A 72,089-nucleotide genomic window follows, 5' to 3' on the forward strand; every position below is an offset into this window, starting at 1 on the left:
ATTGTATATGGCAGGCATCCCACTTGGAGAATGGTATTCTTCAAGTCACACAAAGTAGAAACTGTAAACATGCTAGATTTCCAGTAGTTAGACAACATTTAAATTGCAAACACGTAATGCACGCCTCTATCATTACAGAGGTACACTTAGACATAGATTTATCACAAGGCAATGTTTCCTTACTACCAGGCTGCTACAAATGGAGTCAATTTCTATGGCCCATTGCCAAATTGCGCATAGCAAGGGGGTTAGATTCATTGATTGTGGGAGCAGCGGGGATGGGAACGGGAGCTTTAAAGGCTTTTGACATAGAAACTGTGCGCAATAAGTTATCCACTATGGGTACTGATGCCAGCGCTGCTATAAAACTCCTGGCCCAGTGGGGCCCATTGATAAGCCCTACCCTGCGCAACACTGCTACAAGCATTGGCAACCACTGGAGATGGCAGAATTTTAGCTATGAAGAAATTTTGTCTGCTATAGGGCAGGTCAATAAGACTGCTAAAGACACACAATGCATTTTGTGGCAAACTTTGTTAAATCAGCAGGTGTTGGCTTTCCGCTCCGAATGGGGGCGACTATCCTCAACCCACTGGCACACAGAGCTACAGTTACCAGCAAACATATGGATTAAGCCACTTGCTTTTGATTGCATTAATAACACATGCCATGCTTTAATGCAAGTTAGTAGAACCACTTATGCTTTAGAAATATGGTGTCCTTTTATAGTATTGCCTATGAAAATCCATGGTTCCTGGTGGGTTCCGCAAATACGAGGGGAATGCTTAGACAGCCAAAACTACACCATCCACAGTCACACCTGCATGCCCTGGGATCAGGGGTGGGTGTGTCCCCTACCTGGGAGGGTTCCAGACCCATGCATGCATCCCGTAGCCGGGGAGTGCACCTGGATGCAATATCACATTAATGGGACTGACATTTTCCAGATAGATCAGCATAAAGCTTGCGTGGTTACTAATCATTCCTTGCTTATTAACAATTATAGGCTATTAGGGAATCCTCAAGTTCTCGCTGGGCTGTCACCACTGTGGTTCCAGGCCATTGCTTACATCAGTGGATGAGTTTGGAAATCATCCTGTTCTTCCTCCTGGTAAAGAGGGCAGAGTAACAATAATAAATCAATCAGAAATATGGGAAGGCACAGGATATTTAACAGTTATCTTTCAGTGGTAGTTGGTATGTTAGTGGTAGGAGTAGACAAAACCCTATCTCCAAGGTTAGGTTGGGGTGTTAATAAGGGTTCTTCCAATTCAGTACTGAAAGCTTTGAGGTAATACTCATCACTCATCCAATTTGGAAGAGTCTCACTGGGATAGGAAACAACCTCAAATGGACATTCGGCTGGCCGTAGTATAAACCCCAACCAAGATCCTGCCCACATTCCCAAGCCCCATACAAATGGCAGGTCCCTCCTTGCCAGTGCACTAACCAGCATTTCCTATACCATGACCAGGCCCTGACATCAGAAGATGTTACCATATTACATTTTTCATAGCTGAGACAATAGAATCATGCACACCCATGTCGGTTGCCGCTGAACTTTTACAGCCGAATAAGAGGTGAGCAACACCAGGTATGGCTCCTTCCACCTAGGGGCAAGAGTTGTCTTTCTTTGATGACCCTTTATCAGGATGCTGTCACCAGGCTTCAGCGAATGACCTGCAGTGACTGGTTCCTGTGGCAGAATGGCTTGGACCTGATTATGAAAGAGACTGACAGATGACATTAATGCCTTCACATACTCCAAAAATCGGGCAGCCAACCGCTACAAATTATCAGGTACAGTTTTCAATTGTAGAGATAAAGGTAATCTCATAGGCTGTCCATAAATAATCTCATAAGGGCTGAGCACACTCTTATGGTTCAGGGTACTCATACTGAACAAAACCAGGGGGGGTGATCCTCAGCCACTTCATCCCTGTCTCCTGATATAGGCCCTCATTACGACCCTGGCGGTAAGTAATCTACATTACCGCCATGGCGTAATCATCGTTTACGCCATGGACCGATGGCGTAAAGAGCGCCATATTCCGACCCATCGCGCACGAGCATTACGCCATGGCGGTAATGTAAACTACGCCATGGCGTAAACAGCCCTTACCGGCATCGAATGCCGCGCTGGGTGACCTACCGCCACCCATCATTGCGCCGACCGTAATCAGCGGGCCCGGTAATCAGCGGGCCCCGTAATCAGCGTGCACCGTAATTAGCGGTCACCGCAAATAAGCGGAACCGGAAGTAGCGTCATTGCGGCGGAACGGGAAAGAGCACAGCGGCCATCTTTGAAAACACAATCCATTGCCATCCTACCCACCCACACTACATTCGACCCTGAAACCCTGTGAATCCCAATACCCACCCATTTCCTCACCCAACCATGCCAAAGGTTGTCAAAAAAGCCTGCGACAGGCAGTGGCAGGACCGCTTCAGTCGCGAAGAGTTAACCATGCTTGCAGAAATGCTGCAGGAGAAGGCAGACGTCGTCTTCTCATCAGAGATGACGAGACCAGCCATAGCCCGGAAAAAAGCAGCATGGGAACTCGTGGCACAACGCGTCAGTGCCGTAGGTACCACCCCACGCACCGCCAGACAGTGCCGCAAAAGGTGGGATGACCTCCGGCTCCGATTAAGGGGCATACTGTCAGCAAACCGCAACCTGGGACTGGCAACTGGCGGTGGAGCAGACTCCCCACTGAAGATGCAGCCATGGGAGGAGACATGTGCCTCATTGATCGGCATAGAGTGCATTGAGGGCGTCGGCGGAATCGAGAGAGGAGCCCCGACATCAGGAGACACAGGTATGTGCCTCCAATGCAGCCTTGCAAAACACCCTGAATCACACTTACATGGGAATCACAATGTCGCCCCATATGGCAAACGCAACACATCAGCAGAAGACCCACACCTGCACACATGCAGCATGTACACTCTACAGCAGGCACACACATTCCTGCATGCTCAACCCACCCAAAAGTGAGACAACCTGTATGTCACGGCCTACCATCTATCCATCTAAACCATGGCACTCATCACAATGCCTGCTCAATGTCCGCTGAACCATCAATAACACTTTCCCTCCTCTGCTCCACCACAGGCTCACACTCGGACACCGGCAGGGACGTGAGTGGCACCACCCCAGCCAAGAAGACCAGGGCAGAGGGAAGAGGCCACCAACCATCCACCTCTGCTGGACCCATGGCCAACCCACAGCAGGCCAAAATTCCTGTTGCCGAACAGCCCAGGGCAGCAATTCCCCCCGAGGAAAGGGACATGATGGCCCCCACGGCAGACCCACAACCACTGCCGCCCACTGAGGGGATCGTGTCTGCGGGGAGCAGTACAGTCGGGGAGACTGCAGCCATCGCAGCCTGTTCTGACAGCGATGTGGCGAATGAGGATGATGACATGGAAGGTCCCCCCAACACCCAACTTACCTCCCCACACCTGTCCCCATGTAGCCTGCATGGACAGGTCACACAGGGGCAATCCCCTGGAGGTTCATGGCCAGCCACTCCAAGCCCAGTGGGAGTAGGGGAAGAGGGGAGTAGTCCCATTGGGCCTGCAATTGCAACCTCCATTGTGCCTGATTTCAGCCAGGTGCTGGACCAAATATCAGCGAGGCAAGAACAACTGGCGTCAATCCTAACGCAGCATGTTGCTGATTGTGGAGGTGCCAGTTCAGGCATGGAGAGGTGTGCTGACAGCATCAAGGCAGCCATCCAATCAGCAAGCACGAACATATGCACAGAACTAGCCGCAGTGCGGAATATGATTGCTGAACTGATACAGACAATCATGGACACAAGGCGTACCGAGCAGGCCGGTACCTCCTCAGCTGCAAGTTCGGCCCCATCCAGCCCCGTCCGCAGGTCATCCAGGACCCGGAGGAGTACAGGCAGGGGGGCCCCAGGTTCCGGGACAGGGGGCTGCCAATAGTGCCCGCCCAGTGGACCACTAAAACATTACCCACTTCACCACAGGCACTGGCACTCCTTTGCAGGGATTTCTGGGGGGAGGTGGAGGGGGGATTGGGTGTGTTGGGGTGTTCAGGGGGAGGGGGGATTGGGTGTTTTGGGGTGTTCAGGGGGAGGGGGATTGGATGTGTTGGGGTGTTCAGGGGGGAGGGGGGATTGGGTGTGTTGGGGTGTTCAGGGGGAGGGGGATTGGGTGTGTTGGGGTGTTCAGGGGGGAGGGGGGATTGGGTGTGTCATAACTTTTCAGAAGCACAATACACTTTTTCGTTTATCACAAACCAAATGTGTGGACATTGCTCATTGTGTATGTGTGCTTTATTGTTGTACAGTCTACAGTGTGCATATACCAGACACACACAGTGCCCCAAGTGCCGTCCACATGTTACACGCACACGCTGTGTGTGCTAGAAGTATTGGTCAATGAGATTCTGACGCATTTCAGGCCCCTCCTGTGCATCGCTGCCTCCTTGAGGTGCTGCCCCATCCCCACCCTCATCATCCTCATCATCAGGTGGTTGCAGTTCTGCGTCAGGGGGCATAGGCACGTTACCTCTGACGCACATATTGTGTAGCATGACACATGCCATGATGATCTTCGCAACCTTCTCATGGCGGTACAGGAGTGCCCCGCCAGACCTGCTGAGGTAGCGGAAACGTGCCTTCAGTAGGCCAAAGGCCTGCTCTATCACCACACAGGTACGTGCATGGGCACGGTTGAAGTCCTCCTCATGCTGGTTCTGTGGGTTCGGGACTGGTGTAAGGAGCCACCTCTTCAGGGGATAGCCTGCATCACCTGTAAATGGGCAACAATGTATGTGTCAGGAATGAGATAGCTTTCTGAACATGACGCGCCACCATGCCTTGCATTCAACTGTTACTTTGCACCAAATTTAGTTGTGCTAATGGATTCACACTATGCAACCGGTATATGTTCATGGCTCTCATGTACTGTTTTGCATGCCAAGACACAATGCAGGGGGGACAATTGCCTTGTGAGTGCCCATCCACGTGTCCTGTGATGTCAAAGCTCACATGATTGCAACATTGCTGTCTGGCTCATTATGACCCCAGGGAACAATACTGGTGTCAATGGGGGGAGTTTGTGGGTCTTGCTGTCTGTGTAGTGGTGCATTGATGTTCCTGTCCGACATGTGCCTCCTTTGTGCGCAGTTATGGGGGACAGGCCTTTCAGTTGATGGTGTTTGGTGACGTGCATGTACGTGCGTTCCTTTGGAGTCAATGTGGTCACATTTGGTACGATGCACTTGCAGATGGTTGTGTCATGGTTGGGGTACACTTTCATTCACATGTTAGGGCTGATTAGATCAGGCATCATGTATACAGTTGTCAGATGACGTGAGTGCTGCCTCAGGGTATGATCTGGCTACTGCTAGTCGCAGCCATGTGACGTATGCATCATCCCCCCCCCTTTCTGCCAGGTGAAATATGCATTGGTACGTCGATCACCTACACACTTCGCATTTCCATGCTCATGACATTAGACTCACCGAGTAGGCAGGATCTTGGGCCTGCATGTCGCTCCATGTAGCGTGGTATTGTGGAGTTCCGAAGGACCATTGAATCATGGGTGGATCCGGGGAATCGGGCACAACAATGTGTGAAGATCCTGTTGGAGTCGCAGACCATTTGCACGTTGATTGAGTGAAATAGTTTACGGTTGCGGTATGGTACCTCCATGGCATGTGGGTCCACCAATTCAACATGGGTGCAGTCGATGGCACCAATGCAACCAGGTATGCCAGCTAGTGCATGGAAACCCACTTTGGTGTTGGCAATCTCCTGGGCAGACCGTGGCAATGAGATGTGGTCGTCTGTGTGCTTAAGGAGGGCATCGAGCACTTGGATCAGTGTACGTGAGAATAATGGTTGGGATATGCCATGCAAGTGGCCCACTGTGTGCTGGTAGGTGCCTGTGGCCAGGAAGTGGAGCACGGACACGACCTTCAGTAGGGGCAGGATGGCGGTGGGTGTTTCTATCATGCTGACAATGTCGTTGTGTATCATGTGCACAATGTTGGTGATGGTGTCCCGGTCCAGTCGGTACAGGGTGTGGATCTGCTCTGCGGTGAGGTTGAATGGACTGGCTCTGATGCGTGGGATTGGGGGCTGCCTGCGTGGTGCCACTGGCTGTGCTGGTGGGGCTTGCTGGCCCTGCCTTGCCCTCCTTCTCCTCCTGCGTCTCCTCTGTGCAGCTTGTTGTTGTTGTTGTTGTTGTTGTTGCAGTTGTAGCACTCGCATTGCTATCAGGTCCTCCAGCCCCAACATTGCTAGTCCTATTGGTATCATTGTGGAGTGTGACTGGGGCTGGTAGTGGTGGGGTGTGCTCTTTTTGCACTGGGAGAGTCTGTATTGCCTCCACCTGTGCTGATTCTGTGCACCTGTGGCAGCTGGGTACACTGCACATGGTCATTTACGGTTGGTTCGCGATGGCGGAATTAGCGCCATGGCGGTAAGGTACTTTACGGTCTTGGCGATGGCGTTAGGGGCATGTCCGCTTGGTTTGTGATCTGCGTAGCTTTGCGCCATGCCGGTATTTACGGCATGGTGGGTCGCACGCGCGCAACCTTGGTGCTGTTAGCGGCACCGTAAACTACGATGTCGCTAATTGCACTTTCGCGGGTCATAATCGGACCTAGCGGAAAACGATGCCGGTATTCATTTACCGGCATCGTTTTCCGCTTACCGCCTGGGTCGTAATGAGGGCCATAGTTTTGCTAACTTGTTCTTTAAGAACTTGTTCTTGTTCCTATTCAACATCTACCTATATCTGTTAATCAAAATCATCAAAGGACATGGCCTCACCTGCTACAACTACGCCAACGACACACACAAATAATCTTCAAAATACAAGACACCAGAGAAGAAAACACAAGACTAGAGCTTTGCCTTCGGGATATATTCAACTGGATGAACCTGAACGACCTCAAAATCAACCCAGGAAAAACTGAGATAATGATCATCACAAAAACCGGAGGAGACCACAACTACATCCCCTGGCCAAAAGAACTCGGCTCGACACCAGCGCCATCGTTGATTGTAAAAAACGTAGGGGTCCTGATGGACGGCAACCTCAACCTAGAGCCACAGGTAAACGCTCTACTCAAGAAATGCTTATTTCTCCTTCGAGCAGCAAAAAGGATCCTACCGTTCCTGTAATTCGCCAACAAAACCCTTACCATCATTGCTCTGGTCATGTCCAGAGTAGACTATGCCAACAGCCTATACCTTGGCATGCCTGAAAGACTTCTAAAAAATATTACAAGGCATACAAAATGTGGCGGCCAGACTCCTTCTCAAACTACCGCGGCGAGAACACATCACAACTGCGCTAAAAATACTGCACTGGTTACCAATAAAACAGCAAATAAAATTCAAATCCATGTGCATCACGCACAGAGCAATACACAGCCAAGGCGCAGAATTCCTGAGAGACAAGCTACGCCTACACCAGCCAACAAGAACGCTCAGATCAAGCAACGACATACGCCTAGTACCGAAAGCCTATAACAAATAAAAACTTGGAATTACCTACCGAAGAATATACGGAACACAAGAAACCACCTAGCATTCAGGAAACTGCTCAAATCCTGGCTCTTCATTGCGTAACTAGAAGACCACCCATAAAGAACACCCACACAGCTTATCGATGATGAATAAAGAGACTGACCTCGGCCCCCACAAAACAACGAAACTCGATCAGAATGCACCCCACGACAGCCGATAAGACATCTCAAGAGATAGGGCCTCATTACACGGATGGCAGTAAGGGATTACCGGCACTGGTAAGGGCACCGGTGCCGGTAATCCCTTACCGCCCTATTACGAGGTCTCTTTGCTGGTCCCTACATTAACGGCTAGTAAAACCAGCCGTTAAGGACGGGACCCGCAAAGGGACCTTGAAGGCAATTACGGTACCGCAATTTGCGGTACCATAATTGTCGCCTTCCCCATTCCCATTGTACCCTATGGGGGCTCAAATGGGAATGGGGAAAGGCCAATGGTGAATGGGGAATTACTGCCCCGCCAACCTTGGAATGGGGCGGTATTTCCGCCATTCACCATGGCGGGATCGGTAAATTATCGTCGGGAACCATGGCGCTAATAGCGCCATGGTTACCGCCTTCCATGTAATGAGGCCCATAGTCACTAGAGGAACCAGAACACAACATTCCCTATTGTGTTCTGGTGAGCTGAGTCTACTGTAGCATTTTAGTGAACTATGTATAGTGAGGTCGGGGTGTCCATTCTCCCCTTGGGTGTCGATGCAGGCTGCTATGCTCAGCTGCTCAGCTGGGTGTGGGCCTCTCCCCCCACTGTGTGGATCTCTCGAATCTAGCCTTTTCCGCACCAGGTAGGAATCCAGGGCCCAGGCATTCAGCCATGCTGCGATTGGCCGAAAGCTTTAACCCACTAACCGAAAAAGCTCTAAACTTTCTACATACTTATCTCACTCAAACTAACACAACCACCTCTCGCACTGCAATCCGCATGCACTTCACCACACCGCCACACCACATAAACCGCACCAACAGCACACGAGGACTGACATCCCCGATACTCGCACCAAAAGCTCAGCACCCGGTGTATACCGAGTTGAAGCTGCCAACAGGACACCACTCCTATCACTATCCTACTCCCTCTTAACCCTACTAACCCATCCCACCTTCTCATTTGCAGATCCACCAGAGCGCCTGGGGACCAACGCCGTTGGTGACGGTGCGCGGTACAAATATCTTTAACATTTAACATTTAACAAGACCCCATTACATCTTTCTACTGCTCCTGCTGACTGGGGGTGATGAGGACAGTGTAAAGTATGCTGAATCTTCAAGGTTGATAACAATGTCTCATTATAAGATTGCCAGTAAGTAATCCCAATTTCCGTGATGAAGGTGCCACAGTGTCTGGCAACCCATGATGCGGGAATCACCAGATGATTACGTGCTGTCGAGCACGCGCATTCCGGCATGCTGGAAACGGCGGCCCTGGCATCACGGAAACACCACCAAAATACCCAAAAACTGACAACAACGTCATCCTTGGTGCAGGTGCATACGAATCCGGCAACACAGGCCCGGACCCACAGGCACCGGTAACAGCGGACGTGCAATTACTGCGACCGAAAATAAAGTGATCAGATAATCGGCCAGCAGCCATTAAAAAACACAATCCATTGCAATCCTCAAAGCTCAAGTGACATCCACCCCTCCTGAGCAGACATATTCCACTGTCAGCATGACATCTAGAGTCTGTGAGACCCACAAGCAGAAGCCATGCTTCGCTGAGCCCGAGCTGAACATGCTATCGGACACCATTGTCCACCATGCTGCAGAGCTCTTCAGCAACGATCAGCGCAGGCAGACCCAGTTGCGCAAGAAGAGCATCTGGGAAGAGGTGGCCCAGAAGGTGTCAGCAGTTGGCACAACGCCCCACACAGTGAGAGACTGCCACAAGCAATGGGACGACCTGCACCTGAGAGTACACAACCTCCTCTCGGCCCCGCTGAGACAGGGCATGGCCACAGGTGGCGGGAGCGCATGCCCAATACGCCTGCTGCCCTGGGAGGAGACGTACAGCAGTGTGCTGCATTTAGAGTCCATTGAAGGGGCGGTGCTGTGGAGGCCGGAGCCGGGACACCTGAAGAGGCCGGTGAGTACACGTAACCCCAATGTAATGTCAACCTCCCTGTCCAGTCTGCACCCACCACTGTACCAATATATCACATAAATGGCAATTACATCGTCCACAACACCAAAAAGACCTTGCCCCCCCACCCCCCCAATAAACCAACAACCTAGGTGCATAAACAGACATACACCCTGGCCACCAAAATATGACCCATCCCAGCAATACACGTAGAACCCAGCACAGGCACCCTGTACTGCCAACTGAACATGCATCTGCTCCCACACAGACACACATCACCCTGCCACAGCGTACTGCATGTGTGCCCGGCGTGCTTCCCCTGGCACAAAGTCACAGCAGCGCTAAGCCCCATCTCTATCCACAAATGACCACCCTTACACAGAAAAATGTGACCCCCTCGTCCAAGCCAGCTGGAGCCCTGAGCATAAATGCACAACTGTCCCCATAACTGGCACAGGCAGCAAGCCCATGCTGACCCCATCTAGACCACACCCCTCCCCACCCCAACATACCACAGCGTGAACGTCCCCCCTAACACTGTAACCAGCAATTGGCAGTACACCACGACAGTATCCCCAGCACAGTACTCTACCATGTACAAACATCACACATCCTCCCGCTCAGTCGCGGTTGCACTTACCATCACAGTCAGCTGCGCCGCGCCCATCCCAGCTGCACTTACCATCACATCTGCGCCCATCCCGGCAGCCCCAGATGCTGTAGTGCCATCACTACCACCAGCAGAGCAGCCACATGCACATTTATCAAGTGCTGAGAACATAGTTGACTATGGTGGAGTGGACACAGGGGAGGCAAGGAACCACAGCACCTATGAGCCATTGGAATTCAGCCCCATGGACCCAATGAGCCCACAACACCCACTCTTCTCCAATGTCAGGGAAATGGATGGCAGACTCCGGCGCATCGAGGAACGTCAGGATGCCTTGACTGCCCTAGTGCAGAAGCACCTCCAGGAGGCGCAGTTGATGCAAGAGAGTTTCCAGGCCAGTGGACATCGAAATGCATGTGCCCTTGGACGTTGCACTACTGCCATTGTGCAGATGGCCAAGAGGGTGCGCAAGGGCAATAATGTCATGTCCTCCATTGCCGAGACAATGGCAATGGGCCTTCAAGCATTCCTCGACAGATGACCCACTGAACATGCCCACACACCATCGACAAGTTCCACGCCTGCTAGTTCTGTGCCCAGCAGCCCAAGGCAATGTTTAATGCGCCTGTCCACCTCAGCACTCAGTCACACGACAGAAACCAAAAGGGGATGCAAACAGGCTGTGATTCGTGTGCGAAAATGAGCTAAAAAACATGGCGCTGGTGCGCGGCCATTTTGGACATTAACTTTCATAACCGCAATGGAAGTATATGTTCTGTGAACTCAATTAAGCAGGCATGAGCTCTGCCACAGTTGCACGGTGTCAATGTTTATATTTGGAAGCAGATGAGTTAAATTAGAGGGATAGGTGGCACATTGTTCGATCAAGGACGCACCAAGAAGGGAGTTGGAGCTGTGCAGGTGCAGTGATAAGGGGTGCTGGGAGCAAGCTTGCTGGAGACAAACTGGGTTTTTCCACTATTAGCTGGATTTCTCCGCTCTGTTTCCCCATGCTTGTTGGCTGTGCTTCGGCTGGGGACGGTTTGGCAACCAACGGTGGGCGGGGATCTTTTCCCCATAAGAGGGGTATCCAGGTAGTGGTGTTTAGAATTGAAACCCTCGGTGATGAAGTCTTGCTGAGAGGGAGGACGCTCTGCTCCAGACCCCGTTAGAACATGTGATCTCTCTCTGCCCACCTGCCGTGGGACTGGGTAATGTCGTAGTGGCCGAGATGTAGTTCTCTTCTTCAACTACTCTAACAGTGAACTATTTTCTTTAGTCATATTGATGTATGTGTTTATGTATAGCCAACCTCATTCATTTATAGTGTTTGGTGTGTGTTTATATGGTGTGTGAATTAAGGGCCTGTAAAGATCCAATAATATTCTAACTATTGGTCTAAGTGTGGATTATTTCCTCCCTGAGTCCAAGAATTTTTGGTCTGTGTGGTCTGGTAAGTGATCTCTAGGGTAACTACACATGACGCAGAGGCAAAACATGTTGGCGCTGTGAGCAGGGTCTTGTGCTGTTATTGATGCCAAACAGCCTGACGAACTTGGAGCTTGGACTCAGACATTAAATTCTCTTTTTGTGATCAGAAGGAACGTGAGTTCCCTATTTAGGAAAAAAGGAATCTCTGCAGGCGGAGACTGTCCTGAGGTGACAAATCCAGGGTGGACGAAGACCCCATATGATAGGTTGGCACAGCCTTGGGCATGTGGGGCCGGTTTGAGTGAGACCTGGGATATGAGTCTAGGAGAGGCGAGTCCAGCCAAGTGGCGGGGTGCATGCAACAGGTGCCCGTAGAAAAGGGGAAGGAATGTTCCGTCCTATGTAGACAGGAGTGGATTTTGTTGCATGCTTTTAGAAGGGTACACCAACAGAATGTAGAACTGCAGGCGCATGTTTTAAGATTGAAAAAGGAGCTGCTGCTGAGAAACATATTGCGTTAATGCAGCAGCTTCAAATGAAATTGTATCATGACAAGGCTGATAAATATCAAGCAGTAGCCGAGGGAGCTGCTGTGAGAGTTGCTCAATATAAATATCGAAAGAGAAGAGGGAGGTTAAACACCAGAAAGGTAGCAACAGTAGTTGCCTCCGCAGGGGTTGACTGGAACACTCACCAATGGGATTGAGATGTTTTCGATAGTACCAGCTCTGAGAGTGGGTCGGAAAGGGAGGTGCCGTCCAAACTAGAGCCTGGTCGGAAAGAAGTGACTGCTAAACCAGTCATGTGCATGCGAGCTGGGCCGAATCTGAATAATCTGGGAGGTGCTTTGGTGGATATGACAACATTAGAGGATTACTCTCAGCAGGAGGTTGGGGAGATAATGAATCGATTGAAACAGAAGACTGGTGAGTCTCTGTTGACCTGGATGGTTCGGTTATTTGATGAGGGTGTGGCAGGTATTCTAGTGGATATGACCGACGCTGCAAGGTTTCTACCATTGTCACAAGAAACATATATTCAGGAAACCTTGCATGCGGGACCACCTCATGATCAGAATGTGAGAGAACCACAAGTGTCCCTATTTTTTTTTTCTTCTTTTTTAATTTTTAATTTGGTTTGTTACAAACCTTTAAAGTGTCCCTATTACAATTATCTGTACACGTGTGCAATCGCAGAATCCAATGGCAGTGAGGTGAAAAAATGGTACACATTGAGAGAGGCGATTCAGAGGCTGAGAGAACATGCCATGAAAGTAGCTATTCATGTTGAGACGCCCGAACATATGGGGGTAGTAGCATTATCGGTCTCAGCCCTAAATACCATTGTTCGAACTGCCCCTCCGGCGTACAAAAATGTCATTATGACTTTGCTGGTGGGGATGACTGGTAAAGTAACGGATGGAGTAGTGGATGCTATCAGACAGTTGGCTGACCTGGGGGAATGGGATAAGGCAGAGGAAAGACCCAGAGGGAGGGAGAGAGAGAGAGAGAGAGAGAGAGAGAGAGAGAGAGAGAGAGAGAGAGAGAGAGAGAGAGAGAGGGGCGTAGTGAGAGATGAACACCTAGAAGGAGTTTCGATAGCCGAGATTCCCAGGTATCTAGGAAGGATATGTTTTTGGCCTACTAAAAGATGGAGGGCCGTGGGAAGACATTGATGGGATCGAAACCCAAGAAATGTATCAGCTTTTTAAAAAGAGAGGGCTAGAAGGAAAGGAGTGGTACAGGCAAGTGAAAAGGCAAGATATCAATAAGTCCAATGGGAGAAAGGATCCTTCTGCACCGTTGGAGGAGAGGGCGAACGAAGAGTGCCTGGGGATGCCTTTACCATACTAGCCGACTTATGCTGAGTTATGGAAGGTTGTGAGCGCAGTGTTGGAGACAGAGTCTAGATACACGCATTCAAATTACGAATAAGTTTGTGGTCAAACTCCGGTAACGGCTGCCCGACTTAAGATGGATAGACGGCCTCATGTGAATGTAACATTGTTTTGGCAATCGGGAAAAAAATGGGAGACCCACACCTTAATTGATACCGGGGCAGAGGCCTCATTGATTCACAGGAATCCTTCAAGGTTTAATGGTAAGCATGTCTTCATTATGTGGTTGGGAGTTAAAGAGACTCCCGCATTACAAACCAGAGTTGACATGAAGATTGGTAATTTGAAAAGGAATAAATATCAAGTGCTGATTGTTCCCATACCAGAATACATCATTGGCTTTGATATCCTGGAGGGGTTGACATTTGGGTTAGAAGTTAAAACCTATCAGTTTCGGGTGAGTGCATTAACATGTATTCCCGTACTTGTAGGAAAATTGAAAATTCCCCCGTGCAGGTTCCCGTAGCCACAAAACAAATATCTGTGAAACAATATTGTATCCCTGGAAGGCAGAAGGAGATTTCGGACACCATTAAAGGGTATGTTGACACAGGTGTGCTACGGCCTGTGACTACAGCTTGGAACAACCAGTCTGGCCGATTAAAAAAACAGACGGAAGCTATAGGACGACTGTGGATTATCGTGAATTGAATAAGTACACTCCTCCGTTAGTCCCAGCAGTTCCATATGCAGTTACCTTGATCGAGAATGTGCAGACCAGAAGTTTGAAGGAACCTGATATGCAGTAATCGATCTGGCAAATGCATTTTTCACAGTACTGATTGCGGAAGAATGCCAAGAGCAATTTGCATTCTCCTGGACTGGGAGGCAGCGTACGTTTTAATGTTTGCCCATGGGGTACATGCATAGTCCGAATATCAGTCACTGGCTTGTGGCAGAATATATGGATAAAATTCCATGCAAATTCTGCACTATGTCGATGATATTTTGATACAGGGAAAAGATTAGCAAAGCGTGCGGATGCACCTAGACCTCATTACTGAGGGACTGAGAAGGGAAGGCTGGGAGATTAACGAGATGAAAAAACCCAAGGCCCTGCAGAGACTGTGATCTTTCTGTGGATTTAGTGGCATAATGGGCATCGGGAGATGGTACCGAAGGCTAAACAAAAGATCTTTGAGTTCTCCACACCTGTGAATAGGAAACAAGCTCAACAGTTCATAGGTCTGTTTGGATTCTGGAGACAGCATATACCACAGACAGATTTGTGCAACCCTTTACAGGGTGACACAAAAGAAATGTCATTTCGAATAGGTAGAGGAACAAGAAAAGGCATTTCAATTGGTGAAAGATACCATACAGAGAGTGCTTGATTTATGGCCATTGAGGGCAGGGGAAGTGGAGTTGAGTGTATTGGTACAAGAAAACTATGCAAACTGCAGTTTGCAGCAAAAACAGGACCGACTGGCATTCTGGAGCCGTAAGTTGCCCGACACTGGTGACCGATATACTCCCTTCGAAAAGCAGCTATTGGCATGTTATTGGGCTCTTGTGGATGTAGAGCAGATGACGAAGGGTCATGATGTATTGATCCCACTGGAAATTCCAATTATGCAATGGGTACTGAGCTCTCCTACAACACATTGGATAGGGCAGGCCCAAGAGGCAAGCATCATTAAGTGGAAATGGCACATTCAAGATCGTGCCAAAATGGGCAAAGGGGGAATTGTGAAATTGCATGAGCGAGTGGCTGGTGTTCCATTGGTTGAGTTGGAATCTTCGGAGGAAGTTGAGGTGAGGGAGTCTCCCATGAAATAGGGAGTCCCGTATGGACAGTTGACGAGTGAACAAACTGAGCATGCATGGCTAACTGATGGTTCCACCAAATATGTGGGGACTGAGTGACACTGGAAAGCTGTGGCATAAGTCCCCAAAATGAAGAAAATATTGACCACGTCAGGAAAAGGGAAGAGTAGTCAATTCACCGAATTGTATGCAGTATATACGGCCTTAAAGCAGGAAACACCTGATTGTTGTTATGTGTACACTGACTCCTGGTCAGTGGCGAATGGGCTAGCTGTTTGGCTGCAAACATGGCAAAAGAATGGATGGCAGATTCATGCTAAAGAGTTGTGACCCAGCCCTTTAAGACGAGGTACCAATACTTAGAGACAGATGGAGATTCAGAATAGTACTCAAACATCAATAATCAAAACGGACTCAGGAAGTTGGCAAAGTGCGACTGTTTTAATGTCAATTATCTAAAACAGGGAGTTAGAACGAACATCACCGCGATCTCTCGATCTTCACACTCAATGCAACACATAAAAAAAGCAGGTTATGTACTACAAATGTCATTATTGACGTCTACCTATGTTGCAAAGTACAAAAACCTATTTGGAATGGTGATAGGCTTACAAGGAACATTGAAGTATATGTTCCATACTAGTCAGGGAAGGTGATTGGGTCTCTAACATCAGGTGGGGCAACTAAGCCCTCCTCTAGTGCAAGTCACTGCGAAAGTCATCAAAGACACGATGCCCCATTGGTTATACAAACAATAGGGCTCTCTATTACGTGTCCCTCTATAATTGGTTGTCACCCTTGAACCCCTCTGTAATATTCCACCTATGCAAGCAGCACATAGGCTGGCACACAGGTGCTGGTGGGCTGGTCATAACCATAGCTTCCCACCAATTAGCCCTGCCATCCATCATCACACTTGCAGCCTACTAGTCAATTAAGGCTTTGAACTTGGCCTTGGAAATGTTATCAGTGCTGGAGAATATAAGGGAGTATAGCATACTCTGTCTTCTTGGTTTTGATACAGTTCATCACAGTGTCTATTTTCATCTGGCCACGTGACTGTAGACCATGGTTTCGAGTTTACTGCATTTAAAATACTAGTATTTGAGGAACCTCTGACGTCTTCAATGTTCTCGCCCCTCACTTAAGACAGAAAGTTTGTTCTTTTCACACGTTCTATAATTGTTTGTATGCACATCCAGGCCCAAGGTGGCCTTGACTTCTTGGTGTTGATCCAACCAAGCCTTTCTTTGATCCCCCTCCATGGTTCAGTTTTCGATGTATCAACTGCGACACACTGAAAATGTCTTTCTGCTTTCGGATTCCAGCTCTGCTAAAGTGCGTTGTGAAATCATCCAATGTCCTTACGGTATCTAGTCTTTCGATCAAATTAATTTCTTTCGAATTATTACCCATTGAAATTCATTCATTAAAATGCTTTTCCATCGAAAAGAATATTCATTGAATGAATTTCGATAGATTGAGGAAAGGGTTAATTTTTGAAAATTGGATTTGGGGTGGGAGATTAGGCAAAGGGGACCACTGGGAGTTGGCAGGGTTTAGAGGGAGCTAGAGGGAGCATTCCAGTGCTGAAATACATTATAGATTTCAGCACTGGACAGCTCCCTCTGACTGGTGTGGTGTGTAGTCATATAACGTTATATGGAGCTGTCCAGTGTTTAAATCTGAACAGCTCAGTATAAGATGTCTAGTGTGCATTTTCATTTTATTTTCCTGGACTGGGGACCCCCCCGCCCAATAAAATAAAAGTGCACACTACACATCTTATACAGAGAAGGTCAGATTTAAGCACTGGACAGCTCCATATAACGTTAAAGTGTTTGACATGTTTCATCGACTTTCCAGGCAAGAAATGCAAAGTGCTTATATAATTAAACCCTTTTCGATGAAAGGGTTTCGGTGTATAAACACTTTACACTTTACGTATGGTAATTCATTGGAAACGTTTTCGTTGCATACGTTTCGATGCATTCCATTTTCGATGGAATGCCTTTAATGAAAAGACTGTAAACCTGTCCTTACATTTCCTATGTATACCTTGTAAAATGACTTGATAACTTTTTCATCTTCCTCTTAAGAGCTTATAGAATGCTTATATTCACTCGTCTCTGCATCTCTTCTGGGTGCGTCAATTCTGCTTTGTATGCCGTCACCAGTCTGCTTTCTCGTTTGCTTTTCCCACTTCCACCGGGATTTAATTCAAATGGCCATCATATTGTCCTGTATGCATGTATGGCTTTCTCAATGGGAATCTAACTACCAGGATTCTCTTCGGTATAGGTATTCTTACTGGCAATGAACATGTGCCACATTCTGGCTCCCAACATATAGGCATCATGGGGGAGGAGCTTTGGGTGGGGGTACTTGGCTCCACCTCTACAGGTGTGGTGGAGAGAGTTGTGGCAGGACATTGCTGAGATGTCGGTGCATAGCACAGTGACTGTGTATCATGTAGACACCCATTGTGCAAACCGACTCATTAGAGAGTTGGTTCAATTCTGTTGCAGATGACCATGCCAAATTGTCAGTCATGGACACAAGGTCTGAGGATGATAATCTGGAAGGGCTTGCTAAGTGGGCACAACAGAAAAGTGAGCATCTTGGAGAAAAGGCTACTATCAGGTGGGCACAATATCGAGGAATTAGCCTTCTGTTAGGGATTGTCAAAACTGTCATTTTACAATACCCAGTGTGCCAGCATCACAATCAAAGGTCTATCCCGCATATCATTCAAGGTACGCTGACAAGGAGCAAATTGCCTGGACAAATCTGGCAGATCGACTATATCGGTCCCATGCCAATTAGCTAAGGATGTCAATATGCATGCACTATTGTGGACACATTTCCGGATATTTGATGGTGAAGCCATGTAAGAGAGCTACCCAATTGAATTCGATCAAATTGTTAGATCAAGTGGCATTATACTATGGAATCCCTTTACAGGTTCAAAGTGAGTATGGGTCACATTTTAAAGGAAAATGAATTCAAGACTATTGTCAAGAAAATGGGGTTGAATGGATTTTTCACATCCCCTATCATCCCGAAGCTTTGGGATTAATTGAGAGAATTAATGATTTGTTGAAAGAACAATTGCTGAAAACCGGTGAAGGCAGTTTGAAAGGGTGGCATGAACGAGTTTTGGATGCAGTCCAGGTGCTTAACAATAGTCCAATTGCTAATGGTGAGACCCCCTTGATGCGCATGTTAATGCCAGCTTTACAAATGAAACTGAATAGGGTCGTTGAAACATTGGTGTATTGGGAAATGTCACCTGGAGCACTTGCTCCTTATCGAGCAACACCAGAATCTGCAGGAGTGGATTTGCATGCAAGGGAGGAAATGAGACTGCAACCAAGGGGAATTGGTGTGATTGACACGGGAATCAGAGTACAAATTCCATCTGAACATATGGGACTAATCGCCCCTAGATCTGGATTAGCCTTAAGAGGAATGCAGATATTGGGAGGGATCATTGATGCCGACTACCAAGGGGAAATCAAAGTCATTGGGCCTCATTACAACCCTGGCGTTGGACCATGGTGCTACTAGCACCATGGTCCATGCCGGATTCCGCCATGGTGGATGGCGGATTTACCGCCCCATTCCAAGGTTGGCGGGGCGGTAAATCCCTCACCATGGCCCCTTCCCCATTCCCATTTTTGGCCCATAGGGCTCAATGGGAATGGGGAAGGCGCTAATTACGGCACCGTAAATTACGGTGCCGTAATTAGCACCAAGGTCCCTTAGCGGGTTGGACTTTAACGCCTGCAAAAAGCAGGCGTTAAAGTGTGAATCTGGCGTTAAGGGTTTAACGGCGCCGCAGCCTTTTACGGCACCGTTAAACCCTTAACGCCAGGGTTGTAATGAGGCCCAATCTGTTTAATAGTGGAGAAAACATGCTAGCTACCCATAAGGCGAATAGGATGGCGCAGCTGATCATTGTACCTGTAAAAATGTCCATGGTGAAGAAGAGTGAGACAACTACTGTGATATCTACACACGGGGATAGTGTTATAACGGTTATTGTTACTCTTTGTTTTACCTCTGGAGGAACTCCACAAATCAATCCGGCAGACAATAACAAGGAAACGCTTTCCTACCTGGTCTTCGGATAGGAGTGAGGAGTGGAGCAGTCCACCTGAATCAATCTTCCCACACCTTGATAAACAGGAGCAGAGAGAAAGCTCCAGGGAAACCCTTGTGGGGAAGAAAACCCGGTTGTACTTAGAGAGCGCTGATGGATTGGTTGGATCAGCTTCTTGATCGCTGTGCGTTGTGACCCTCTTGTAGGTAAGGAACTAGTTGGATATGCACTGGATACTTAATCGTGTGACCAGCTGTAGACAGAAAGAACGAGTTAGCGAAGGGAGTGAGATGGTCCTTCCTGCTTGAACTCAAGAGGTAAATTTACCTGATTTGCAATCACGAATGGATTGTAGGCAGATTTATCTTTTGGTCGTGAAGAATGCCCAATCTTAATCAAAGAAAGTAAAAGGGAATTGATTGGGAATGGAAGGGGAGAGTCTGGAGATGGAAGTTAGAAATGAGTGAGCACCTACCAATACTGGTGGGAGAATGGAAACCTAGGCTCGAAGTTCTGGAGAGGTCACGGTTGGTGTCAGAGAGTGAGGTCTGGAGGTTACCGGCAAGGACCTTCTTCTGAGGATAAGAATGTGAGATTTTAAGGAGAAAATGAATGGAGGAAGTGGAGACCCCAGAAAGACCCGTGGCCAGGTATGGAACAGCCGCTTACATTGTCTGACGAGAATCCGACCCACGTCTGTAAGATAATGGATGACTGCAGAGCGGAAGAAGACGGATTGTGAAATGGGACTTCCCTAAGTGAAAATGCAGACAAGAGAATGAGGGTTACAAGTAAGAAAGAAAGTCGGACAGGGTTCACAACTCTAAGTACGGTAACTCACAGAGCGTAGCCTCTGGAGACAGTAGCAACGCACAGTTGCACGGGAACCACAGAAACAAGTACTGTTTCCTGGTGGAGAGGAGGGGCTTCGCTCCCGTCACTCGTCCGAGGAACTGTACCGTTACTCCTCACCACAGGCACCATGTTGGAGGAATAAATCCTCATCCTAGGTTGAAGCCGCCAACGGTGCCACAATGACCCATCCCTAAGGCCGGTCGTAACAGTATGCCCCCTCTGAAGGGAGGCAAAACCCGGTTTCCCCGGGTGACACCTATGAAAGGAACGGACTGTCATGATTCCTGCCCCTCATGTCCCCAGCCCTCCAAGACGTCAGGCTGGAGCCAGGTCATGATCACCTACATGGCCCTCAAGGGCCTCTCCATCCCTCCAAAGACCCACTTGGAGTCAGACTTGGCACTTGTGGCACCAGACTCACTCACTCCCATAGGATACCATTGGGGATTGGACTTGTAGTGCATTGATGGGGACAAGATGGATGCCCCCACATATTTTGGTTCCCAGAACTGCATGTGCGGTCTAGTCTTTTGGGTGTGGTTCAGCCTAGAGGCACCTGGGATATCCAGAGACTATTTAAGCCACACCCAGGCTGAGAAACATGCTTTACGTTTTCTGCAACTGCAGCGTGACACTCACCGTGTTCGGATCGGTCTCCAGTAGGCCTGCATCTTTCTTCTGCGCTCAGCTCCTGCAAGAACAAGAACACCGTTAGGAACAGCCTTACCTTGTGGCGCTTCTGCCCATCAGTCACTGCTCCTTCTGTTCTGCAGGCATCTTCGGCAGTGTCATTCCCATCCCGGCACTACGCTTCCTAAGGAAAAGGGAAAAGAACAGAAAAAAGGCATTAGTAAGCATTCTGCAAATCTTTGCTTATTTTTAAATACTGTACGAGCTTCAAACGCTTACCTGAATCCCAGCCGCTCTTAGGGAACTCTGTCTCCGGAACTTCTCATCCATCTGCAAGAGGGAAAAGACACTCCAGGTTAGCGTGGAAACATCTAGAGGGGCCGCATACCGCGCTTACCCACTGCATTTGTTCTACATAACCGGCATCCACGCTGAAAACGTCGCGGCACCTAAAAGAAACAGAAAAAGAACTCAGTTCAATGCAAATACGAAACGGGTGCATCGCGCATCGCACTCTCACTCAACTTCAGCGCTACTCATCTCAGCAGCACACCGCCATCCCCGCACGCCGGCCATCATCTAAGGAAGGAAAGGAACGAAGTTAGAGAACTGTTCAAAAGACTCATTATACTTACCTGTCGGACTCTTGCCAGTGAAGTAACTAGGCAGCAACAAGCCCGCATCAATCAACGAGCTCCTGCGCTGAAGGCAGGACGGAGAGCACACTATCCAAGAAAACAAGGTGAGCTGTGGATCAAAGGGAAGGGTTCGACCCCGGGGAAGAAGGGGTTGAAGCACACAGAGACAATAGGGAGTTAAAATCTACCAATCCTGTGTTTCAGGCCCAGTCTCCAGTCGAATAGCTTCCAGGGAAGGGTTCAAGGTCGTAAGAGGTCAGAACAGGCTGAGTGACGTCCCCGTGGATACCAGGTGAGCGTTACAGAACGCAAAGCCTCACATCAAAATCCACCTGGGCATCATGGAAATGTCAGAAACCAACCAGTTAGCCCACATGTTGGGGCAGCTACGTTCCGAAGTACATGCAGCCAGGCAGGAGACCAACACCCTGAGGAGAGAGCTGATAGTAGCCAAAGAACGCACTGATGATTTAAGCCAGCAACTTCTCCAGTCACAAGCAGGGCATGCACCATTGCCGGGAAGCATGCCCTCGATGCCAGTGCCATCAGCCAATCCCGTTCAGATAACCCTTCCTGGGGCAGTTCCCTTGGCCCCGCCCGAACAATTTACGGGGGATCCCAAGAGGTTTGCAACATTCATGAACCAGTGCCGCCTGCACTTCCTTTGTAGGCCAGGGGCCTTTCCGAATGACCAATCACGGGGTCACTTTTGTGCTATCCTACCTGAGTGGTAGCGCCGCGGACTGGTCTGTACCCTTTGCGGCCCAAGACGATCCTTTGCTGCATGACTTCAGGCGCTTTCAGCAGGAGATGGAAAAGCTGTTCGCCCGTCGTACTCATGGGCAGGCATTAGACAACGAACTTCTGTCTCTATGCCAAGGGAATCAAGACCTATTAACATATATAGCCACATTCAATAGACTCGTAGTTGAAGCAGAATGGCCAGTGGAGAAGAGAACCACGTTATTTCATCAGGGGTTGCGGGGGGAGCTCAAGGATGTTCTCGCACAAGTAGTGAACCCCCCAAAAGACTGCTCAGAATTCATTGACCTTGTTGTTCAACTGGATCATAGGTTGCAGGACCGAAGAGTAGATTGAACCAGACCGGACCCTCGCCCTATGTATGTGCCTTCAAAGATCAATACTGCCCGAACAACGGAAGGTTCAGGCGAACCAATGCAAATCGGGGGGTCAGATCCCCCTTGACTAAAGCGGAAAGGGATAAAAGGAGACAGCAGCAGTTATGTCTGTACTGCGGAAGGTCAGGTCATTTCCTTAAAGAATGCCCTGTGAAGCCACCGAGGAGGACGATAGGGGCCACGGACAAGGAAGATACCATCAAGGAATCGGAAAACTCCCCAGCCCGGCAAGTGTAGGGGTCCACTTGTCGAGCGAAGAAAGTGAACTACAGACCTCCCATTTTACACTATCTGTGGTCTTGATCAATCACCAACAACCATCTCGGATGCATGCAGCAAGAGCGTACATACACAGTGAGCCGTTGGGAATTACATCAACCAGGATCTTGCGGCAAAGATGGGGCTTCCGTTACGCCCTAAATCAACCACCGACACTGTTACCACTGTCGACAGCACGGAAATAGCTTCTGGTCCAGTAACCCAATGCACTGCAGCTTTAAACCTTCTGTGCCAGGATGGACACCATGAATCTATCGTTTTCGACCTCATTAAGGCACCACAGTTCCGGTTGATTTTGGGAATGCCATGGTTGGTAGCTCAGAATCCTCGAATCGATTGGTGAGCAAAAGAATTGGCCTCTCCCGAGACTTGCGCCCACACATGTTATCGCCAAGAGAAACAACCAATAGACACCAGAACCTCCACGCTTGCGACTGTGGCAATCGGCACCCTACCAAGTGAATACCAGGACTTTCAAGATGTCTGTCAGAAAGAACAGGCTAATACCCTGCCACCGCATAGACCATACGATTGCCAAATCGACCTGATACCCGGCGCACAAATCCCTTGTGGGCAAATTTACGCACTCACGGGACCAGAAAACCAGCACCTGAAGGCCTATTTTGACCAATACCTGACCAACGGATTCATCCTTCCCTCAAAGTCTCCAGCAGCCAGTCCTCTATTCTTCGTACCGAAAAAGGAGGGGGACTGAGAACGTGCATCGACTATCACGCACTGAACCAGATTAATGTAAATAACCGCTACCCCCTACCACTGATCCCTTAATTGCTTGATCAAGTCAAAGATGCCCAAACCTACACAAAACTAGACCTGCAGGGGGCATATCACCTTGTTCGCGTAAAACAGGGGGACGAATGGAAAACCGCTTTTCACACCAAATACGGCTTGTACGAAGATCAAGTAATGCCCTTTGGCCTTTGCAACACGCCTGCTACATTTCAATACTTCATGAACGATGTCCTACGGGAATTGATTGATGTCTGTGCTCTAGTGTACATCGACGATATCCTATTTTATTATGCATCAAAGCAGGACCACGTTAAACACGTCCGATCCGTATTGGAGAAACTCTGTCAACACCAGCTCTACGCCAACCTCAAAAAGTGCTTATTCCACGTCTCTGAGGTGGAATTCCTGGGCTTTATTCTCAGCCCGAATGGAATCCGAATGGATGTACACAAGGTAGATGCTATCCTGAACTGGCTATCCCCAAATTCATTCAAGGGGGTTCAAAGTATGCTGGGTTTTGCAAACTTCTACCGCCGGTTCATCCCAGGATTTTCACAAATCGTGCATCCCATCACGGCATTACTAAGGAAAAGCAACAAAAAGTTCCAGTAGACAAAAGAAGCTGAGGAGGCTTTCCATGAACTCAAAGCAAGATTCACATCTGCCCCAATCTTACGCCACCCTCGCCCTGATCTCCCATACCTGGTAGAAACGAATGTGCTCAAGCATGGCTACGGGAGCCGTCCTCTCACAAAAGGACCCAGAAACGGGCCAGTTACACCCTGTTGCCTTCTGGTTGCATAAATTCACACCCCCTGAACTCAATTACGCTATCACAGACAAAGAACTCCTGGCCATTAAGTCAGCCTTTAAGGCATGGCGGCACTACCTCTTGGGCGCCAGACACACAATCACCGTAATAACTGACCACCGGAACCTCCAGTACCTAAAAACGGCAAAGGCCCAATCCTCACGACAACTACGTTGGGCTCTTTTTTTTGCTGAATATGACTACGTGATTACATTTCAACCAGGGGTGAAAAACGGGAAGGCTGATGCCCTTTTCCGTATGGGGGTGGAAGAGCAAGGGTATCAGACCCCTGACCCAATAGCAATCATCCCGAGTGACAAGCTCCTAGGAATCACAGCAACCATAACTCAGAAAGAATTACATGAAGAAATCCAAAACCTGATGAGTCCGGAGCAATTACAAGCGTGGAGTGCACAAGGAGAACATTGCATGATAAAAGATCAGTTGCCCTACTCCAGGAATCATTTATTCTTACCAAACCAAGAACTACGAGAACAAGTCATGTCCGGTTATCATGATTCCTTGATCGAGGGCCACCCCCAAATCGCTAAAACCCTAGCCAAGGTAAAACGAAATTATTGGTGGCCCACGTGGCGTAAAGACATTATCCAATTCATCCTATCTTGTGGAGTGTGTGCTCAAATCAAGTCATCCAAGCAGAAACCGGCTGGGCTATTACAACCATTGGAAATCCCACCAGCACCCTGGCACATGTTGTGTGAAAACATAAAAATTGATATGAGGCTGGGAAGCCCAAAAGAAACACACCAACACAGGTTACAAAGAACATACAAGTGCTTTATTTAAAAGCTACAACAGTTACCAAAAGTCAATTGACAAACGGATACCTATTCGGCTCTCAGAGTAACGTAACAAACTTCAACGAAGGTTCGATGCATTAGTAGAGAGACCGTACATTGGAATACTTGGGCTTTTATATTCCTTATCCAGCCCTGGCCAACCCCCCTCGCGGGTTAACCATTCTCAGGACCAGGCCTAGGGTTCCTTGCCAGGTCAATCCCATAATGTATGCATTTTGATCAGTTCCGCTGATACAGTTGTTCATTTACACATAGGTCAGGGATAGGACAAGGTCTTAGTTCGCGACCCCGACAAGTGGCCTGCAGGCATATTAATTATTCATGTGTGCGGAGGTCACAACGGCCAGAATCTCACTCAGAATGTCATTCGGCCTCCATTTTGATGTTCAGGGTGACTTCCACATTACAAGAGAACCTAAAATGGCGGCTAAATCCAAGATGGCGACTTACACAATTTTTCGTTAAGGTCAAGACCTTGCCGCGGAGTCTATTTACATGATATTTTAGACAACTTGGCGTAGGCCAATACACATTCAAATACTGCGATAGGAGGCATAATATCATTTCAATTCCAACAGACCCTCCTTTTGGCCTATGCCAAGTGCTAATATCATTTCTAATACTTTTGCAAATAACTCCATGGCCCTCATTACGACCCTGGCGGAAAGTAACTGACCTGACCGCCATAGCGTAAATAGCGTTTCCGCCATTGCACGATGGAGTAAAGTGCGGCTAATTCTGACCCATCGGGCACGAGCATTACGCCATGGCGGAAGTGCAAAGTCCGCGATGGCGGAAATGTCCCCAAAACGCCCCTCACCGCCGTCGTACGGCGCCCTAGGTGCAATTCCGCCACCCATCATAGCGGTCACCGTAATGAGCGGTAATCGCTAAATACGGTGACCGTAAATATACGGAAACGGAAGCAAAAACATGGGGCCGGAACGGGAAACAGCACGCCGTACACCTATAAAATGAGAATCCCAACACAACCATTAAAAATCCGACCCTGAGACACATCCCAACCCGTTAGCCACCCTAGTTAAAACAATCAAAATGGGAAAAGTTGCTAAAAAAGCGTGCGACCGCAAGCGGCAGGTCCACTTCTCCCATGAGGAACTCACCGTGCTCACAGAGACCCTCCAGGAGAATGCTGCCGTCGTCTTCTCGACGCAAATGACCAGGACGGCACTTGCGAACAAGAAGGCCATATGGGCCCTGGTGGCACAGCGGGTAAGTGCGGTGGGGACCGCACCCCGCAACCCACAGCAATGCAGAAAGCGATGGGACGACTTGCGGATACGCGTACGGAGCATACTATCAGCCAACCGTAACATTGCCACAGCTACCGGGGGAGGATCGGAATCACCCATCAAGTTGACCCCCTGGGAAGAAATCTGTGCCTCCACCATTGGAATGGAGAGTATAGAGGGAGTCGGAGGGATGGAGAAAGGAGTGCAGACATCCGAAGAATCAGGTAGGTGGGCCAAATAAAACAATGCTAAATCCACAATGTCCAATCATGTGAAGTACCATGTGTCCACATAGTGCAACAGAAACACATGTCCAGGAGAACGTCCACATACATTGGCCTGATAGCGCACTTTAAAAGTCACATTAAATACATAAAAAATTAAAAATCCTAAAAACACCCTCTACACGTGCAGCATGCACACCCTAACTGCAGGCTGCAAATCAACTGCATCCTCAATCCACACAAAAATGAAACCACCTCCAAGGCCCTGACCCAAATCACCCTCAGGTACCACCCCAATGCATGTGATACATTGCCATTCCAATTTCCACAAACCCATAAATAACGCTCGCCCTCCTTTACTCCACCACAGGGTCCGATTCAAACGACGAGCTTCAGGACACCCCTACCAGCACACCTGCAAAGAGGGCCAAGACCAACGGCCAAAGACCCTCCACCTCAGCTGCACGGATCAAGACACGGCAGCAGCACAAATCAAGTGGCAGCACACAGGAGGGGACTTCAACAGGCACCCCAGCAGCCAGCATGCCCACAACAGCAGCACCACAGGTCCCCCCAATGGATGCCACAGAAGGCACTGCTTCTGGTGGCAGCAGCACCATAGGTGACACTGCATTAATGGCAGCATGCTCCGACACAGAAAACGGTGCTGTCGATGTAGGACCCATCCTTGACCTGTCTCAATCCCCCTGTTTGTTTCATCCCGTACACCATGAGGATACCACGCAGGGGCACCCACAAGACGACGACTGGCCATCCCCCACAAGCCCTGTGGCAAGGCAACATGAGGTGATCAGCCCCTCTGTGACACCACCGCAAATGGGCATGGCCCAGCAGAGGCAACAGTCCCTCGACCAGGTGATCGTGCAACAGCAGCAACTGGCCACGCTCCTCAAGGAGCATGCTGATGAATGTGGGGGTTCTAAGGCAGCCATAGAAACATCTACTGAGACACTCAGGCCACAAATGGAGCGAAGTACAGAGACACTAAGGGTACAAATGGAGAGAAGTACAGAGACACTAAGGGTACAAATGGAGAGAAGCACCAAGAGCCTGAGGGGGGAACTGCATGTGACGTCCAAAGACGTATGTGTTGAACTTGCCGCTGTGCGCCGTGTGCTCACTGAGCTCTCACAAACCCTTAGGGACATGCATGGACGTGAGCAGGCAGAGACATCATCCGTTGCAAGTTCCGTCCAGGGCAGCCCCCAACGTAGATCTGGGAGGAACCTGCGCTCCACAGGCAGGGGTGCCCCTGATAGCCGGAGAGGGGGCTTGCAATAGCGTCTGCCCACTGACAATGAGCATCTTTGGACACTGGTGTTCGGGGGGGAGGTAGGAGGGTGGAGGGGGGGTGTTGGGCCTTCTTGGGTGGCGGGTCGATGGGGTGTGTAATATAATTTCACATATGCTATAAAAATTTCATGATCATCCAATGAGATATGTGGACATTGATCTTTGTGTACGAGGCCTTTATAGGCGTACAGTCCACATTGTGCATGTTCAAGACACACACAGTGCCACAAGTCCCGTGTCCATGTATCAGCCACCAGGCGTGAGTGCTAGAAGCATGAATCTATGATATTCTGACGAATTTCATGGGCCTCCTGTGCCTCGCGGACTCCTTGAGGTGCTGCCACATCCCCACCCTCATCATGACCATCTTCAGGTGCTTGCATTTCTGCGTCAGGGGGCATGGGCACATTTCTACGTACGCACATGTTGTGTCCCGGTCCAAACGGTAGAGGGTGTGGATCTGCTCAGCAGTGAGGTTGAACGGATGAGCTCGGAGGCGTGGGATTGCGGGCTGCCTGCGTGGTGGTAGTGGCTGTGCTGGTGGGCCTTGCTGGCCCTGCCTTGCCCTCCTCCTCCTCCTGCGTCTCCTCTGTGCGGCCGGTTGTTGTAGTAGTTGGTGTTCGTCTTCTTCTTGAGGTTGGAGTACTTGCAGTGCTATCAGGTCCCCCAGGGCCAACATCGCTAGTCCTGCCGGTAGCATTTTGGAGTGGGTGTGGTTGTGGGAGGGGGTTGGGTGTGCAATTTATGTGTTTTCAGGCTGTATAGCCTCCACCTGTGGTGATTCATTCCACCTGTGCCAGCTGCAATCCCCTTTGGGCGAGCACGTCCCACACACAACGCTGCAATTTGACGCATGGCATCTTGCTATTACAATCATGTATTTAATCCCGATGGCAGTGAAATATTGGTTTATATGTTCATTCTGCTATGGTCCCATTGTTTCACATACTATCTTTGCAGTCGCGAACAAACTTGTGAAGGGTCAGTGGAATGTAGTACTCGATTAACGGTGGACCCTCATGCAGCACTGTACCGAGGTTCACCGACGGGCGGGGCGTCCCATTTGTGAGTGAAGCCAGTTGCCATTTTCACACACTGCCGCACTACATGGATGAATTTGTGATTTCTAGCGGTGACAGATGCCTTTTCGACGTGATGTTGCAAATGAGGAATTCGAAGGACAGCGCTTTCGTTTTTCAGCTAGCGGGGAGGAGACGCCCACAGGTCTGACTGCAAATATAACGTTCTATTGTTTAATGTCCTTGGGACAGGGGCCATGGCGAGAATGCAATGATTGATATGAATAGTATGGGATGCGCAATAGCGTAGTGGACGATAAGGCAGGACGTTCCCAAATACATGTTACTTCACAACACTAGAATTCCGGGCTGGAGCACAGTGGATTTTGCAGACTGCATTACGCACAGACTCAATGGAAATTTCAAATGTTATGTGAGTAAATAATCAGGCGTTTTTATACCGGGATGAGGGAATGATGTATGGATGCATGGACAGATGATTTAATTGAGAGTTTGCCATGTACATGGCTTTTTGGAATCTATCCCCTTCCCCTGCGCTATGTGATGCAGAGCTGCCATAGTGGGACCATCGTCTATCTGCCCTTGTTGAACCCTCCCTGTCTCGACGCGCCTTCAAACACTTGTGTCTATGCACGTTACTAATCCCATCTAATGGATTCTGTTTTAACAGACGCATGCACACAAACACTCGTTTGTAATAGTGTTTTCACCTCGATTTATATAGTTATGATTCACAAGTGATTTTTGGGTGGAATTAATCCTTTTGAGTGGGCTAGCATGCATATGGCTGTAGATTTAGTGTGATCATTGAAGTGAGTAATACAAATGAAGTTCTGATGCCCATACTATTCTTTTTCATTTCATTTGGGTGACAGGTATCTCCTCCCCTTTTGCCGCTGCCATCTGTATGCCACTCCTGCAGATGGCCTTTACTCCCGACACCTGCTGCTTCGAGTTAATCAGTGGAGCACCATTACGATCTTATGGGACGATCGCCGATTGGCCACATGCCCTTACGCAGTTCTAGTGGCTAGGAGCAACATATCAAACTTTCAGCTGGACTAGTGCCTACCTAATGGGACGGCCATGCGGTTCTAGGCGCTTCCATGTTGCCTTTTTGAACGTGAATGTAGCCCCTGTGTACCATGAAGGAAGAGGGCGTCACACAAGAAGAAGCTGGTCATTTATTGCAGATGCAGCCCACAGTAATGAAAAATATTTTGGAGTTTATGACCTAATAGCTGTATGGGCTTGGTGAATTTGATGTGCATTAAATTTTTATTCTGATATTAACCGTGTAGCGTTATTCTTTGCAAGTAATGTAGCATATTCCTATTTGTGGAGCGATGTATTGTGAGAAGATCTGCATTGGGTTCTGGCTTCTGAGTATAGTTGCGTGGTACTGTACTGGCCGCGTTTGCCTACGAAGCCCAGTAAGGTCAGGGATAGGGGCTGCCATTATGACTGTTTTAATGATGTCATGCTCAGGGGCGGGGGATTAGCTTTTGTGTAACAGATGCCGGTCAGCCAGGTGGATTGGTGGAATGATGTGATTATCAGAAAATGGCTGGTCACGTTTGCGTGCGTTTCTTGGAGGGAGACTGAGGTCATGTCCATTGGAATAGCTTCTGTATTCGTGCCATCTGTGCCCTGCAGCTCCCATTGGCCCCTCTTGAGATGAGCCTGGCTGCTCAGTCACTCTGCCAACTTGTGTGGTACATGCTTATGCTGATGGTTGGTTTGTTTACTGGCAAGAGTACAGGGCTGGTGCAGTCTCCCTCAGGATACTGCTTTGAATGTTGCCTTACACTGGTGTCAAGCGATGGGGGCCTGTTGTTGTTTTGTCTCATATTTCAGTTCATGTTGCTGTACTTGAACCTTCACATGCCTGTGCTGCATCAGTACGGCAATGGTGACATGCCAAATATGGATGGCCACTCACAAGGCACTTGGAGCCCCTACATTCATTTGTTCGTTGGCATGCATGGGTGACTTGTACATTTCACTGGTTGCATTGTGTAACTTCATTGCACCTACGAGGAGTTGTGCAATGTGGGCAGGGAGTGGTGTACAGGCACTCAGTAGGGCCATTTACGGTTGGTTCACGATGCCGTAATTCTCACCATGGCGGAATGGTACTTTCCGCCATGCTTGATGGCGTTAAGTAAATGTCCGCTAGGGTCAGAATTCGCGTACCGTTGCGCCATGGTGGTAATTACGGTTTTGCATGGCGCGCGTGCGCGTACTTGGTGCAGTTAGCGTTGGCGTTCACTACGGTGTCGCTAATGGCATCGTACTTTACGGTGACGGGTCATAATCGCACCGAGCGGTATTCCATGGCGGTATTACATTTCCGCCATCGTTTTTCGATTTCCGCCAGGGTCATAATGAGGGCCCATGTGTTGTCATCCATACATCCCGAATCATTGTCTGTAATATCTATAGCCATTAGGTCGTTCATCAGAACCTCTTGTAACACGAACTCTTTAGATGCTGTATCTGGGGCATATATTCTATGCCCTATTGTGCTCACTGCTTGGGCACAACATCCCCCTAGCATTCCACATATACTCGGAAGACATTGGAATCAGCAACAAAGGAATAGCAGGATCCCCAAAATAACTAGAATAACAGAAGGCACCTTCCAACCCCAAGATCGTAAAGAATCCCAGAACCAGGTGCTAAGATTCCAATCTCCTACAGGGATATGCACTTCAGAACTAAGGATATGCAAGTCCTGTATTGCTTTAAAAATTGTCGGCGAGGAATCTGGTACGAAAACACAGCAAGCGGACCCCACTAATTTGCATACTCCACCTCGTTCTGCCAGAATGACATCTAATGCCATCCGATTTTGGAGTGCTACCAATCTTATTGCTTTTTGTTCTAAGGTCATATTGTAGAGGGTTGCCAGTCATTTGGTCGAAATCAATTGGTCGACTGGACAACTGGTCGAATCAATTTGGTCGAAAACCAAATGGTCGAATTTTTTTTTTTTTTTTTTTTTACCCCTTTTTTTTTTTTTTTGGGGGGGGTCCCCCCCCCAACCCCCTTTTTTTTCTTTCTTTTTTTTTTTTTAACACGAAAACCCACAAAACACATATATAAATAAAAAAAAAAAAATTCGACCATTTGGTTTTCGACCAAATGACGTCGACCAAATTGCAGTCGACCAGTTTGTAGTCGACCAAATGACTGGACACCATTGTAGAGTATGTCCGTGGTCCGGTTGATCGTTCTCTCCAGTACCCTTGCTAATCCCCTAATGTTCTCAGAGTTTGTTATTTGTCCCCAAAAGGGCACAACTGATTTCGCTATATCTCCCAATACTTGCCCAGGGGTATCTCCATTCTTGTCCCGCCGTGGGCGAGCCTTAGAAACCTCCAATGTACTAGCTATAAATACCCCGGGTAACAGTATTCCTAAATAACAGGTTCCCTGCCAATCCTTGGGCAACCAGGGAAATGCTAAACTACCACAAACAAAATAAACAGCCCCCCCCTACATACAGAGGCCTGTTTTCTCCAGTCAAATTTACAATGTTCTTACAACCTTCAAAATCTCCCATTGGCCAAGTGCCATTTCTTTGTACACAAAAGGGGACCGAATCAGGGCTATGATTTATAGAATAAGAAGGAGGTATGGCGTCCTTATTGCCTATCAGAGCCATTTTAAAGGAAATTAGAGTTTGAAAAGGAAGAGATAGTTTATCAGACGGCCTAATAGAAGCGACATTGGGTTTACTTCTATTTGCAAAAAGCAAGCATCCCAGGGGAGTTAATTCACGTTTCTCAAAATCATTCAGATTAGTTCCATCAAAGTTCCCTGAGATGCTATCATTCCAACGGCCAAAGAATAGTGCTCTCAGAGAAGCATAGCAAGCAGTCGTTAAAGGTAAAGGATGAATATACCATCCCAGTCCCTTGTTCCCATGTTGCGGTAAATGAGTACAAATCCAACAATTACTCTTATTAAAAATGGCATGAGTTGCATTCATTACTATCATTAGAGTGTTATTATGATACTTTTGTCTATGTTGGGAGTCTCTAGGGGACAGAGTGTGAAGGTGTACAAAGGGAGTCAAAGCAGTTGGTACAATCTCGGTCGGTAGTAAAGGTTTTAGAGGATAGATTTCTTCAAAGTACCAAAGTCCTACAGCAGTAGTTGCAAAAATAACAATTATCATTATCAAAACACAGCAGTACGTTTTCGGGGCCCAGGCACATTGTTCATTGTCCAAGTTGGTCACCCCCTTATTCACAGGTCCAGTGCGGGGAGCAGCAGTGGAGGTGGCAGGCATTGTAGTTCCTCAATCGACGACCCCAATGTTTGTTGCTGGCAACGCTACGGTCGTGCAATTTCTTAGTCCTTCCCAACCCTAGCAGCAGAATCCCTTTTGTTCAACAGAACTTTCTTATACAAAAGAAAACTTCCAATCACTTCCCTTTTCCAGATGCACGAAAAACCCGTGCCGTAGTTCTATTGTCTTCGTCGAAGGTTGTACCTGTTGGTACCCAAGATCGTATGGTCCGAAAATAAAGTGTCGTCACTTCCTGAGGGAAGCGACGTATCGGAGGCGACGGAAGTCGCATAGCTTGAAACACTATTTTCTGGAAGCGATTTTTCAAGAGAGTGCGGAGACGAAATGGACTGTTCCCCAAGCTCCTCGGGCTCAGAGAAATTCTCCGACGCACTCACAGCGCTGTTTGCTACTCCAGGATCAGAGACTGTAGCATCAGCGAGGGGTTCTGCTTCTTCTGTAACGTGTGGCGTCGGGTGAGGAAGTTTCTTGACATGCGTCGCGTGGATCCTGTGCTTCTTTCCAGCCAACCGCACTGCTGTCCGGGTGACCAACAGCACCTGGTAGGGTCCCCGCCAGCGAGGCGCGAGACAGGAAGACCTTTCGTAGGCCTTCACTAGGACCCAACTTCCAGGCTGTATATCGTGCCCTGGGCCCGTGAACCGTACAGGTAAAGCTGAGTGCACCTGGTGATAAATGAAATACAGGTTTTTAGTTAACTGGTTACAGTAGTATACAAGTAATACATTTTCCACCTCTCTCAGGGCTTTAGGTTTTGGGAGACCCCAAATGTTAGCAGGTCTCCCCATCACTACCTCAAATGGAGAAAGCCCAGTCTTAGTTTGAGGTGTAGTACGCATAGCCAATAATACAATAGGTAAGGCATCTGGCCATTTCAGTTTGGTATCGGCACATGTTTTCGCAAGATTATTCTTTAAGATAGCATTGTGTCTTTCCACCAACCCAGCACTTTGAGGATGTCTAGCTGAGTGAAATCGTTTCTCAATACGTAAGGCTGTGCATATCTGCAAAATTACTGCTGCAACAAAATGAGGACCATTATCTGACCAAATTACCCTCGGGAGCCCAAATCGAGGAAAAAATTCTTTTACCATAATCTTTGCAGTGGTCATGGCGGTAGCATCTTTAACGGGGAAAGCCTCGACCCATTTACTGAAGGCACAAATAATGACAAGAACATATTTCAAAGTGTTACACCCTCACAAAACACAGTGTTTATCCATCTCAATAAAATCAAAGTGAATGACATCGAAGGGAACAGAAGGGGGCCCAAAGCTTCCCCTTGGAGTTACTGTCCCCTTACCCACATTGTGCTGTAAGCAGATCATACAATTTCGGACATGATGTCTGGCAGTCTCCGGAATCTTGTTATTCACCCAAACTTGTTGCAACATTTTCGTGATCTGCTGAGCACACACATGTGTAGGACCATGTGCCATCGTAACCATTGCCAGTACGTATGAATCAGGGAGCAGCCATTTTCCTTCAGATGTATCGACCCAACACCCATCATCATCTAGTTTCCCCATTCCTTCAGCCCACCTTTTAGATTCTTCTACTGTGGCATCAGTTTGAATATCTCGCACAGACCCAATACCTTCATCCATTATATAAGCATCTCTCATTTCCCTCAAAGCATACATGTCTGTGCTAAGGGCTGTGGCCGTTTGTCTGGCTATCAGGTCCGCAAAAGCGTTCCCTTTCCCCACATTATCTATGACCTTACGATGTGCTGCACATTTCATGATCGCTAACTGTCTAGGGAGTGAGAGTGCCGAGAGTAATTGCACTATCAAGGGGCCATGCTGGATCTTGGTCCCATGTGAGGTCAGGAACCCTCTTTCCGACCAGAGCCTCCCAAAGTTGTGAGCCACTCCAAAGGTGTACTGGCTATCAGTATATATATTTACTATACGCCCTTGGGAGAGTTCACAAGCTCGGGTCAATGCTATAATCTCTGCAGCCTGCGCGGAGTTATGCGAAATTCTCTTGGTTTCAACAACTTTACTCAATGTAGTAACTGTATAAGCAGCTGTAGATGTACCATCTGAAAGTTTGAAGCAGGAGCCATCACAAAACAGCTCCCCTTCTGCATTGTCCAAAGGAGTATCTATGAGATCTATCCTGCCATTCGTTTCTTGTTCAGTGGTATACAGGCAATCATGTAATTCTTCGTCACCGCAAACAGTGTTTTGCGGGAAAGGTAAGAGTTCAGCCGGATTAAGAACACAACACCTCTTAATTTGAATGTGAGGGGCAAACAGAATTAATTCATACCTTGTTAACCGCGCAGAGGTGAGGTGTTGCGTTTGGGTTTTATTCAATAGGATATCTACAGAGTGAGGTACCACCAAAATCAAATCATGGCCTAGGACCATTCCCTCACTCTGTTTTACAGACGCGGCAGCAGCAGCGACAGCTCGCAAACATCTTGGCAAAGCGCATGCGACAGAATCAAGGGCGGAGGAGTAGTAGCCGCACGGCCTATTCTTCCCTCCGTGTTCCTGTGTTAACACAGCCAAAGCACATCCATCACATTCATGCACAAACAACACAAAGGCCTTGTCATAATTTGGAGTACCCAGAACCGGTGCAGAGCATAACGCGGGTTTGAGAAGCTCAAATGATCATTGATGTTCCGATTTCCATGGCAGTGGCAGAGAAATGCCCTTCTTCGTCAAAGCCAACATCGGTTTTATCACTAGCGAAAAGTTCGGGATCCACAACCTACAGTAAGAAGCCATACCTATTAAGGCTCTGACTTCCTTCTGTGTATTTGGAACAGACATGCCAGAAATGTGTTTTATTCTTTCAGGTGTCGATCTTCTCCCCTCCTTTGACAGGAGGTACCCTAAATAGGCGACCTCCTGACAACAATATTGAAATTTTTTGAGCGAAGCTTTATGACCATTTTTGGCTAGATGAACAAGCAACAGTATAGTGCCTTCTTTACAAGCACTTCCAGAATCTGCAGCCAAAAGCAAATCATCGACATATTGAAGCAGTGTACAAGTAGGTGGCAATTCAAGGGTGTCGAGCTGCTCTTTCAAAGCTCTACTATAAATGCTTGGACTTTCAGTATACCCTTGAGGTGCCCTAGTAAATGTAAATGAGCGTCCCCCCAAGGTGAATGCAAACAAATATCTACTTTCCTTATGTATAGGGATGCTAAAGAAAGCGTTTTTTAAATCCACAACGCTGAAGTGCGTAGCCGTAGCAGGGATCATTGTCAATGTCGTCGTCACATCAGGCACAATTGGAAATTGTGGGGCGACAACTCTGTTAATAGCACGAAGATCAATTATGAACCGGTATGGGATTGCATTGTCGCCTTTCTTATATACAGGCAAGATCGGACTGTTACACAAACTACCTGTAATCTCCTCGATCACCCCACGATGCACAAAATCAGAGACAATGCATTTTAGAGCATGCTCGCCCTCAACTGATATTTTATACTGCGGAATGCGTGGTAGTTTAACTCCATGTTTCAAAACTATCTTAACGGGCTCAATCTGTAGTACCCCGACATCATTGTCGTCAACCGCCCATAAACATTCCGGAACAATGTTAAACTCAGGAGGTAAAGGTCGAATCAGAAACTGAGAATTAGGAAGTTGCTGTGGTGAAACCGTCAGCCGTACTCCATCAGAGGAACAATGAATTACTGCATTCAATTTCTTTAACAAATTCAACCCCAGCAAATTATCTCCACAGTTCGAAGTCAGAAGAAAAGGGCAATGGTCCGTGAAAGGACCCAAAGAAACAGACACCGGTGAAGAAACCGGACAAACAATTGGTATACCAGAAAACCCTACGGAAACATTGGTTTGCCCTGACAGTGGAATGTTTGGAACCCAAGAATGATCAATGGAGCACTTCTGTGCTCCAGTGTCTATCAAAAACTGGTGTTTCCTATTCCCTACTAATAATTCAACGTAGGGGCCTTTCTGATTAACGGGAATAGGTGAAGGTTCCAAACCCTGCTTCGGGCAGTCCTAATGAAATAGAGCCTCGTCAGAAGGAAGCTCTTCAGAAAGGTAGGCAGCAGAAGGGTGATCAAATATGTTCCTCGAGTCCACACTCGAGGTCTGATTTTCCCGTGAAAAAGGTTGCTGAGGATCTTGTAAAAACTGACCTCTATCAGGGCCCCCTGCTCCAGGGCGGCCCCTAGGTCATCTACCCATACTCCCAAATGCACTGTTTGACCTTTGTCGAAGGACGGGGCACTGTGCTCGCCAATGACTTTCCTGGAGGCAATAAGCACATTGATTAATATTCACAGGACCCAAAGGAGCATTTCCTTTTGGGACATACTGACCTCTGGTCTGAGTCGTGCCACCTCTGGGGTTTCTAACAATTTGTTGTAATAATACTTTGGTTTTCAAATCTCCTTTCCTCTTTTCAATTGTGTCCTTCTCATTATTAACACGGTTCTCATAATACTGAGCCATGTGTAAAACCTCAGATTGAGATTTTGCCTGCCAAGCGCTCTCAGAGGACATAATCTGTGACTGGATGTCGGGCAACAATCCGCGTACAAATTTGTCCACAAACAACCTTTTCCCAGACTCTGTACCGAAATCCTGTCCACTGAAGTCAGAAAATACCTGCTCGAATCTGTTAAAGAATTCGGTGGCGCCTTCAGTTTTTCCTTGAACACAGGCCGTAAGCTTGTCCCAAATAATTATTTTCTCTGGAATTATAGTGTTTAATTTTGCGACAATTCTATCAGACAAAGTTAGTATTACCTGTGGTGGTTTCTCACCTGCTGGTCTTTCACCATCAATCCTAATCATATTAGCCCACGTATCTCCCAACCCTGGCACATCGTCTATTGTCCGAACCTGTTTCCATACATCTACGGGTAGGAGTACAGGAAATAGCAAGTCAATATCACTTAAGGTGAACACAGAGGACTGCAAGACGGACTCAATTTCTTTGTAAAACCCCGTTGAGTTTTTCCTGATATCGGGAACTGTTTGTCTAATAGTGTTCACTTCCTGTCGTGAAAACGGGACGTGACAAATTGTGATACGTAATGTGCAGGGATATCCACAGCGGGGGCACCAGTCCCAGCGTTGGCGGGAATCTCAACTTTTGGGACAAAGGTCGGAGGAACCTCTCTCATAGGCAACTAAGATATAGGTGCCTCCAGCTGCTTACTAAGCAACAGAGCCAGGTCGAGCGCTAAGGCAGCTGAAGAAGTGTCGGGCGAAAAAGCCCTTTTACAAATCCCCAATAATTCTATGGGGCAACTAACCTTCTTTCTTACACATTCTTCTTGCAGGTACTGTACCATTACCTGAATTACCTTTCTTTGCATTTCTACTGTATACTGACTATACGTGTCATATACTTCATCTGGCGGAATCGATGAATCCGAGATCCATCGAATCGCATCTTTGGTACAAATTCGTATTTCCTCAGGTGCCGATCTACGACACGGAAGGAACCGTTTCTGTACATATATTCTATCGTCTTCGTCATCCTCATCTCGTGACTTTTAAAAGTCCCTCCTATACTCAAACAATCTTTCAACATGACCATGTACTTTCTGCTCTGTGTCCCTCGAAAGTGCCAAAGCATTTAGATCTCTCGCCCCTTGTGGAAGATCCGAATTCTGTAATCTACCCCACATCACACATAAATGAGTCCCCAAGCCTTCGATAAAAACATTTTTCTCAGAAAAACTGTTCAAATTAGATAAGGTGGAAAAAACATTAATTTGATCACCTTTCTCCATACAGTGCTTAGCCCATGCAAACAATTCCTGTTTCTTATCTGCAGAAACAGTATTACGAGTGACTATCTTTGATCCTGCACCTGGATCAACTTCAGTCAATACGGGACCACTCGGGAGCGGAGGTGCAGGTAAATTTAATAAAGGTGCAACTATCGGTGCAGAAGGAAGGGGCGGTGCGATAGGTGGAGGAACAACAACTAGAGGACTAGGAACAATAGGTTGTACAGGGGGAACAGGAATAACAGCAGGAACAACAGCAGGAATGGGCAGAGCGCCCAAAATAGGGTCATACGGAGGTGGCGCAGAGGCACCAGGCCTGCGTTCGTTTAACAATTTTTCAATAAATTCTTCGGAAACATGGAAATCTTTAGAGGGGTACATTTTCTGGATTCCAAGTGAAAAAGCCCTATCCATATTTTTAACTGATTCTGAATGTTTTTCTTTATCATATAACAACGCTTTTTCGGCGTTTGTTTTATGACGGCGTGCATGTTTGTCCCTACTTTTAAGCTGCTGTAACGCTTCTTTTTTCCAATTCTGTAAAACATCAAAGGCTGCAGGTCTAGCCTTATTTTTTAGCAACACTGATTCTAGGTATTCAATACGGGGATCTCAAAACTGCCGTTCATTGGCCACTGAAATTCGGAGGCATGTCTGGTCTGTCTGTGCCAAATATCATTAAATACTATACTAGCAATGCCATACTTACAGTACATAGTACATCCCGGCGACCCCTCCTGTGGTGCCGGGCGGCTAAATTCCAAAGATTGTCAATCGCTGCGGAACAGAGCCCTAAAGCAGCTAGACAATTTCCCAGGCATTTCACAAAAAATTGGTGTTACCTGGTCAATAATTGTGTCTGCAGATACAATACGCCAAATTCAAATTGTCAGGGTTAAATTAAGAGCCGGGTCACGACTGCACCTGACCAAACCTAAGGAGGACCGTACGGTTTATCAAAGAACTTACCTAACAAATTTTACCTTGTGTTTGGTGGTTTCGACAAATCTGCCCGCCTCAAAAATGGACCCTCGTCAAGATGCCGTGTCAGACCACACGACTATCGTCCAAGGATCGGATCGTGCAGCGCTGCCGAGGTATCGCGTCTCGTTCGGTCGGGCCCGCCGAATCACACCGTCCGATCCCGGTTCGATAGTCTGCGTCAACCTTCAATGATCCGGCATCAATCTTGAGGGTCCCTATTCGGGCGCCAACTGTGAAAACATAAAAATTGATATGAGGCTGGGAAGCCCAAAAGAAACACACCAACACAGGTTACAAAGGACATACAAGTGCTTTATTTAAAAGCTACAACAGTTACCAAAAGTCAATTGACAAACGGATAGCTATTCGGCTCTCAGAGTAACGTAACGAACTTCAACGAAGGTTCGATGCATTAGTAGAGAGATCGTACATTGGAATACTTGGGCTTTTATATTCTTTATCCAGCCCTGGCCCACCCCCCTCGCGGGTTAACCATTCTCGGGACCAGGCCTAGGGTTCCTTGCCAGGTCAATCCCATAATGTATGCATTTTGATCAGTTCCGCTGATACAGTTGTTCATTTACACATAGGTCAGGGATAGGACAAGGTCTTAGTTCGCGACCCCGACAAGTGGCCTGCAGGCATATTAATTATTCCTGTGTGGGGAGGTCACAATGGCCAGAATCTCACTCAGAATGTCATTCGGCCTCCATTTTGATGTTCAGGGTGACTTCCACATTACAAGAGAACCTAAAATGGCGGCTAAATCCAAGATGGCGACTTACACAATTTTTCGTTAAGGTCAAGACCTTGCAGCGGAGTCTATTTACATGATATTTTAGACAACTTGGTGTAGGCCAATACACATTCAAATACTGCGATAGGAGGCATTATATCATTTCAATTCCAACAGTTGTCCTTCGATTTTATTACTGATTTACCACCCAGTCAAGGGTTTAACACTATTCTTGTGGTCGTGGACCTATTTTCAAAAATGGCACATTTCATTCCTCTTAAGGGGCACCCAAATGCTTCCACTCTGGCAAAGGTATTTCTTGAAGGCATCATACGGCTCCATGGGTTTCCTTCAGTTTTGGTCTCAGACCGAGATACTCAATTTGTATCTAACTTCTGGAGAAAATGCTGCTCTATGGCCCAGATCGACATCCGGCTATCCACCAGTCACCACACCCAAACGGATGGTCAAACTGAGAGGACAAATCAGACGCTCGAGCAGTATCTGCTTTGCATGTTACACCAAGCTGAAGGAAGCTGGTAAGCTGAATATGCTTATAATAATTCCCTACACACCAGCACTGGGCAGACACCCTTTCATACCATGTATGGCAGGCACCCACGCACTTCTGAGTTGGACGTTCCTACAACACTGGAAATGCCAGCAGTCAAAACCTTGCACACGACCATTTCTCAAACCTTTAAAAGGGCAGCTGAACACCTACTTCAAGCTAAGAATCGCCAAAAGAAGTTTGCTGATGAACACCGAGCAAAGGCCCCCAACTACCAAGTGGGAGACAAGGTCTGGCTGGTGCCTAAACACATGTCTATTAAAGGAGCCTGAACTTTCCATCTAAGATACCTGGGTCCATTCACCATCACCTCCGTGATAAATCCTGTGGCGGTCAGACTAGCTTTGCCGTCAAACATGCAAATTCATCATGTGTTCCACGTGTCTCTCCTTAAACCTGTTCAACCTGGGACCCGGGTAGCAACGCCACCACAGCCAGTAGTAGTCGCCGGGGAGCCAGAATTCGAAGTCAAGGACATCCGAGATTCAAAGTACGTCAGATCCAAATTATACTACTTAGTAGACTCGAAGGTGTATGGTCCACAAGACAGGACATGGGAGCATTGTGAGTACATCCATGCACCTCGCTTGCTTAGACAATTTCATCAAAACCATCCAACCAAACCAGGACCAGACAGAAGAGCCACCTTGAGAGGGGCTTTGGGGGAGTGCTGTCATGATTCCTGCCCCTCATGTCCCCAGCCCTCCAAGATGTCAGGCTGGAGCCAGGCCACGATCACCTACATGGCCCTCAAGGGCCTCTCCATCCCTCCAAAGACCCACTTGGAGTCAGACTTGGCGCTTGTGGCACTAGACTCACTCACTAGGATAACATTGGGGATTGGACTTGATGGGTACAAGATGGCTGCCCCCGCATATTTCGGTTCCCAGAACTGCATGTGCAGTCTAGTCTTTTGGGTGTGGTTCAGCCCAGAGACATCTGGGATACCCAGAGACTATTTAAGCCACGCCCAGGCTGAGAAACATGCTTTGTGTTTTCTGCACCTGCAGCGTGACACTCACCGTGTTCGGCTTGGTCTCCAGTAGGCCTGCTTCTTTCTTCTGCGCTCAGCTCCTGCAAGAACAAGAACACCGTTAGGAACAGCCTTACCTTGCTGCACTTCTGCCCATCATTCATCGCTCCTTCTGTTCTGCGGGCATCTTCGGCGGTGTCATTCCCATCCCGGCACGCCGCTTCCTAAGGAAGAGGGAAAAGAACAGTAAAAAGGCATTAGTAAGCATTCTGCAAATCTTCGCTTATTTTTAAATACTGTACGAGCTTCAAACGCTTATCTGAATCCCAGCCGCTCAGGGGGAACTCTGTCTCCAGAACTTCTCATCCATCTGCAAGAGGGAAAAGACACTCCAGGTTAGCGTGGAAACAACTAGAGGCGCTGCATACCGCGCTTACTCACCACATTTGTTCTTCATAACCGGCATCCACGCTGAAAATGTTGCGGCACCAAAAAGACACAGGAAAAGAACTCAGTTCAATACAAATACGAAAGTGGTGCATCGCGCATCGCGCTCTCACTCACCTACAGCGCTACTCATCTCAGCAGCACGCCGCCATACCCAGACGCCGGCCATCATCTAAGGAAGGAAAGGAACGAAGTTAGAGAACTGTTCAAAAAACTCATTATACTTACCTGTCAGACTCTTACCAGTGAAGTAACTAGGCAGCAACGAGCCTGCATCAATCAACGCGCCCCTGCGCTGAAAGCAGGACGTAGAGCACTCTATCCAAGAAAACAAGGTGAGCTGTGGATCAAAGGGAAGGGTTGGACCCCGGGGAAGAAGGGGTTCAAGCACACAGAGACAATAGGGAGTTAAACTCTACCAATCCTGTGTTTCAGGCCCAGTCTCCAGTCGAATAGCCTCCAGGGAAGGGTTCGAGGTCGTAAGAGGTCAGAACAGGCTGAGTGACATCCCCGTGGATACCAGGTGAGCGTTACACCACTTGGTGCAGTGTGTGCATACTGGCAGTATGGCACATGGGCCCTCATTCCAACCCAGGCGTTAAGGGTTTAACTTTTAGCAGGCATTAAGTACCAAGGCGCTAAGCGTCCTTGGCGCTAATTACGGCACCGTAATTTACGGTGCCGTAAATAGCGCCTTCCCCACTCCCATTATGCCCTATAGGGCAAAAATGGGAATGGGGAAGGGTAAATGGGGATTGGGGATTTACCGCCCCACTCACCTTGGAATGGGGCGGTAAATCTGCCATCCACCATGGTGTAAACAGAGTTTACACCATGGTGGTAAAGTAGGGAACTTACCACCTGGGTTGGAATGAGGGCCATGGTGTGGTTGAAGTGAAGCTTATTTGGGTTATTTACTATGATGTGTGCAGAATTGTTGAGGTAGGGGCAATGTTGTCACAATGTTGTGGTTAGGTTGCTAGTGAAACACTACTTTGTGAATGGTAGTGGGTAGTGTGGTGGATGGTAGAATATGGTAACGTTTTGGATGTGTGATTGGAGATGGTGCAATGTAAAGTCACACAGTGTGCCCACTTGGTGCAGCGTGTGCATACTGGCAGTATGGCACAGGGTGTGGTTGAAGTGCAGCTTATTTGGGTTCTTTACTATGATGTGTGCAGAACTGTTGAGGTAGGGCCAATGTTGTCACAATTGTGTGGTTAGGTTGCTAGTGAAACACTACTTTGTGAATGGTAGTGGGTAGCAGTGAGTGAGTCTATGGTATGTTTGTGGGGCGTGGTAATTGCAACTATTTTTCGTCCATGGGTGCTTTATGGAGTGAGGGAATTGGGTTGACGTGCCGCTATATATGTTACGTTTGTGTACTATGTTTTCTGCCTGCATGGTTGTATCCATGCACTAATAGTGTTGTTGTGGGTGTGTGCAAGCGTGTAGCGTTGTGTCCATGGTGAATAGTGTGCTGGGTGTGCTGGCAGATTGTTGTGGCTAGTGAAATAGTAGGAAATGTTTATGGTGGAGGGGCTTTGAAAGCAAAGGGAACATGTTCTCAGGGAGTTAAAGGGGATATATGGAGTTGTGTACAGAAATAGTAGTGTGCTCTGCAGAGCTTCAGTATGTGTTTGTTGTACGCGTTTTTGAAAATTGGATAGTGGCGAATAGGCGCCAGTAAGGGACTGTTGGAAAAATCGAGTGCAAAGGGAAGAAGTATTGTGTGTGCTTTACTGGGGCGTAGCCTGAGCTCTAGCTGGGAAAGCACACGTGTCACATCATGGCTTTTTTGGAAATTCGCATGCAAAGGCAAGAAGTATTGTGTGTGCTTTACTGGGGCGTGGCCCTAGCTGTACCTGGGAAAGTGCACGAGCATGGAGCCTTAGAAAATGGAATTGTGGGGAGTATCCAATGAGGATTGCAGGGTGTGGTTTAACTGAAGGGGCAATGACTTATTTACCGAAAGGTAGATTTACGGAGGTCAGCGGACATGAAGAGACGGCGAGTGATTATAGTTGGTGATAGCTTTGTGCAAGATGTGCACATTTATGCGGTAGAAATAGACTACGATACTGATTTTCAGTTGGAAGGAGTGTAGGCTTTTTAGGCCACAGTTTATGAGTGGGTTTCGGCTGCATGGATTCTTCGTTGCAAATAAGTGGGCTCTGTTGGTACTGTGGATGTGGTGGTCGTGCATTTTGGAGGACTACATTTGGGGCAAATGTCGTGTTTATTTTTGCTCATTTATTTAAAGAGATTGATGACAGCTGTGATGCAGATTTTTCCTACAGCAAGGGTGATTGTTTCAGCGATCACACCGAGACGAAAATGGGAGTATGCCGGTGTCAGTTGTCCACAGCTGAAGGTTGAGCGACGTTGGGTAAATAGAAGCATGTGCGACTTTATGTCCAGTGTTGGGATGTTCTGCACAGACTATGACAGCATTAATAACCAGCAAGAGTTCCAGTGGTTCTAGGGAAATGGCATTTGGTTTACTTCCATTGGCAATGCAGTTGTGTTTGCAGCTGTGCATGAAGCTTTGCAGAGAATCCTGTAGAAATATTACATAACGGTTCATCTTCAGTGGGAAAAAATGTCAGGAGGAGAAGCAAACAGAAACTGAGCAAAAGACAGAAAAAGAAGAGAGAAAAATGTATGCATGCACGTACATAATGAAAACACGACAAAAAGGCAAAAAATAATACGTGTTTTACACACAATCCTACACACACCATACCCAGCCCTTTATTTTAACCCCCCCACCATCCCTAACACCTTCTCACCCCCCACACCCCTAGTGTCTAGCACAGTAGTGCCGCCCAATGCACGCTACTTTGAGGATTCGACGTGGCACATCTGGTTGTTTTTAGGATGGCAGTTATAGCAATGGCACTGAGGAGGCAAAGCAATTGGGCAATGTGCTTACTGGTTGTGGAGTGTACACAAACAGTGTGATGGAAGGTTTGGTTGTACAGATAAATTTAGGAGGCTATGGTGAACGTGTGCAAAGTAAGGGTCATGCATCATGTTTGTATGCATGTACTGCACGCATTTGCGTAACCTAGCTACTATACATTCCCTGCTGCTTTTGTGGGATCACTTTTCCAACATTTGTAGTACATGCATTACAATGGGAAGACCATATTGTTAAGTGTATAACCTACGTGGCTGCAATGAAGTTGTTATGTACGCAGTGTGTGCATCATATCATGTGATGTCCTATGGTACTTCCTGATGTTTGTATTGCGCCTACATACAAGTGGGTGAAGGAGCGCTGACGAAAGGGACGCAGGTAAGGGCGTGGTGGGAAGAGGATAGTGGAAAGGGAAGAAGGACTGTTTATTAAATGTTCGGGTGCGGCTCTAACGGTACTTTGCGAGGCGCACATGCTATATTCTGTGCTTTTGAACTTTCTGGCCAATGTAATTGCGATTGTTGGAATTCTCCCAAAGTGGTGGTTAGAGTGTGCGTCACAGGAAAAGGCGGCCATATATTCTTTCATTTCTATGTGTAGTGAGGCGGGCAGAGATGGTGAAACGCAAACCTTTACAGTGGGTGATCGCTTTGTTCTCGATCTGATCCAGTATGCCGTGGAAAGAGGCCTTAACGGCAATTTCAATTTGGACGAAGTGGAGACTTTGTGGTGCGGTGTCACTGTCCATAGTTTTCACCATTTGGTTGAAGAATGTCGACGAGTGGCCACTTTAGGTACTGTGGACGTAGTGATAGTGCATTATGGAGAATTGGTTTTGGGTTCAATAGCTTGTGCAAGTGTATCCCTTCAACTGAAAAAGATGATGAAAGAAGTGATGTGCATTTTTCCCATTGCGAAGGTGGTTTTCTCCTGTATACCACCAAGGCCAGTATATAACTATTCCAGTGAATGTTGTCGGTGGCCAGAGGTGGGAAGGCGTCTTCTCAACAGAGGTATGTGCAGCTATTTGCATGCTGCTGGGATGTACTCCTGTACGAATGAGAACATTGGTAATCAATATGTCCACTTTCTCAATGGAAGTGGCATTTCATTGTCGCAAAGTGGCAATGACATTTGGTTTTCGAATCTACAAACTGCACTGAAGACGCTATTGTAAGAATGTGAGGCACAGAGCAACAAACAAAAACCATTATGAAAGGCTGCAAAAGGAGCTGTTACTGTGGAAGTGTTTTTTTTTAAAACAAGACTGCTTTCTTTAAAAGCCACCAGTATAAAGGACATCCCTACCTTGGTTGACATTTATTCCCCTACTCTCGCGTGTGCACACCTGCAAACAATCGCAGACATTGCCACTGTTGCAGGGTTGTAAGTGTAATATGCTCCGATTTTGTAAATGTACATGTTCTGTTTGAGATTGTGGAGGACACAGGATTGCACAATAAGCTTTCTGCATATGCAATGCACGCCGACAATGTGCTATACCATAGGTTTGTTAACCTTATTGCAGAGGGGCTTGGATGGCCACGTAGGAGGTCGTGTCTTCACGGAGCTCCGCAGATCCTGCATCGATCCTGGGAAGAAGGGGTGCACGCGGTGACCAGCCGGCGCTGCAAACTCACACATCCATGTATGAATGTTGTGGCGACATTCGCTGAAAGTTTGGTGCGTGGGGAGCGCCCCGGGCTCGAGTTATCCTCGCCGCAGTGCAGCGGGTCCAGGACCGAAGACGTAGACAAAATGGCGGCCAGCACAAAGAAGACGACGCGAGCGGTGGCCTTGGGCCTGAAACTATTGAGATCCCAATAACGAACTTTTCGCTTGTCGCCTGAAGCGTGTTCGAAGAGCGGAGCGGGAGCGGACACTGTGGGGGCTGTGGACAGGACAGACTCCAGTGAGGGACAGCACGGTGGGACCGCGCCCAACTGTCGCGACAAGATGTCTGCCAAGGCAGTGAGACCCCGGGCCAAGCAGCCCACGATGGAAGCCTACACCAAGTCTCCCCGAGCGCCCCAGCGGTCGCGGGGGACCCACCGGGCACAATCCAGGAGGTGCTGGCAGCAATTGCTGATTTGAAGGTGGCCTGGGAAACGAAGCTGGGCCTGGCCATGAAGGAGTTGCAGGTGGGCCTGGACCTCAAGATCGGAGCGGTCCAGGAAGAGGTGAACCTGCTGCGACAAGATGTGCGTACGATCGCAGAGCGCACGGGGGCACTGGAAAAGGAGTTGATCCCGAATGTGGAGGCGTGCGCTTCACATGCTAAGGAGCTGCATGCCCTGGTTCAGCGAGTTGGCAACTTGGAGGATAGAGCAGAGCAGGCGGAAGGGCGCGCCAGACGCAGCAACATCCGTATAGTGGGTGTCCCAGAAGGAATTGAGGGCCCGAATCCCACGGAATACGTCGAAACAATGCTCTTGCAGGAGATAACTGGCGGGGTGCTGACCCAGGGGTTTGCGGTAGAAAGGGCGCACAGGGCCCTGACCAGGAGGCCGGCCCCGGGGGCCCCCCCACGGCCGCTGATCGCGAAGATCTTGAATTATCGTGACCGCGAAAGGATTCTTGAATTTTTTCGGAAAGGAGGTACGATTGAAAGGGGGTCGGCGAATATAACGGCGTACCCGGATTATACGCTCCTGGTGCAGCGGAATCGAATGAACTTCGGAGCGGTAAAGAGGAGGCTCAGGGAAGTAGGCCTCCGCTACATGCTGCTTTACCCCGCCAAGCTGAAGGTATTTTACAAGAACAAATCCTTGTTCTTCGAGACTCCTACTGAGGCGATGGACTGGCTGGACTTGCAGGGCCAACCTCAAGAACCGGAGGCCCAGACGGAAGAGGCTGAGGATAAGTAATATGTGACGAGAGCACCCTAAGTGCCATAGTTATGACATTGGGACTGGAATATAGGATGTTGTTGAGCTGGTGGGACGGAAGCCAAGGTATTTGCCGGCGGGTCCCGTCGGGCGCGCCTCTCCTGACACAGATGGTAGAGCTCCTGTGGAGCGCTCTCTGACCCCAATAGTAGTTTGTTTAGTTAGGTCACCGTTAGATCGGTGACGCCCTACAGGGTCCGGGTCCTCAGATACGGGACAGGTCCAGAAGTGGGTAGGCCTGAGATCCAGGGATGGAGCTGGGCAACTGTTGGGGGTTGGTAGGAAGGGGGGAGGGTGGGAGTTGTGTGCTGTGGGGTGGATGGGGAGGATGGGATAAGGGGATTCTGTTTGTAACTTATTGGGAAAGAGCCAGAAAACTAATCAGTAACGGGAGCATCGGGAGTAGGGTTGGGATGGGAACGGCCAGAACGGATGGCGTCGGGTAATCTCAAAGTTGTGACCTGGAACGTACGGGGCCTCAACAGCTACCTGAAACGGAATAAAGTAATGCTGTATTTAAAGAGAATGCGCATAGATATAGCCCTGCTGCAGGAGACACACCTCACTAGCGAGAAGCAGGAGATGGTTAAGAAGAAATGGAAGGGTACGGTGGTGGGGGCTGCGTACTCTGCATATGCTAGAGGGGTCATCACGTGGGTGGCGCCGCACGTGCCGTTCCGAGTGCTTAGCCACACGGCAGACTCTGAGGGCAGGATGGTGGTGGTGACGGGCCTCTTGGAGAACAGGGAAGTGCACATTGTGAACGTGTATGCCCCCAACAACGATACGGCAGCTTACTTTAGGACTCTTTATGGTACACTGGGGTCCCTGGCAGGGAGTACGGTAGTGTGGGGGGGGGGACTTCAATTGCACCCTGAATCCTAGGATGGACAGATCAATGGACAGGGCGGGAAAAATGTCGCCGGCGGCCAGAGCGCTAGGAACATTATTGAGGGACCTAAACCTAGTGGATGTATGGAGGAGAATGCACCCGGAGGATAGGCAATACTCACACTACGCAGCGCCACATAACTTGCACACCAGGCTTGACTACATATTTGCGACGGCCGAGATATTGGGGGACATAGTGGGGGCGGAATATAGGGCTCGAGTATTATCTGATCACTCGCCCTTGATAGTGGAATGGAAACACCAGCCCCCAAGACCGCAGATTCCGACATGGAGGCTTAGGACCGAGGCGCTACAGGATGAGGGGTTCCGGGAAAGCCTACGGGATTCCATTGAGGAATACTTTGATATAAATACGGGCAGTGTACGCTCAATGGGCACTCTGTGGGAAGCGTTTAAGGTGGTGGTGCGCGGGGTGGCCATTTCTAAGACTAAAGGGCTCCAGGGGGGTGTAGAAAAGGAACTCCAAGCAGCGGAAAGGGAGCTAGAAGACCTTACGCGGTGTGAAAACACCGCTCATGGCAACAGAACTAGGATAAAAGACTTGCAGACTACCTGCAGTGAACTCTGGGACAGGCTGTGCAGACTTAATCACAGGAGATACACGGAGAGGATACATGCAGGTGGCGACAATCCAGGCAGACTGCTGGCCTGGCTATATAAGTGTGAGACTCCCCGCTCGGTGATCAATGAGGTCAAGGGCGAGGGAGATTGTATGTGTAACACCCAAGTGGAGGTAAACAGGCGGTTCCATAAGTTCTATAGGCACCTGTACGAGGACACTGGGGAGGACATGGGACAAGTTATACGGGATACATTGGAGGACATAGAGTTGCCCACCCTGGATGACCTAGAGCGTGCAGAGTTGGACGCACCTATCACCTCTGATGAGCTGGAGGTAGTGATCCAGAATCTGCCCACATGTAGGGCACCTGGCACAGACGGATTGCCTGGCGAGTTCTACAAAACATATTAGCAGGAGCTAATCCAACCACTGTTAGCTACTTTTAATGAGGCCTACGAGCAGGGCAAACTCCCGTCGTCCCTCCACGAGGCCGTGATCATCCCACTCCTGAAACCAGGGAAGCCAGCCGACGAGTGCGGGTCTTATAGACCACTGTCCATGCTCAACCAGGACAGCAAAATACTCACGGCGGTGCTGGCCAACAGGTTGAAGAGGGTGATTGGGAAGCTGATACACCCAGACCAGACAGGTTACGTCCCGGGTAGAAACATTACAGATAACCACAGAAGGCTACACCATGTTATTGATCAGACTGAAAGGGAATCGGGTGAGCTAACCATAGTGTCACTAGACGCAGTCAAGGCCTTTGACTCGGTGAGATGGCCCTGGCTGAAAGCGGTCTTGAAGGGATTCGGAATGGGACCGGGATACCTCAGGTGGGTTCAGCTGCTCTATAGCGCCCCGCTGGCGAGAGTTAGAACTGGGGCCATAATCTCTGACGCCTGGCAACTTAGTAGAGGAACCAGACAGGGGTGCCCTTGGTCGCCTATGCTATACATACTAGCATTAGAACCGTTGGCGGTGTGTCTGCGTCACCAATATGGGGAGGTGGGCATAGGTACGAATAGGGGCACGCACCTGATATCACTATATGCGGATGACATGTTGCTCTACCTGCGTTATCCAGAGGAAAACCTGCAGTATGTGTTAGAGGTAATGGAGCGATATGCCACCCTTTCTGGCATATCGGTGAATCTCGGAAAGTCCAGCATCTTTCCTCTGGGCAGATACAGGAACGTCCCGTCGCAGAGGTTGCCTGTCCTACCGATTCCATGGCAGACAGAAACGTTCAGGTACCTGGGATTAAACATCTACCATAAAATAGAGGCAGAACACAAACACAATACGGAAAGAGCGCTGGAAGGGATTAAAAACAGCATGGTTTTTTGGGCCAAATTGCCCCTGACCATGATGGGGAGAGCGGCCTTGCTCAAGATGGTGGTCCTGCCTAGACTTTTGCACTTTTTTGTGAACATCCCGTTTCTGATACCAAGAAGCCTATTTGTTAAACTACATAGCATGTGCAGGGGTTTTCTATGGGGAAGCTCCAGGAATAGGGTGGCCCTGTGGAAGCTCCAGAACCCGTACGACAAAGGTGGCATAGGCCTGCCAAATTTTGAGCTCTACTACCTTGCGGGGCAGCTGTTGTATGTGGCTAGGTGGCTTTCAGTGGAAGACTCGGCAAAGGTGCGACTTCTGCATGGAGATTCGGCCCCGTACTTCCTGCAGGAGGTGGTGTGGTTGCGCAGGGATCAAATGGTGGGCAGGGGACGGCTGTTGAGACTGGGCTGGGAGATCTGGCAAAGGACTTGGAAGACGATGGGTGATCGAGAGCCATACTCCCGGCAGGCCCCGCTGGTGGCCCTGTGTGGGGACGACCCTCAGCTATTCGAATCAATCCGAAGATACTTGGAGCAGGTAGGCCTGGTCACCCTCGGGGATATATGGCAGGGTGATGAGGCGCTGGGCTTCCAGAGATTGCAGGAGGAGGCGGGGGTGCATGAAGGCCAATATATTACTTATGCCAGGCTTATTAATAAGACTAGAGAAAGATGGCCCGAGACAGAGCTTGCGAAGGACCCTGAGACCTCCCTAGAAACCATGTATGATGTGTCAGAGGGCGGGCACGAAATCTCGAGAATATATGAACTCTTACGAGAGAGGGCGGGGAAGGAGTAGCCCCGACTAAGACAGGAATGGGAGGAGGAGGTGGGAGGACCTATGCTCGATGGGCAATGGGAATGGGCACAGAGATACCATAAAAAGGTGTCACGCAATGCTAGATTTCAACAGCTTCAGCTGTATGTTACCCACAGGGCCTACCTGACCCCGGGGAAGATTGCAAGGTTCGGAGGCCCAGCCACGCAGCAATGCCCCAGGTGTGGGGAGGTGGACGCGGGGTTGCTGCATATGTTCTGGGCCTGCCCGGAAGTGCTCAAGTTCTGGAACGAGGTCAAAACGAGGCTGGCTGGCGGGGGAGTGGCGCTGGATGTAGAATCGGCTTGGTCATGCATGCTAGGGCTCTTTCCCAGACCCAGGCACTCCAAACACATAAGTAAAATGAAGGACTTGGCCTATGTTTTGGCCAAGCGCAGGATCGCAATGGGCTGGAAGGCGGCCCGTCAACCCAGGGTGGAACTGTGGTGGGCAGACCTCTTAAAATGGGCGGAAGCCGAATCTGTTGTCTGGTTTGAGGCGATCACCAGGGGGGGCGAAGAGGAAGTGGGGCCCCTGCTGGCCTGGCGGCAACTGGTGTCCTCCATAGCTAATTCCTGCCGGAGTAACGACGAAACAGAAGATTTGGGCAATGTCCCTTTAAACACTGCTCTGCCCGATAATGCTCCAGCAATTGACATGGAAGATTTGGCTCTAGTTGAAGGGGGGGGGGGGTGAGTTGGGGAGTTCTAATGGACACGAAATGACACATGATGCTTTTTGTATATTGCAACAGTTGAAATGTATGTTTGGTTTTAAAAAAAAAAAACTTTGAATAAAAATATTTAAAAAAGAAAAAATGAAGAAGCCTTCTGCAGACAGTGGCAGCATAAATCAGCCCTGGGGTTGAACAATTCAAGGCCACAGTGCCCTGCAGAAACCAGATAAGCATTCTGAAACCAGACAGTTAATGAGCCTATGTCTGAGTTTCTCGCCTAGGAACACAGCTGCGTGACCATATTTGGGTAATGTGGCCGGGAAAATCCTAGGATAGGTGCCAGAATGTATTTCAATTTGAAGGTTTAAACAGATAAGAATTAATTGCCAGGTGCGCAAGTATAGTCAGCCAAGAGTTTTGCCTGGACATGTTTAGAAAAGGGAGAGGGTTCGAGTCTTTTGCTCTGAAAAGTATAAAAGGAATCTCTGTTTTCAGAAGGGCACAGCGGTTTGTGTACTTGACAATGATGCTGTTTGTGTCAGTCTGGCGTGAAATAAAACCTGATGAACCTGAAAAAAAAAAAAAAAAAAAAAACCTTAGTGCAGAGGATGAGCTTATGGCTGTGTGTTGTACGAGGGACAGCATATGTTCTGTGGGTGAATGGCACATGCATTACTTGACAGTCAATTAAAAATTGCATCCAATGGGAGTTGTGTGCAGTGTATCATGTGGGTTTGTATATGTATGGAGCACTTACACTGAAGTGATTGCTTTTGGTTTCTTTGTGGGAGACTTTGGTGACGCTCGATGTAGACAACATTATTGTTGTTGATTGCGTAGGGAAAAATGCACACCATGTAACACGACATATAGTGGCGTTTGTGCTGAGGGAGGTAGTAGGGCAAGCAATGATTCTTTTTCCGATCTCCTGCATAATTTTGTTTCCCAATATGCAGCCACCCATTTAGGGATGTTATTTTTAATTTGGTGCCGAAATGGACACAGCGCAGTATATTGTGCAAAAGTGTATTTGTGTTTTTTACAGCTTGTGCCATTATCCTACCATACAAATGGGATTCTATCTTTTCACAGCACGAGCATTTTTCCCCCACAAATAGCATTCTTTTTCCTGACACTGCATGTACCTTTTGTGCCCGCTGTACACTCATTGCTTTGGTGCCCTTTTTGGAAGTGCAGGGACAATGTTTGTGTTTGCTGCTGCGCACTTGCGCCCTTCAAAACGCACTACAACATACACAATCATTTCTTTCATTAGGTACCTATTTCTACCTATTTCAACTGCAGTGGTTTCCACACTACGACCAGTCCTTCCATTTTGCAAACAACTGTGTGGAGGGTCTACAATGCGCGTCGCACTTACTCCCTTAAATGCCACTTGTTTTGTCACAATCTAAAAGGAGCATTTTCTGATAATCACATACAAAAACCATTCTTAAAGGAACGTTACAATACAGGTGCGTTATTACAAACATAGCATAATTTCTAAATACAGTATGCTAAAGGAAACTTATGTTTACAGTGCCCTACTAAAAACCTATGAAATTCACTAACAAAAAACGTTGTTAAAGGGACGTTATGGTTAAGTTGCACCACTACAAAACCTATGAAATTCAATCGAAAAACGTTCCTACAGAGACGTTATGGTCACACAAAACCGAAAAAACCCAGAAATTCGCAAGTTATGGTACGCTATGCAACCGAAACTCGCGCTACCACTGTGCACTGCAAGGACTCACACCCATGACATCAAAGATGACATCACAAATGATTGCAGTGCCTGGCTTCCCCTCCCCTTGGGCTTCCCTCGATCCCTCCCTCTGCCCGCCCCCTAAACTGCGATTGGCGTTTCTAGTGGGCCAGCTGACACAGGCACACATCTACTCTCTACATGCCAGGGGAATCCTTCTTTCCTGTGCACTTTTTCTCCAGCATGGAAGCACTTCCAAGCTATGTGAAGACACTGGTGAGTACCAGGACCCTGAACCTCTTGCCCGCATTCAGTGGCTCCTGAATGCTTTGCGTTTATTGCCATGCCTGGCTTCCTTGAACCTTTGGGCCTCCCAACCTCTGCCCGCCACCTTGCTCCGTGATTGGTGTTTCTAGGGATTCCGCTGATAAAGGCACACTGCCTCTTAAGCAGATCCCCAGGGCAGCCTTGCCAGTGCAGCCGGAAAAGGGCACAGGCAAAGGGCGCCTTCCTTTGGGCGCCTACCATACATGTTTTCCTGTTTGCGCTGGTGCCTCAGCCCCGCCGGACGACAAGATCACCTTCTGCAGCTACTTCTAGCTAAGAGATGACGTCATTAATTCTTACCACTGCTGTACTTCGCCACACTGGTGTCGTTCCTCACAGAATGCTCCTAATTTAGGTTTATTACACTTTATCTAGTCATCTATCACACTTGCATTTTCTCTTTCCACAGTGGTGCCAGAGGTGGGTTGTATTGTTTTGAATCTCGCCACAGCTGTGTCTTGCCACACTTGCATTTTCTTTTGGCACAGTGGTCCAACGGGTGGAGGGTGCTGTTTTGAATATTGTGACTAGTGTGTCTTGCAACACTCTCATTTTCTCTCCACAGTGGCCCCAGGGGTGGGTTGTACTGTTCTGAATCTCGCCATTGCTGTGTCTTGCTACACCTGCATCGGGCCCACATGAGTGACAGGTCTAAAAGAAACCTCAGATCGGGCACAGCACTTCTTCTCACCATTCCAGTGGCAGGATCAATCCATGTGGGGGGGTCCTCCTTCCTAGTCTAGGCACCTGTCATCTGGAACTCCCTCCCATTACCCTCCTCCACATGGACTACAATCTCGCCTTCAGGAGTGCTTCCCAGCGGCATCCTCACTGACTTAGCCTGGATCGCAGTCATGGGGGAACTAGCACCCACCCCTTGCCGGGGAGATCGGGCCCACATGAATGAGTATATTTAGGTGGGACATAGCACACCCTAAGCAGGCCAATATGATACGCTCTGCATGACTAATGCCAACTACGTTTCAGTCCATTTTCAGCAGACCCTCATGCACTGCATCCCAGGGAATAGAGCTGTGCACCACCAGCGGTTCAATCCACACAACCTCATACTTCTGCAATATACACTGCTTGACGACAGGCCCTAAACACTCATCACCCAACACCATCAGTGCCACATCCAATAGAATACAGCTGAGTCATACGCAAAATTCTGTCCAGCCTTTCACACAGTATTACTCTTATCTCTTATGACTTCTCTTACTCCTCTGACAATTTGTCACAGTACCCGCCCCCTCACCTGATAATATCGTGCTGCTATTAGGGACCTAGCAACTCTATACTGAGCACCCTATGGCTAAAAATGCACACACGTATTTCACAACCCCTCATCACTTCTCAATCTTTTGACTTTGGTCTTCCAAAGGGTGTTCAACCTCACAGCACATAGCAAGTTGGTAAACATCCTCTATTAGAGCAAGCCAAGTATCAAGTACCCAACTGGTCGTTAATACCCCTGAGACCGGTCGGACGAGTAGATGCCTAACCAACTCTTATTCAGAGATGGACCCACTAGTCGGGATGACTCCTGGGCAAACACGAGCATGGCATGCCCCTCAATGTGCAAATGGTAACTGCAATGCATGTTATGTACTTATTGTCAATGCTCAATATGATAAAATATGTCCGACTATCTTTCTCCCAACAGGTTCCCCACTGTAGGGGGACGGAATAAGACTGCCAACATTATTATACACCTGGACCTATTGTCTCGTGAATTGTGTGGTAAACGAAAAATATGATGCTGCATAGACTTATGTGCTATAACTCACTGACCCTTGTTGAGAACTAGGTTATGTGTGTTACACTCTGCTGGGGCTGTATTTGTTGAAGTTTTTATGTATCTATAAAAATGAATAAGCAAAAAAATACTTAGCAAAATGCAGAGGTTAAATTCCTTCCAGCTGGGGAGGGTCAAGGCGGCTTTAGATCTGAACCTGATATTACATAGTCCCGTATGGATCAACCAGACAGAAAAGGTAACAATGTTGAGGTATCTGGGTGGGTGTATGGGACAAGGAACAACATGTTTTTGAAGAAGAAACCCTGCATAGGTAAGAATAGCTAAAGAAACTAAGACACATGTTGATGATTTCTGTTGTCAATTTTTTCAACTAAGGTACCTGTGGTCCTGCTCTTCAGATCATGTAGACCCACAGAACTGGATTAAGGGTTATATCCTGATTGCCCCATCTATAAGGAAGAACAAGTAAATAATACAGTATACATTCAGGGGTACAAAAAGCTCAAGTGAATGAGGATTGGCTACCTCTATGCATTGAAGGGCAACACATTGATTTACAGCACCCCATGCCTCTCCAAGTAGGCACTTACCAGATAACAGCTATTGACCAGCTCCAGGAGTGTTATACTGCAGAAGATATTCCTGCTAGAAAGGTTCACTTCAAGGATTTTCTTTGAACTTTGTAAAGCGGCCTTAAAAGTGAAGAAAGGGCCTATCAGGTGAACGAAGAAATGATTTTAGGGGTCCAGGAGATACTGTAGGATAGTTCTGGATTATATGCAATTACAGAGGACGGTGCTTGCCTATGTAAATGAGTGAAGTTGGCTTTTTAGCCAGCTCATGTGAATGCTTGTAGAAAACCAAGTTCCATAATGTTATCTGTGCTACATGTAATAACCATTTATTTATTTATTTATTTATTAACCCTAGTGCCTTGTGCACATGATCTGGTTATTTAAAGAGTTTGCAAAGGCCAATACAGGAACGAAAGCAAGACAATGGCCCTTAGAGGCTTACAATGGCACAACAGAGGGTGTAAAGGAGAGAGGGTACCTTCTCCGCCCTTTCCTCGGGGATGGGCCTCATCGGTAGGGATGAGGACAGAGGGAGCTAACAATATGTTTTCAGGTTCCCCACTGTCTGATGGTTGACCTTTCACCAATAGTAACGCTAATTGTGTCAGGCCAGAAGTCTCACTGTTGGAATGGAAATACGGATGTGACGAGGAATGATACAAAAACACATACCAAATGTTCATGGTGGCTCCTGGATGCCACCATGAATTAGTTGGGTAATATTGTGGTGGTGTGCATTATATATATGAATATATGAAAGGGGACATAGGGAGGCGGAAAAGAACGAGTAAACGCATCTTTCGTGCTCTCCTTTCGGGTTAGGGGACGAGTGGTTATAGGGAACCCGAAAGGCTTTCGAATTAAGAGGAACAGGGTTGAGAGGCTGGTAGCATATAGCATCAACGTTCGTCGAATCCCACGGGTGGGGGCCAGGCCCAGGCGGGAGGAGCGCAGTTAGAAAAGAAGTCGCAAAGAAGTTGCTGACACTGCAGAAAGGCACTGAACACGACTGAATGTTTTAACGCGTTTGTGTCTGTGTTTCTCCTGCTATTTGAGAAATGGTCGTCGCACGAGCACCGGCGGAAGCGGCTTCCTGTGCTTTGCGCGTAACTAACTGCTGGCGCCTTGGGCAGAATGCACTATCCCTGCCTCGTCTCTGAGCATTGCCTCCTAGGCCCTCAGAGCTGGGTGCAGTTCAGTCATAATAGCTGAACGTGAACACGGCGCAGGGGCCTCTGCGAATGTGGGGGTTAGCCCGCTGGCGAGAGCCCTCCTCGATGTTTTATTTCTGATAAAAAAAAACTTTGACGCCACCTAACGCTGTTGGGGCTCTTATCTGGAAGGCTGTGGTGGCCCATGGGGTTGTGGTGGACCAGAGCGCTTTGGGGTGCTAACGTGGAGGGTGTGGGCTAATATATAGTTCTCTCTGAAGGTGGTGCATGGAATGCGATGATGTAGAAAAGGGGACAATTGTCAGACTCTTGTCCCTTCCGCAAACACAAGGTGATTAACATAGTTAAAAAAAAAATAACTATTTTGTGACAGGTTTAACTCCTTATCTCACTTCTGATTAGACAGGATCAGGAGTCTCGAAGTTCCCAAAAGTCCACAAATAAAGGTGATAGCTAAACACATCTTTTGTGCATCTTATCCCTCCAAAACAATGCAGTCTCTGCAGACAGGCAGCTACATGTATTATGTATTCTGTTTGTGGGCTCCTCCAGACCCTGGGCTGCCTAGGCCGAACGGAGACCACAATGAGACCTAAATATTCTGTGTGCTCAACAAACAAAAGAAGACTTAAGTGCATTCATAGGTTAAGGCCTCCAAACAGTTCATGCAGTGGGACTGGGACACATGCAATTTGTGTATTGATCCGAAAAAATGGGTTTAGTATATTTAACACGGAAATGCCTGAAGACATGTCATTGGACCAAATACATTCTCTGGGTTGATCAGATGAACATATAAGAAAGTAAAGCCTTAAAAGCAATACATACCGTTGAAAAACACTTTCACAGCCTTTCATTTACATAAACCATAAGCTAATACATAGTTGCCAACATGACACGTTCCAATCTGTAGGTGTTTATCCAGTCCTGTTTTATTCTTTGCATTCTGGGACTTGTGGTCCGGGTTTTATAACGGGAAAAGTGGAACTACAAGACCCAGAATGCAAAGAAAAAAAACAGGACTGAATGAGCAACTACAGATTGCAATGGCTTATGTTGGCAAGTATGCAAATACATGTCTACACTTCAAGACAACAACCATATATGGCAGGTGTTTGCATCCTGCGTGGTAAATCACCCAATTTCCCCATTTTGACATGTGTGGCAAGTAAGCCACTAGGGACTGAGTGGTCCAGCCGTGTCTTGATGTACCACCGAGAGGCGGATAAGGAAGTATGCCATCAGATCAAAGTCCCCACAGAGAAGCAGTGACTTGCCCTCTTGAGCAACCATGTGCAATTGTAAGGCAGATCTCCTGACAACCAGGCACAGAATAAATGCAACCCTCTAGGGGAAAAAGCTTGGAACACCTTTTGCAAGGATAACAACATTTTTACTTCCAAAAAGAAAGATACATGTCAACAGGGGCACTGTTTGCATATGATTCCCAGTCTGAACCCCTTCGGGGGGACAGACAAGCTGGGCATGCATCCCAATATTCCCCCTTTAGCTAATCCTACATTAACTCTGCTGCCATTCTCTGTGCTTCCTCATACCTCCATGCCCCTTTCTTCGGCACGCAAACTCTACATATATCACGCAAGCTTTCTCCTGCCTGGGCATACAGTTCCGGGGTGCATGTAAGGTAAATACATCCTCCATCACCTGCCAAATCTACCCAATGCGCAGTGTAATTCTCTGGGTCTGGTGGGGCCATGGTCACTGTTCCCGGGGGTCAATAATTGGGAAAACACCCTCATCCGAATACCTTACTGAAAATGTGTCTTGGGGGAAGGATCCCTGAGATTAGAGTTGTTTCTTTGTCTTGAAGACATAGCCTCAGGATTTTGTGTTTGAACTGTGTTTTGAAACTTGGGGAAGGTAACCCTGAGTAGTGCTCAACTTTATATCACTTTGAAACTCAAGACAATCTTCAGTCTTTTTATATAAGAACTGCGTTATACTTGGGGGAAAAGAGCTGAAAGAACACGACAAGCTGAACCACATTCTGAACTTTATATTACACACTATTAGTCTGGTCATTGACATCCCTACACATTGTATAAGGTTAGTTGTGAGGGCAAGAATAGGTTTTGGACACAGACAGACTCCTAAATTGAATTTATTGACTTTGACTTTCCTTAGTTTTGGTTTGCTAAGGAAATCCCACCAAAGAATAGGGCCAGATAGGCGTTTTTCCATCCTGACATTTAAGTTGATAAACGTGCATGTTTTAAACTTTGAATCTGTTGTCTGTGTCTTACACCAAGATGCCCTCACATCACCCACTGCTTATTGTATTTCAAGATCTTGTCCTTACTCGGCTTCATCTTTGGTGCCGCCCCTCTTGACCCTGTTAGTGCTAAAAAAAAAGTACCTGTCTGTCAGAGAGTTGCCCTAGCAACTCCCTCGTACCTGCATGTCGCCCTACTCCCCTTCAGTCGCCCTCAATATGATTATTACCTGTGCCCCACCCTTCTTCCCCCCACTCTCACTCCTCCAAATCAGCACTTGCCTCACCATCCGCCACACGCCCTGCTCACACTTCCATCTCACGTATCTTATGCCACACCATCAACACCATGGATCCCCACCCTCGGTCCCGCCTAAACCAACAACAAAATCAATAAAACACAAAAACTACAACAAATTGTTTCAACACCCCCTTTACATCAGGTGAGGAAATCCCAGGCCCTCTAAATATACAGAGCTGCTACCTTTTTTTCTTTTTTTTATCTCCTTAAAATGCAGCACTGTCTTCTTCCCCAAATCGGAAAGGCTTCCGTACTCCTTCAGCCTCTTATTCCATAATAATAATAGTAAAAAGCAAACCGCCACGTGGTCTTTCCACACCCTTAAATGCACTGCTCACCTCACTCTTCCGCTCTCTTCAACAGCCACAACCACACGCTTCCCATTCCCTCTTTCTCCCACCCCACGTTGTTTTCTTCTGCAAAAGGTGCACTTATGTCTGCTCGTTCTCCCGAGTTCCTCCGTCACAGGGTTCCATCAATATCAATGGCCTGCAACTTCCAAGAGCTGCGCCCCGGTCCAAAGAACAGACAGGAATTCTGGCAACACCGCTCCTGTAAACCACTCCAGGTTGTGCACAAGGAACTGATCACTGCAGATGTGCACGGCCCCTCTAGATGTGCGGCCAGGAAGTCTCTGTGGAATATCTGGGATCATGTCAGGGTCATCAAATTTGTAATGCAGACCTCTTGACAACCAGATACGGAATAAATATCCCACATGGCCCTTGGCCTCAGTAAGTTCACACCCTAACAACACAATTGGTTCATTAGATGAAAAGACCTGTCTTTTCGTATGTTCGACCACGTGATGTCAATCTGGTAATTAGACATGAGCTAAGTGGATACTCTCCAGGTCAAGATTGCTTGTTCGATCCCAGACACTGTGGCGCACCCACCATGCCTCCCCATCATTGGCCTAAATGTGTTATTCTCACCCTGTGCACCTCGTAGTACAAATCACAGGGCATTCTGTTTGTGCTGCCCCTTTAGGGTTGGTCTTTCCCCTGGACTGCCCTTTACAAACACACTAACCAATCGACCATTGAGGGATTCAGGAGTTTGGATAGTGGGCCTCTGGTAGTTCAAATAGACTGGCTGGGGGTTTGGGGACATGGGTGCTCTACATCTGGGATACTTGTTTTGGCAGTTCCAGACCTCTGCCTCTCGGGAGATCGTACTTCAGAACCAGGTGCAACTCTACCCGTGCTTCGCTGTGCACATTCATTTCAGATTACATGGACCTGCAGTGTGAAACAGGAAAGGGCTCTGTCTTAATAGAAAGAATTACCTTCTCGTCTATCGCCTGGGATGGGAACAAGGGTGGAGGTGGGTATTCTTGCTGAGGCGTACATCTATTATTCCCCAGTGCTGGGTCCTGGCCGTGATGGGCCTAACTTCCAAAATGGTGGCTGTTCGGTATACCTTCGCCGCATGGGATGTCTACTGTCTACAACACGACACTTCCTATGAGGTCCAGACACTTCCTTTTAAGGCCCAGGACCTGTCTGAACCTGTCTACGCTGGTCGGAGCCATCGGCCAGCCACTCTGTCCCACTCATAGTGATCTGCAAGTAAGGTCTTCACACTGACAATTTTGAACTTTAGTGCCTATTTCTAGTCTTTTCTTTTTCGCTCATGACACTTCGGATGCTCATACTGAGCTCGCCTCATTACCTTAGTGCACTTCGCTTTCGCAATCAGCAAAGTTCACCTCTTCTCGCTGTGAGGCCCGCAACACCCTAGTCAAATCACAGGACCTCTGCACATTATGCATACATGCCCGAAAGAGCGTATATTGAGTTATCTGTATACCTGTACTATTTGCACTGTACTCTACGCGTTATAATCACAACTCTATCACCACTCTACATCGCCGTAATGTTCATCATTTCTGCATTATAACATTGTACCGCAACAGTATTGTCAAGCCATTATATCTCTGTGCAAGCATTGTACTTACTAATCATACTGCATTACTATACCTGTACTGCCAATACTCGCTATACTGTAGCAAATGACTATGCCATACCTACTGTATTTCACTATTGCATAACCCCTGCGATTGCAACTACCTGAACACCTTCAGGGCTTGCGACTCCTCTCCACCTCCTCATCAACTATCGCTACTTATCTGTGCCCACTTGAGCAAACTACGTTGCACCATAATCACGTCCGCCCGTTTGCTAGACCAACCGGCTCCACACCTCCCATAGCCACATCCTAGCCCTTCCACATGGCCTTATTGCCTGACTCTGAGCCCCGCGCAAACCACTATCCCACTTTACCTCAAGGACGGTTGTTCTCCAGAGCTTGCGCCGCCTCTGACCTATTCACTTTAACCTCTGCCTCCCACCCAAAACCCTCTTCGTCCCAATACTGTTATGCTCACCTGGTATCCACAGGGACGCCACCCAGCCGGGTTACTCGGTGGTATGCTTCTCAGCTTTGCCCTGATGTGGTCTGCAGGGAAGGTTCTGCCTTGTGGTAGAATTAGGCGTGCTCTCCGTCTTGCCTTCTTTGCAGGGGCGCGTTGTCTTTCATGGGTGAGTGTGGTCCAGTTACTTCACTGACGCCGGCCCGTTTGATATTGTTCAGGAAGGTCTTATTGCTGTTCTTTAGTTTTGTTGCTATCCTGCATGCCTTTCTTTGTTTAAAATGTCTCTTTTTTCTCCCTTAGGTATGCGGAGCTTCATCGCAGCGAACTGGCTTGGTTGAGCCCCGCTGGTAAATGATGGCGCATTAAGAGCGCTATGATGCGGTAAGTAAGCGCTATGCGCAGCGCTGTGAAGTCTTGCCTTTGCTAACATGTGTTTTCCTTCCTTGTAGGTCGCAGTGTTCTTCAGCGCGAGTGGAATGTCCGGAGTGGTGCCAGCGAGAGGCGACCAGCCAGGTAAGCCTTTTGAGCAGTTCGTAATTTGTAAATGTCTCTACTGCTTTCTTTAATGTTGCCTCTATCTTCCTCTTTCAGGTTGTTCTGTCCGGGAGGCGTACAGATTCGAGGAAGCTGTCTCAGTAGCTGCGAGTGTTTAAAGATGAAGACTGCAGGTAAGATGCTTCTGCTAATGATGTTCCTTTTGTCTCCTTGCAGGTTCTGCTTCTCCGAGGTTCGAGGGAATAGCTGGACACGGTGAGCATCACGTTGCAAGCTGCAAAGTAACGCGAAGCGTGTTGTCTTGCTCGGGTGTGGTTTAAATAGCCCCAACAAAATAGTCCAGGTAAAGTAGTCCCTAGGCTACCTCACCCAAAACACTAGACTGCATAGCTTGGTTCTTAGGAACCAAGCAATGTGGATGCCTCCATGTTGGCTGACAATACAATAAAGTAGTTCCCAAGTACATTGTTTTTCATGGTGTATGAGCCTGGCGCCATAGGCACCAGGACTGGCCCCATGAGGGCTTTTGAAGAGGATGCCAGGCTCTAGAGACCCGAGTCCTGACTCCACCTGGCCAATGGGTTTGCCAGAGGAGGTTTTGGGCGAGGGTTGTGACAAATACTGGCTCTAGTTTATTGTGTAACCCCAGCCATGATCCACACCCTGGCTAAGACTATTACCTACACCGTGCTCATCTCTATCTTAACTTCTTTGCATTTCCCAACCTCCAAGATATTTACCTGCGTAATTCCATCCTCCGCGTTGGAAGCCAACACTATCATTGCTCACATGGCCCCTAACTCCTCCTCAATAATTAAACCATTACCACCATCCAACCTAATCAGACCAACCTACTTCCTGCTGTCTCTCTTCCTGAGACATAAGCAAACATGCTCCTTTAGTGACGACACGCAACAGACATCAGAGCTAATAACACCTACCCAATGGATCTTGCGATTTGCTAGTAAGCCTGAGCCTAACCAGCCTTGTACTACCAGATGGAGAACTACAGACTAGGGTCCAGACTCACCAATCCCTCACTAACCCCCCTAAGAGGGTACACCTAGACAGTGCAGAAGCCTTGTGCAATCAACCTCAAATCCAAAGTGACTCAAGAGTGCAGCCCCTCCTGCCTCAACCTCACAGGCCCAACTAAGGGCATAATCAAGGAAGATCACAAAATTAAGGGAGCCCTTATATACGCCAGATCCCTTGTAGTCCACGCCACAGAAATCGCTAACATCATTACAACCAACCAGCTAGATTTCCTAGCTGTCACAGAGACGTGGCTCCACAAAGCAGCCGGCCCTGCCATCTCCTTAGCTGTCCCAGCAAACTTCACCATCATCAGACGAGACAGAGAAACCTCCAAATGGGGCGGCCTAGCATTCATCTGCAAAGCTAATTTAGCCATAAGAGAGACTGAACTCATGCCACGTCCTTCTGCTGAACTACTCTCAGTTAAGTTGGGTCTATCTGCCTCACGTACATCACCGTGCACCTGGTCTACAGACCACCTGGCCCTCTTGGAACATTTGAAGAGGACATAACAACCCTCCTGAATACCAACACCAAACCTGGTTCACAAGTTATCACACTTGGTGACTTTAACCTGGATCTCAACCACCCCAATGATGCCAATGTTACTATCCTAGCTAATACTATCACCGAGGCAGGCCTCACTCTTAGGAACAATGGTCCCACCCACACTAAAGGTCGGACTCTGGATTGGATCAGAGATATCAATTGCTTGTCCTGCATAAGTACCACTGAACCCTGTCTATGGACAGGTCACTACTTGATCTCCTTCACCATTCAAGACAGCCCACAAACGAACTCAGCAAAGCCTATGTCCCCTCTGGCCCTAACCAGATGTAAAAAGAACATAACAGTCGCTAACCTCTTAACTCTAATCCAACCCATAATGAATCCTATGTACCTACCTTCCGACCCAACTAACCTGGTTGATGTATTTAACAACACAATCAACTCAGCTATTAACGCCATTGCACCGCTGAAACTCAGTAAAGAAAAACCTCTAGCTCACCTGAACTCTTGGTTCACCGTCAGCCTGAAAGCTCTTCGTAACGAGAAAAGACATGCTGCAAACAGCTGGAAAAATAACCCCTCCGAGCAGAACAAGAACTTTCTCACCTCCCTTGCCGATAGGTACAAAAAATAAATTATTCAAACCAAAAAAGAGACGTTCAATGACAGAATCAAAAAAGCCAATTCAAGTACCAGGGAAATCTTCTCCATACTAAGAGAACTTGAAACCCTGGTCGCTCCCAATGACTCGTGCATCAAAAACCAAACAGATGTATCGATATCCAAGATGCCCTCTGTAACAAAATATCCATGCTCCAAGATAAAATTATAATCAAACATTCCACTCTACACAGGATTGCATTAGCAACACAAGAAGCCATCCTGCAAGAAATCACAAGCAAACCAGTCAAACCATGTAACCACTTCAAATTCAACTCAATTTCAACAAGTGAGTTTGAAAATATTATCTCATCCCTCAAACCCTCCCGGTGCCTTGAGGACTCTTGCCCAACTCCAATCATTAAAGAAGCTGCGAAGGACCTATCTCCTTTCATCACCACCTTAATCAACGCCTCCTTCAAATCCTGCTCAGTTCCCACTAACCTTAAAGACGCATGGGTACTACCCTTATTAAAAAAACAAACTTGGACCCCAGCATCCCCAACAACTATAGGCCAATCACTACAGTACTGTTTCTCCTCAAAATCCTTGACAGAGCTGCTTATCTCCAGATTCAATCTTACCTGGAGCTAAACAACTTATTCGGCACCCGCCAATCAGGCTTCAGACACAGGACCGAGACGGCCTTTCTTGACCTGAAGAACCAACTGGACGATCGGAAAGACAAAGGAGAAGCTTCCATTCTTCTCCTCTTGGACTTATCCACTGTATTCGACTTGGTTGACCATAAAGTTCTGTGCAACCACCTAAAATCAGCCGGCCACTTCTCTAAGGACGCTACCACATGCATAAAGTCCTTTCTAGATAACAGATCCATAAGAGTCTTTTCACCCTCCTCAGCAGCAGACCCAGTCCCTATCACATGCGGAGTACCTCAGGGATCATAATATATTTACCAAGCCCCTTTTCGATATACTTGACAATCTGGGTGTCTCATACACCAACCATGCTGACGACACCCAGATTCTCATCCCTATCCAAGGAGACTATGACAAAGATGTAGAATTGATCAATAAAATGTACTTAATTATACAGACCTGGATGGCCACCCATGGATTATGTCTCAATGACGAAAAGACTGAGCTCTTAATCGTTGGGTCTACCAATAAACTGAATAAACTCTCCCCTCATTATAACTCTCTGTCACTGTTGATGGTATCAAGATCAAAGTCACTAAGGAAGTAAAAACCTTAGGTTTCTACTTGGACTCTGCACTCATCCTCAATAAACAAGTACATGCCACATCCTCTGCCACCAGCTACACCTGTAAATTGATCCACGCGTGCAAACCATTCCTGACCACTGAAAGCTGCACTATGATAGCACGTGCATTAATATTATCCAAGCTGGATTACTGCAATGCACTATATCTGGGTACCAGCAAACATAACACCAACAAACTCCAGACACTCCAAAATAATGCCTTAAGATCTGCCTTAGGCATCCCAGAATCGTAGCAAATCTCCCACGAGAGACGCTCCATCAACTGGCTCGCCATAAATTACAGAAAGAAGCTCAAATCACTAAAAATTACCTACAAATGCCTTATCAATAAGGCACCCTTATACCTGACGGATAGATCTACCAAACACACGTCAGAAAAACCCATCAGAAAGGCGCAATCTAATAGCCTTAGAATACCCAGCTTCAAACTTAATAAAACAGGTGGCTCTAGCTTTCCAGTCATGGCGGCGCAACTCTGGAACTCTATCCTTGACACCTTAAGAGCTCTACCTTCTTTCCACTCCTTTAAGATTAATGTTAAGTGAGGGCTGCACTCTCGTGACCAGTGATTGTATATCTGACTTACGAATCCAAGATGATCTAGAACTCTATCACAGGACTCTGTATAATGTACTCTATATATGTATAATACTGTATATACTCTGCAACATGCTTTATAAGTATATAAATGTCTTTGTAAATATGTTTTGCTGTCCCTATCACCTGTAACCCTGTAACTTGTTAAGTGCCCAGATGCCTGAGGGCCCGTTGCGCTCCTTAAATAAATAAACAATACATGTGTCTACATCCTATTGTCCCTATTATACACATGTCTCCTGCCCCCTGCCACCTTGTGCCATTAGGAGCGTGCACTCTCAGCGTACTGCTCTCAGTCTGAACTGCTTGGGGGGACAGGGTAGCTGGGCATGCATCCCAACACAATCTTGAACTCGGGAACTACACCTAGTACCAGAATGTACCAAAGTAAGCAGATCAATCTGTGAACCGGAGACAGAGCATGCAACAGTCATCTGAAGTCAGTCCGAGGATCCACAGAATTTGTGAACAACTTAAGGTGGACTTAAATGGCAGACACTCCACCCAGACGCAGGAGATCGTGGAACACTGCACAAGTGCTAAATGGAACGCGTGTGATTCCAAGCTGGCGCCATGGGCTGTTATGAAACCGTTCAGTACATAATTAAGCCTACTAGGAGCCACTACCCAATAAACCAATCCCCGAACTTGACTAATAATACTTATATATCAAGGGGAATTAAGGCTCCTGCGAGGAATAACCAATTCCGGGAGGGAGTACAAGAACAAATGGTGAGTAATTTAGAGAAACCAACACAGCATCATTGGTATAAAAGGGGCTGGGAAAGTTAATTCAGTGTCTTGGACTCAGAAGAAGCTGAGGTACATGCTGAAGTTCTCTCAATACAGAGGAGATTGCTGCACAGAGGATTATTAGAAGGACTGCTACCAGAGAAGGAAGGCAGGAAGGCAGTGCAAGCCTGGAGAGACCGGAAGGAGAGGGGAAGAGCTACTAAACCCTGGAAGTTTTGGAGGAGGGCAGCTGACCAGAAGGACACAACAGCCCCTCCTGGGTTGAAAATGGATAAATTGTAAATCCATTGCCAAAATCTTTCCACCAGCAACCCCTGTGGAAGGAGAGCAGAGGACCCAGGCCATTTCCTGGAGGGCAAGAGAATATCAGCAGCCTGAAAAGGACCCGGAATGAGAGGTGTGGGTCGGAGAATTAGCCATTAAGCCCTCTGAAATCCAGAAGGGACCTGTTGTGCATCCTGGGAAGCCAAAGTCCACAAAGGATTTGTTGTGAATCCTGAGAAAGACAAAGGTTCAGGAGAGAACTGTTGTGAATCGTAAGACACTGAAGGTCTATGGGAGAGCTGCTGTACAACTCTACAAAGGCCAAGGACTGCGAAAGCCTAAAAGTGATTGCTTTCATGCTGAGATAAAGCCTGATGGCTAGAAAACTGTGAAGCCTGAAACCTGGCAGAGGCCTTCTAATGCAAGGCGAAAGCAGAAAGGCTTAAAGAAGAATCCCGATTGTGAGTAACTGTTGAAAGAACCTCGCCAGAGGAATACTTTTTTGTTGTGTTACAGTAGGTTTGAACTCTTGAAGATTATGTTTGTGAACTGTTGCTTTGGGCCAGCTCCTTGGAGCATTTGCTTTATTGGTTCATGGTAGCTAGGAGCCTAAAATAATTGTTGCGGGTGGGTGTTAGAAGTTTACATTAGCCATCCATTCTGATACTTTACTTTGTAGACTAGGGTGCCTCACAGAGAGATAAGGACGTGTTAGAGTAGGCTTCGAGCATATTGTTTAGTAATCAGAACCAACTAAGGAGTTTGAGAAACCCCACTTTGGCTTCTTGCACCCGGTGCACCGTTTACTTCACAACTATCATGACTTATTGTTCTTCCCCTAGAACGTAGAGGTGTTTATCCAACCCTGCACATCTTAAAGCTACTAATGGGCCAATAAGGTAGTTCTAGGGACCACAAGTGACATGGGGCCACATTGAATCAACAGGTCAGTTGCAAATCAGAGTGACGTGGTGCACATCTGGGGTCAATGAGTAACAGAGGGCATTGGACAGTTCTGGGGTAACCTGTCCGTAGTGTTGGAGGCAAACGAGTGACACAGAGTACAGCTGAGAGCAATGGTGCATATAGGGCACAATTGGAGCAATGGGGAAGTTGTAAGGGTAAAACATGTGTGACATGGGCACAACTGAGGTCAAGAGTAACGTGACAAAATTGGGAACTAGAGGCAGGTTAAGGGGGTTGAAGAGAGTGGCAATGCGCACAACTTGGACTGGGCAATAGAGCGCTGAGAGCATCATTGGGGCATTGAAAGGGGCGTGAGCAAGTCAGAGCGCAATGGCAAAGTCCTAGTGAAACAAGAGTGGCATTGGTAAAAGCTCGGCCAACGAGTGTGACACTGGAAAAAGCAGGGGCTAATAGGCAGATCTTGTGGCAATGAAAGTGAAATGGGGCAAAACTGGAGACAATTGGGGTATTTGGTGGAAGTTAGAGAGTAGTGGGGCTTGGCGTCTGAAGTATTGGAATATTTCATCACGAGTTTCCCTAAAGAAATGCTGGAAAATCCTATGGCTTTTAAAATCTAATTTGACCAACAAATTCAGCTGTAAAAGGCAACATTTTAACAAGTCTTTGCAAGAAACCCCTCCTCTAAATGGGCTTGAGCTCGCTAGCTACTCTCGTCTGCACGTGTCAAGTAGGGGAGAACATTGACATCTGATCCCTTTCAAAATCTATCCGTCGCCACTACCCTAAATATTCTCCCACACCTTCTTTATACTAGTGCTATCCATGTCTCTCGGGAGGATAGCTCACGGGCAACGTGCTCGCCTTGGAAGCAAGACGACAGGGGTCCCCACAGGTTCGATCCCGTCCGCGCTTAGAAATCTCTGGATATTAAGCGCGTTATAAATATCATATCATGGTCATGTCAAGGGTCCTCATATCATGGTCATGTCAAGGGTCCTGTGATGTCAGTTTCTGTCATGTCAGGTGAAAGGTCTGGATGTCACTTGTAATAATCCTGGAATGTTGCTTCGTTGGGATCACTGGAATTAAACGTACTGTTTAGCTCATCCACACCATCACAGAAAGAGCACACATCTATCCAACTGCGCCTCCAAAGGCACGTTCTTTCCCAGACCCCAAAACAACCAGCAGCCACCCCAGCCAGGCTCCCAGTGTATAAGCAGCGCTAGCGGGTTCATGTCTAGCACATTGTTTTCTCAACATTGTTTAAATATGCAGCAGGGAACAAAATAGAGAAACAATGATTTTAGCTCTAGGGATACATTGTTTAATGGATACCCCTTGCTTGCCTTAGATTTCAGTGCAGCGTCCCAATATTACCGGGACGGGTCCCATGCCAAATTCGGTCCATGCCAGCAATCACACATTCACTGGCAATGCAAATGACACTGCATCCAATACATACATCTGCTGAATATAATGGGACAGGACTAGCCATCTCCAGCAAACAATGGTCATTTGCATGCGCCAAACCTAATGCCCTGTTCATCATGTATGTTCAGACCATGCTCTATGGAACTCCCAGACAGACGACCTAAAGTGCTTTGAGGCCACAATAGTGATGACCTTTTAGGGGTCCAAATGTGGTCTGTCCACATCAACAAAAGTGTACTGATAAGGAATTCTACTTTAAAGTGCAATTAGACAATGCTTGACATGTTCATTAAAGCACAGTAAGATTACATAGCATACATAGTGCATACAACTCCAGACGATAAGATTTTAGTGCTCCAAATGTGGTCTCACTATCATCAAAGTATATTGGTGATGAATGATACCTTGAAGATTTGATACAGGGAAGTTTGAAATTTACATTAAAAGGTGATGATATAACATTACATAAACAGTGCATCAAACTGTTTGAAATTACATTTCAGGGATCATAAAGTAGTCCATTGCTAACAGCAAAGTAGTCCGAAGAGGGGTGATTCCTCGAAGTTCGACATTTTCATAATTAACA

The sequence above is a fragment of the Ambystoma mexicanum genome, chromosome 10 (genome assembly GCF_040938575.1).
Source record: "Ambystoma mexicanum isolate Mex_15411 chromosome 10, UKY_AmexF1_1, whole genome shotgun sequence".
Taxonomy (NCBI): Eukaryota; Metazoa; Chordata; class Amphibia; order Caudata; family Ambystomatidae; genus Ambystoma; species Ambystoma mexicanum.